The sequence below is a fragment of the Salvia splendens genome, chromosome 16 (genome assembly GCF_004379255.2).
Source record: "Salvia splendens isolate huo1 chromosome 16, SspV2, whole genome shotgun sequence".
Lineage (NCBI taxonomy): Eukaryota > Viridiplantae > Streptophyta > Magnoliopsida > Lamiales > Lamiaceae > Salvia > Salvia splendens.
Genome location: NC_056047.1, coordinates 26,310,256 through 26,382,344, shown reverse-complemented (window position 1 = coordinate 26,382,344; position 72,089 = coordinate 26,310,256). Strand labels below are relative to the sequence as shown.

General features: G+C 39.3%; 1 protein-coding gene and 1 long non-coding RNA gene across 3 annotated transcripts; one reads left to right on the top strand and one right to left on the bottom strand.

Annotated features, from left to right (window-relative positions):
* Window positions 1-32,344: 32,344 nt before the first annotated feature.
* Window positions 32,345-41,346, bottom strand: LOC121771454 (loganic acid O-methyltransferase-like). Of its 2 annotated transcripts, none has more exons than XM_042168242.1 (6): window positions 41,121-41,346; window positions 35,923-36,041; window positions 35,444-35,769; window positions 33,706-33,832; window positions 33,016-33,636; window positions 32,345-32,833 (listed from the first exon to the last, which is right to left on the bottom strand). In XM_042168242.1, the coding sequence occupies exons 4-6, from the start codon at window positions 33,790-33,792 to the stop codon at window positions 32,483-32,485; spliced, it is 1,059 nt and encodes a 352-aa protein (XP_042024176.1). In that variant the 5' UTR covers window positions 33,793-33,832; window positions 35,444-35,769; window positions 35,923-36,041; window positions 41,121-41,346; the 3' UTR covers window positions 32,345-32,482. The 2 variants fall into 2 exon arrangements, with proteins under 2 accessions (XP_042024176.1, XP_042024175.1); XM_042168241.1 differs by having other exon boundaries at window positions 33,016-33,639; window positions 41,121-41,343.
* A 26,241-nt stretch (window positions 41,347-67,587) lies between these two features.
* Window positions 67,588-70,608, top strand: LOC121771545. The gene is made up of 2 exons (XR_006044066.1): window positions 67,588-67,711; window positions 70,399-70,608. It is a non-coding gene; the product is annotated as an uncharacterized LOC121771545 (long non-coding RNA).
* Window positions 70,609-72,089: the final 1,481 nt, after the last annotated feature.

Below are 72,089 nucleotides of genomic sequence, written 5' to 3'. Positions count from 1 at the left end.
TTTAGATATATCTTATAGTAGACATGAATAAGAATTAAATACTGGAACATTATTTTCTTATTGGAAGACGCCAACTATAAATAAAGAATTCAAATATCCAGCATATTAAATACCAACAGAATTTAATTAAGCTTTAATCTGCCTCAAGGCTAAGGATAATTGTATATGGTCTCCACCAATTGGTCAGTAATTTATGAAGCTGTTTTCAATATTATCGCCACATGCACTGTGGGGACAATAATCCTAGGAAATCGCGAGTTCATAAGGCGGACTTCTCAAATATAAATAGTATGAACTAGAATGTGGTTTCCAATATTATCGCCACCTGCTCTGTGGGGACAATAATCCTAAGAAACTGCGAGATTCAGAAGTTCACACAGGATTTATGGGATAACTTGATCTTGTTAGCAGCGCATGAGCATTGTTATGGGAGTGTGTTGTAGAAATGAGATTCTGTAATGCTAAATTCGGTGGTCTTGCTTAGGCAACATTAGGCGGCCATGCCACTCTGTGGTCGCTGGACTATTCGTCGGTGTTGTGACCAGTAAAAATTGTAAGATTTTAATGCGTATTAACTTCCTCTGGAGGATACAAAATTTTAATTTTACTGTTGTAAGATTTTGAAAAGTTTTATGGTTAATCTAATCAAACTTCTTACATAAGTATATGACAAAAGGTAAATATTATGTTTTGCAGTGCAAATAAATTGTCAATATGTCGTTCAATCCTCTTTCTGCAATACTTAAAGAAAATAAACTCGAGGGCCAAATATACATAGAATGGAAACAAAATTTGGACATCGTTCTCACAGCAGATGAGTACATCTTAGTACTCACAACCCCGCGACCTCTGGTGCCTCTAGCTAACGCTGCGGCAGGAGTCACAGATGCACACAGACAATGGCATAAGGCGAATGAGATGGCTAAGTGCTATATGTTGACATCTATGTCATCAGTACTCAAGCATCAGCATTCAGCCATGGAAACTGCCGCCGAGATCATGCAGAATCTCAAGAATCTTTTTGGTACTCAGAATCGAACGGCTAAGTCTCAAGCCTTTCGGAGTATCATGTCGAAGACTATGAAGGAAGGCTCGTCTGTGAGGGACCATGTCCTCGAGATGATGGGCCACCTCAACCAAATTGAGGTCTTGGGAGGGACGATCGATCCCGAGTCCCAGGTGACTATTATCCTTCAAAGTCTCCCCCCCTAGCTTCCAGCAGTTCAAGCTCAACTTCGAAATGAACAAAAGGAACTACACCTTGGCAGAGCTGTTGACTGAACTTCAGTCGGCAGAGGACCTTATGGTCTAGGCTAAGGCGGCCATGATGACTACGGCACTTCGTTCCTCTGGCTTCAAGCCTAGTGCAGGAAAAAGGCAGGCACCGAACTCAGGACCGGCCAAGATAGCTAAGGGAAAGAAGAAGAAGAGGGCAAACAAGAAGCCCACGGGGAAGTGTTTCAAGTGCGGAGAGAAGGGGCATTGGAAGCCAGATTGTCCTAAAAAGGGCAAGGCTACAGGTATGCACCAAGCTTTAGTAGTCGAGTCATGTTTGGCTTCGAAGTCTACTTGCACTTGGGTTATTGACACTGGAGCCACTGATCATATTTGTTTTGATCCTGACTTAATGCAGGTGACAAGACGACTACATGATCGTGAGATCGAGGTCCAGGTGGGCGACGCTACAAGAGTGACGGCCGTAGCAGTGGGAGATATTTATTTGCGTTTTAGTAGTGATATATTTTTTATTTTGAAGAATGTTTTGTTGATACCTTCTTTTAGAAGAAATTTAATTTCAGTTTCTAAATTAGTTTTTGATGGATATTCAATTTCTTTTAATGACAATTGCGTTATTAAGAAAATGGTTCTTATATCTGTCGTGGTATCATGGAAAACAATCTGTACACAATCACATCTACACTGTTTAATAATCGCAAATCAGAACTCAATACAACATCGAAAATTTCAAAGAAACGAAAGGAACCTTCAAGTTCAATGAACGAAACGTACTTGTGGCACCTTAGACTTGGTCATGCCAATGAAAGTAGGATCCATTCTCTTGTTCAACAAGATCTTACTAAAGATCTAGAGGAGGAACCTTTTCATGAGTGTGAGTCATGCTTAGAAGGCAAGATGACCAAGAGGCATTTTCAGGCTAAGGGCAATAGGGCCAAGGAAATACTTGAGCTCGTTCATTCCGATGTATGTGGACCAATGTCAACTGAGGCAAGAGGTGGTTTTCGATATTTCATCACATTTATTGATGACTTCTCGAAAATTGGATACGTCTATTTGATGTGCCACAAGTCATAGTCTTTTGATAAGTTCAAGGACTTTAAGACTCTTGTGGAGAAGTATCATGGTAAGAGTATCAAAAGCCTACGATCTGATTGTGGAGGCGAGTACCTCAGTGCTGAGTTTTTAGACTACTTGTCGGAGTCGGGAATTGAATCCCAACTGACTGCGCCGGGCACGCCCCAGCAGAACGGCGTGGCTGAATGAAGGAACAAGACCTTATTTCACATGGTCCGATTGATGATGAGTTATGCATGGCTACCTACTTTGTTTTGGGGACATGCCTTGCTTTCTGCAAGCCATTTACCGTCAAAATCCGTACCTACTACTCCTTATGGGTTGTGGACTGGACGCAAGCCCAATCTAGCCCATCTCAAGATTTGGGGTTGTCCGGCTCATGTATTGGAAAAGGATCCAACTAAGCTAGGATCAAGGACGGAGGTATGTTTGTTTATAGGGTACCCCAGAGGAACGAAAGCTTATGAATTCTTTAGTCTCCGAGATAAGAAAGTTATTGTGAGCACTCACGCCACATTCTTAGAGGAAGACTATGTAATGAATCATAAACCCAGCAGTGAAGTGGCTCTTGATGAGCTAACTTCAGTCACAAATTCCATTAACCAAGAACGAGTAAGTGTACAAACAATTCCAGAAACTTCAACTTCTATTCCAAGAATTGTAGTGCCGCGCCGCAGTGGGAGGGTCTCACATGAGCCCGAAAGATACATTGGTTTGGGGGAATCTATGGATCACTCCTCAGACAACAATGTATTAGATCCCTGGAACTTTGCGGAAGCGCAGACAGATGTCGATCATTGCGAATGGGTGAAAGCAATGGATTCGGAACTATAATCGATGATAGACAAAGACATCTACGATTTGTCCGTCCTACCGGAAGGCTGTACTGCCATTGGGAGCAAGTGGATATATAAACGTAAACATGGACCCGATGGACGAGTTAAAGTCTTCAAGGCAAGACTAGTGGCTAAGGGGTATACCTAAAAGGAAGGTGTCGATTACGACGAGACTTTCTCCCCAGTGGCCATGCTCAAATCGATCAGGATACTATTGTCTATAGCAGCTTATATGGATTGGGATGTATGACAGATGGACGTTAAGACTGCGTTTCTAAACGGCGGTCTTGAGGAGACCATCTACATGGAACAACCCGAAGGTTATGCCATAAAGGGCAAGGAACACATGGTTTGGAAGCTTAAGAAGGCCATTTATGGCCTAAAGCAAGCATCTAGATCATGGAACCAGTGTTTCGATCAAACTGTTTGCAAGTTTGGATTCAAAAAATGCCCAACTGAAAGGTGTGTGTACAAGAAGGTTGAAAAGGGGAATGTAGTGTTCTTAGTTTTATATGTAGATGACATTCTTCTAATTGGAAACAATAAAAAGATGTTGTCATCAGTACGAACATGGTTGTCAAACCAGTTCGAGATGAAGGATATGGGAGACGCGGGACACATCCTCGGGATCAAGGTTCTTAGGAATCGAGAAAAGAAGATGTTGTGCTTATCTCAAGAACCTTACATCGAAACAGTATTTAGTCGCTTTAGCATGCATGCCGCCAAGAAAGGTTTCTTACCTTTTAGACATGGCATCCATCTATCTCAAGAGATGTGCCCCAAAACGCCGTCTGAGATACAAGCAATGAGAAGAATTCCATATGCTTCGGCAGTTGGAAGTCTCATGTATGCTATGCTTTGTACGAGGCCTGATATTTGCTTTGCTGTTGGCATGGTGGCAAGATATCAGTCGAATCTAGGCCAAGGACATTGGACTGTCGTAAAGAACATACTCAAGTACCTTAAACGGACTAAGGACTATGCTCTGGTTTACAATGCAGTCGAGCTCTGTCCTTTGGGATATTCTGACTCAGACTTTCAAGCTGATCAGGACTCGAGAAAATCTACTTCGGATATGTGTTCACCTTAGGAGGTGGAGCCGTAACTTGGAAGAGTGTGAAGCAGAAATGCATCGTGGACTCGACCATGGAAGCCGAGTATGTGGCCACTTCGGAGGCTGCAAACGAAGCGGTATGGTTTAAGAACTTCCTTATGGATTTAGGTGTGGTTGCGAATTTGCCCAAGAGCATCACGGTTTATTGTGACAATTCTGGTGCTGTGGCAAATTCGAAGGAACCAAGAGCTCACAAAGCGAGCAAACACATAGAGCGGAAGTATCATATCATAAGGGATATAGTGTAGAGAGGAGACATACAAGTGGTCAAGATTGCGTCAGAGAACAACCTGGCAGATCCTTTTACAAAGGCATTGGCGGTAAAATCGTTCGAGGGCCACGTTGAATGGATGGGAGTTCAACTCATTCAAGACCTCAACTCGCTTTCAGTATAAGTAAGAGAAATTTGACGTGTGCACACTATTTTGTATACTCGAAAGCTGTTTTGAGTATAAGTGGGAGATTGTTAGGGTTTGTTTACTATAAATCACAGATGTGACCCAGACAAATGGTCGAAACTAGAAGTAGATGACTTTATTGAGAAAAAGCTTGGTCTAGATGTAAGTGAGTTGGAGTACTTTTACCTGAAGACTGTGATGAATTTAAAAGAAGGCTTGGTCCGCTTATTTGACAATAAATCCTCCATGGATATGGCTGAAATTGGAGTAAAAGCAGGGGCAGTTGACCTCTATGTTGTGAAAACAACTGGGGTATTGGTCAGTCAAATAACACAAGACCATGGAGAGGCTATTGTTGATGATGGAAAGACCAGTGACAAAGGAAAAGGAAGGCTAGATGCGGCTGTTAAGGGGAAGACCAAGGTTGATGTTGCTGAGGAGGACAATGTGGAGGTGCCTCCATTTGTTGATAGTGACTACGACCTTAGTGATATGAATGAAGATAATATTATGGTGGCCCAAGTGGAAGGGTCGAAAAGGGTTGTGGATGTAATGGCAAGGCACCCTACTGATGATACTAGTGACAGTGATTAACTTCCTAGTGACTTACCAAGTTCGGGATCAGAAGATGAAGAAGAGAAAGAGCATTATGACGATACAAGGCGTTTGACTAGAAGATATAAGGCTGACACTGATCGCAACGACCTGAGATGGGAAATTGGGTTGCGTTTTAATTCCAAGGCAGACTTCAAAGACTTAATTCGTCACCAAGGAGTATTGTTGGGGAAGAAGCTGCGGTTGAAAAAAAATGTCAACATTTGTTGCATAACTCACTGTCGAGGGGTACTAAGAAGCAAGAAGAATACCGAATGTCCGTGGCTCGTCCAACTGGCTAATAGGCCTGCCCATGGGTTTTGGCAAGTTTCATGGCTCCACAACAAACATAAGTGTGGCGGGGCTTCCTACAACCATGGATGTGCCAATGCACGGTATCCCGCTAAGAAATACAAGGAAGATATTCGAGTCATCCTTGGAATGACTGTTGACCAATTTATAGAAAAAGTGCATTGTGACATGAAGATCACCATTTCTCCAGGAAAGGCCAAGAGAGCTATGCAACATGCACGGAGGATGATAGAAGTCAACTTGGTGAAGCAGTACAAGTGCGTACATGACTACTATGCTAAAATTCTCAGGACTAATCCGGGAAGCACGGTTGTCTTAGCAATGCAGCGGCTTGAGGATGGAAATGACTGGTTTAAGGCCATTTACATTGCTTACGAAGCATGTAAAAATTCTTTCAAACGTCATTGCAGACGCTTGATATGCCTAAACGAGTGTCATTAGAAGGGGTGGTAAGCCAAGGGAATTCTTTTGACAGCCATCGGATTGGATCTGAATGATCAGATTTTTCCCATAGCTTTTGCCGTAGTTCGCATTGAAAATACTGACACATGGAATTGGTTCCTCGGGCTGTTGGTGCAAGATTTGGAAATTACAGATTCTAGCAAGTGGACTTTCATCTCGGACAGACAAAAGGTACATTATGCCAACATATTGTGCTTAAAGTTCCTAAGTTTAAGCATAAGGTGTGGAATTTGTAAAAATGTGTGAAGAAAAAAAAATTAGATTTTGGTTCTTTGGCTGAGCATAAGGTCTGGACTTTGTATAAAGGTGTGATGAAAAAATAGATTTTTGTTCTGTGGCTGTTCTGGATTTATACTCTTACATAAGTAGGATGGCATAAGGCTGTTTTCTATGATGTGTGGACGGATTATTTCCAACGAAATTCTTACATGGGAATTTCATGTCATTTTATAGACAATAGTTGGTCTTTAAATAAACGTTTAATTGGTTTTAGACAATTTCCTTCACCACACACCGCACAAGCAATTGCATCTTTAATTATTCAAGTTTTGAATGATTATGAGTTATGCAACAAGATATTTTTGGTTGGTTTTGATAACGCAACCGCTAACACCGCAAGTATACCCGATTTAATTGCGGCTAGCTCCCCGGTGATAAGTGGTAAGTATTTTCACCAACGATGTATTTGTCATATATTAAATTTATGTGTACAAGATGGTTTGTCTTTAGGGAAAAGGCATATTCAACCTATTACAACAGTTGTATCCTTGATCCACTGGAAGCCTCAAAATGGCAAGGCGTGGAAGAAGTATTGCCACTCGAAGAAAATAAGGTACACAACTTTTACTTTAGACGTGTCTACTAGATGGAACTCTACATATGATATGTTGCATTCTATATTAGAGCATATAGAATATTTGGTTGATTTTGATAGAACTTTCCCTGTTGATGATTTATATGTAACCTCTTCTTGTTGGGATCAAAGCATGAGCTTATTTAAATTATTCAAAGGTTTTCGAAATGCCACCGTTGAGTTATCGGGTGTGTATTATTGCATATCCGTTCGTGTTTTAGAACATTGCATGTACATATCACTTTGTTTTAAAACTGCAATGAAAAATTCCACAAAGAATCTTGAGTTAATGTGTGTTTTATATTACATGGTTGAAAAATGGCTCAAGTATTTCAATGAGATCCCAATGGTTTTTTTGCTTGCCAAAGTTTTGGATCCAAAGTGGAAACTAGTTGGTACTTTTAAAATTTTAGAACTTTATTACAACAATTTGGCTTCTATTGATCTTGAACCACTCCGAGTTTTGTAAAATGACGAGGACGACGACAACTACATAAACCTAGCCCAAACATTCCAAATAAACCTCCCCCACCTCCTAACCCTCCAAAGAAGTTTTAAGTTCGGCTTGCGAGCTCTCTTTCACGATTACGAAGCCAAGACAATAGTACCCACCAAGTGAGACCTAGACCCCCCGTCAAACACATAACTTTGGCTTCTTCCAAGTTGATGACCCCGACACCCAATCCCAATTGGCGGACCTATACGGCTTCAGCAGCGGAGGAAGGACGGCAAATTCGGAGAGTGAGTTAGATTTATATTTTGACTCACACTTTTCATTCAATGAGGAAGAAGGAGATCCCGTTCCCCAACAAATCGACGTCCTAGATTTGTGGGGATCACACGAGAAAGATTTTCCCATCTTGCATCAATGGCCAATGAGATCTTTTCGGTTCCGGCTTCCACTGTCGCCGTCGAGTCCGCCTTTAGTGTTGGAGGCAACGTCTTGAATGACAAAAGAAGTAGACTCACCGGGTAAAACATGGAAGCCACCATGTTACTTGATGATTGGTGATCCGCCGAAATTATAGACCGAGAACCGGATTGGGACAATCAAGTAGTACAACCCGACCAAGACTACTTCCCTGACGAAGAAGAGTAGGCGCCAATTCCTCCGATCAAGCCAAATAGGTAAGCAAGGTAAGAGAACTACGTGGACTTTGATTCCAAAATGCAATTGAGCATTGAGGATACGTAGGCATCTCAACTTAAATTTTAAATTTAAGTTGAGCTCAAGTCCTTTTCCTTTATTTCTTTTTTCTCCCCTTTGTTTCGAATATGTAATTTGTAAATTATAATCAAGACTTTAAGTCGTAATTTATAATTTTTAAGTTGTAATTTGTAAATTTTAAGTTGTAATTTGTAATTTTAAAGTTGTAATTTGTAAATTTTAAGTTGTAATTTGTAATTTTAAAGTTGTAATTTGCAATTTTAAAGTTGTAATTTGTAATTTTGAAGTTGTAATTTGTATCAATAAAATTGCATTTGTACATCGCTTTATTCTAATTTTATTTATGCAAGTATATTTACATTTTTTACTTAAATTACAATGTAAAAAAAATTAAATTAATATGAACCGCCGAACCGGCCGAACCGTCCCGGAATCGGATATGCACCGGCGGTTCCGGCGGTTCACGTGAACCTGCGGTTCACGGTTCTGGAACCGGAACCGTCCAAGCTTGGCCGGGTCGGTTTAGGTTCATGCTTTTCTTGAACCGGAACCGGTGGTTCCGAACCATGAACCGCCGGTTCCCGAACCGTGGTGACGTCTAATCAATGCCATGAGAAACTGTAGCCCGCATGCCGAACACCGGACCAGCAGGGCAGGAATCTCGAACTGAGGAAGAGTCGATCGCCGCACCTCTAGAGGGCGAGATATCGCATGAGATCCTAGAGGGGGTGAATGATGGACCTTAGAAGAAGGAAGGAGAGGTCATCGATCGTTGTGCAGAATTTGGCGCTACCTTATTCTACCTCCAGGCAAGAACAGTGTATGAACTCGAACGAAAAATGGAGAGATTGGTGTCTGGAGTGGAAAAAGATAATGTACCGGTAGAGAAACCACCTGCAGTGATAGACAAAACAAATGGGTGCTGTGAAGAAGAAGGGCCGAGCTCGGAAGATGAAAAAGCTGGAAAAGGAGTTGCGAAGCTAATCTACTGTAAGCAACTGAGGCCGTGGCCTAAACCGCCTAAGAGGAGAGACCCTTCTGACCATGGGTTGGGCCCAAAGGAAAATAGGAAGATTCAGGGAACTTACAACAATCATAACAAGAAGCGGGCAACCACGATGGTGATGTACTCTCAGAAGAATAGATGGACAGGAAGAACTGCTAGAAGAGAAATTATCTCAGGATCTCCAGTTGAGGATGATTTCCCCAATAAGTCACCGGCCTCTAAACTGATCAAGTTGTAAAAGAAGTTAAATCCACTTGAGAATCGATCCACCATCCCCTGGGAATTGCAAAGTTTCAGGGAAGTGTCATGATCCATAACTATTTCTTAATGATCCATCTGAAGGGTGGTAACGGTAAATAAGTCTGCAATGTGAGCTGCAGGAGAAACCCCGCTATGCATATTCGGTTTGATCAAGTAAATAAAATGTCTTGAACAATTCTTCAGATTCACTTGCTCAACTCAATACATTGTATGAGCCAAGCACTGGATCAAGTGGATTCCGGGAATTGTCCACGACATGTGGGCAACAGTTTCTCATGGCATTGATTAGCCCCTGACATTAACAAAAAGTTCTGTTAGTTGATACAATTTTTTATGAATGTGTCAATATTTTTAATACCCATACCTGAAATCCACACAACACACACACAACAAGCTTCACACACTAATTAGCTTCTTGTTCAATCACAGAAAACAACCTTATGCTATCAAACTTATGTAAGGGTATAAATCCAGAACCAAAAATCTATTTTTTTCACACATTTATACAAATTTCAAACCTTATGCACAACCAAAAGAACCTAAATCTATTTTTTTTTCTTCACATATTTATACAAAGTTCAGACCTTATGCTCAGCCAAAGAACCAAAATCTAATTTTTTTTCTTCACACATTTTTACAAATTCCACACCTTATGCTTAAACTTAGGAACTTTAAGCATAATATGTTGGCATAATATACCATTTTTCTGTCCGAGATGAATGTTCACTTGCTAGAATCCGTAATTTCCAAATCTTGCACCAACAGCCCGAGGAACCGATTCCATGTGTCAGTATTTTCAATGCAAACTACGACAAAAGCTATGGAAAAAATTTGATCATTCGGATCCAATCCGATGGCTGTCAAAAGAATTCCCTTGGCTTGCCCCTTCAAATGACACCCATCTCGGCCTATCAAGCGTCTACAATGACGTTTGAAAGAATTTTTACATGCTTCGTAAGCAATGTAAATCGCCTTAAACCTGTCATTTCCATCCTCAAGCCACTGCGTTGCTAAGACAACCGTGCTTCCCGGATTAGTCCTGAGAATTTCAGCCTTGTAGTCATGTAGGCACTTGTACTGCTTCACCAAGTCGACTTCTATCAGTCTCCATGCATGTTGCATAGCTCTCTTGGCCTTTCCTGGAGAAATGGTGATCTTCATGTCACTATGCACCTTTTCTATAAATTGGCCCACAGTCATTCCAGGGATGACTCGAATATCTTCCTTGTATTTCTTAGCGAGATACCGTACATTGGCACATCCATGGTTATAGGAATCCCCGCCACACTTATGTTTGTTGTGGAGCCGTGAAACCTGCCAAAACCCATGGGCAGGTCTATGAGCCAGTTGCACGAGCCACGGACATTCGGTATTCTTCTTGATTCTTAGTACCCCTCGACGGTGAGCTATGCAACGAATGTTGTCATTTTTTTTCAATCGCAGCTTCTTCCCCAACAATACTCCTTGGTGACGAATAAAGTCTTTGAAGTCTGCCTTGGAATTAAAACGCAACCCAATTTCCCATCTCGGGTCGTTGCGCTCAGTGTCAGCCTTATATCTTCTAGTCAAACGCCTTGTATTGTCATAATGTTCTTTCTCTTCTTCATCTTCTGATCCCGAACTTGGTGAGTCTCTAGGAAGTTGATCACTGTCAATAGTATCATCAGTAGGGTGCCTTGCCATTACATCGACAATCCTTTTCCACCCTACCACTTGGGCAGCCATAATATTATCTTTATCCTTATCACTAAGGTCGTAGTCACTATCAACAAATGGAGGCACCTCCACATTGTCCTCCTCAGCAACATCAACCTTGCTCTTCCCCTTAACAGCCGCGTCTAACCTTCCATTTCCCTTGTCAGTGGACTTTCCATCATCAACAGTAGCCTCTCCATGGTCTTGTATTACTTGACTGACCAATACCCCAATTGTTTCCACAACATAGAGGTCAACTACCCATGCTTTAACACCAATTTCAGCCATATCCATGGAGTATTTATTGTCAAATAAGCGTACCAAGCCTTCTTTTAAATTCATCCCAGTCTTCAGGTAAAAGTACTCCAACTCACTTACATATAGACCAAGCTTTTTCTCAATAAAGTCATCTACTTCAAGTTTCGACCATTTGTCTAGGTCACATCTATGCATGTACTCACTCATCCCATCCACATATAGTTTTCCATGGCTTTCACGGCTTTCATCCATCTCACCAGAATAATGCACACTTGTTGTGAAGGTACCATCTTCTATAAAGAAAAAAATAAGAATCATATCAGTCCTAAACATTTACTTTAAACAACCAAATATTTATGTCAACAAGTGTGGTCCCCACTACCAAAACTGTTCCCCAACACCATGTTAGGGTTTGTATACTATAAATCACCTTTCGAGTGATTGAATACTGTAAAACTCTAATAATTATTTTCCAATGAATGCAACAGATTATTTTTGTCATAATGTTGTTATGTTTTACATTTAATGGATGTTTATTGCATATTTAAATGTATAAGCAAGCATAACATAAGTCTAAGTCTTTGTTCTAGTAGACCAGTTGTGGGCTGCGCTCAATTTAAGGTACGCGGTCCGTTCTGAAGAAAGAAAAATAAGAATTTCACAACCCAGATAGACCTAGACTACCTATCGTGAAAGGTTGCAATGTCAGTTCGATTATTTCTAAGCCTTATTGAAATATGATGACGTTGGTGTGGTATAGCACTGAATGGATCTAACAACAAGACAAGTCTTTATGCTATCTACTGAAAGAAGAGGTCTTGATAATTAATTTCTTAATCAATGTACATTAGCATTGAGCATACGATATTGAGTATCTACTACTTTGACTTACCAAAGGTGCGGGTTTTTCGTCACCCAACGATCCAGGTATATTGGGTAGTGGTGATCATTGTCTAGTGGTGCTAGGATTGCTATTATGTTGAATCGTGCGCGAGGAGAGTCTCGTTTGATAACATCCACAAGAGGAGCTCGAAACGAGGTTTTATTATTCGGAAACTAGCTAGTTGGAGGTTAATTACTCTATGAATAATAAATAAGAGTTTCTTGCTAAGTCCACTCTTGGAGAATAAAATATGACATTAATTAATTAATGGATGTTTCTATCTTAAGCACGGGAAATGAATTAAACAAATAAAAGGAAACCCAGAATACTTGTAATTTCGGATTTGGAAAGGCAGTGCAATATTACTTCTGTAGTGGCTGCTTGTAATATTCCAATATAAGCTTATATTAAATTGTGGGTTCAATTTAATTAGTAAAAAGCTAATTGGGTGAGGCCATGTCCAAATTCTTCCTTAGATCCCTGACTGGGCCCAATATGTGACTTTATAAATAGGAGAATAAAGGAGACAGAAAACATAATTGTAAAAGCAAGAATTTTCGTCCCCCTCTAGATAGAGAGAGAATTCAAAAATTGCTCCCTCTGTGAGCTGAGTTCTGTCTTCGTTATTTGAGTCCTAGTATTCTGGTGAGATTTGCCCACACAAATATCAGCATACAGTCCGGGTCAGAAGATCAGAGGTCGAGTACTGAAGATCTTCACGTGGAGACGAAGCAAGCCATCATCGATTCTTGATTGAATCAACGAGGTAAATTGGCTAATTCCGTAGTGAGCATGTTTTAGGGATTTTATTTGCTAAAGCATGTTTTAATTCAAGTTATGAGCATGATACATGTGATAATTACGCGAATAGAATTTGTCTAAATAATCTGCTAAATAGATCAAATTTATGTGATCGGATCTCTCGCACGCTTCCGCTGCCAACCCCTTCACACCAGACTATAAGCATTTAAAATCCTAATCAAAACACACATCAAAGATTATACCCGACATGTTGACCATCACCAACCTTGGTCCCCCCAACACACATACTCCAAAAAATATATTCCCCGCATGCGCAGCACAATCAGTCCACCACACCTGAAGGAGTTGGCAGCGGAAGCGTGCGTTCTAACGGATCACATAAAAACTGATCTATTTAGCAAATTATTTAGATAAACTCTATGCGATTATCACATGTATCATGTTTATAACTTGAATTTAAACATGCTTCAGCATAAATAATACTTAAAACATTCTTGTTACGAAGTAAGCCAACTTACCTTGCTGATTCACTTAAGAATCGAAGATGGCTTGCGTCTACTCCACGTGAAGATCTTGAGTACTCGACCTCGGATCTTCTGACTGGTATCCCCGGACTGTAAACTGATATTTGTGAGGGCAAATCTCACCAGAATACTAGGACATAAAAAAGAAGATAGAATCCTGCTCACGGAGGGAGAACAAAAATCATTCCTCTCCTTGGAATAATGGGGGACGAAATTTTTTTTATAAGAAAAACAAGTGTGTCTTTTTTCTGTCTCCTTTATTCTCCTATTTATATTAAGTCACATATTGGGCCCAGTCAGGGATCTAAGGAGGAATTTGGATATGGCCTCCCCCAATTAGCTTTTTACTAATTAAATTGAACCCACAATTTAATATAAGCTTATATTGGAATATTACAGTCTGCCACTAAAGAAGTAATATTGCACTGCCCATCCAAATACGAAATTACAAGTATTCTGGGTTTCCATTTGTGTGCAATTTATTTCTCGCGCTTAAGATAGAAACATTCATTAATTAATCAATGTCTGCTATGGACTTAATTAATTAACATATTATATACTCCAAGAGTGGACTTAGCAAGAAACACTTATTTATTATTCATAGAGTAATCAAACACCAACTAGCTAGGTTCCGAATAATAAAACCTTGTTTCTAGCTCCTCTTGTGGATGTTATCAAACGAGACTCACTTCGATCACGATTCAATATAATAGCAATCCTAGCACCGCTAGATATTAATCTCCACTACCCAAGATACCAGGATCGTTGGGTTACGAAAAACCCGCACCTATTGGTAAGTCAAAGTAGTAGATAATCAATATCGTATGCTCAATGCTAACGTACATTGATTAAGAAATTAATTATCAAGACCTCGTCTTTCAGTATATAGCATAAAGACTCGTCTTGCCGTTTAGATCCAATTCAGTGTAATACCACACCAACGTCATCTTATTTCAGTAAGGTTTAGAAATATGCGGACTGGCATTGCAACCTTTCACGATAGGTAGTCTAGGCCTATCTAGGTTGTGAAATTCTTATTTTTCTTTGTTCAGAGCTGACCATGTTACCTTAAAGTGGACGACGCCCACAACCGGTCTACTAAAACAAAGACTTAGACTTTGTTACATTCGCTTATACATTTAAATATGCAATAAACATCCATTAAATGTAAAACATAACAACATTATGACAAAAATAATATGTTGCATTCATTGGAAAAGAATATATAGAGATTTACAGTATTCAATCACTTGAAAGGTGATTTCTAGTATACAAAACCCTAACAGTCTCCCACTTATACTCAAAACATCTTTCGAGTATACAAAATGGTAGTGCACACGTCTTAAAATTTCTCCCACTTATACTGAAAGCGAGTTGTGGTCTTGAATGAGTCGAATTCCCATCCTTCAACGTGGCGTTCGAACGGTTTTACCGCCATTGCCTTTGTAAAAGGATCTGTCAGGTTGTTCTCTGACGCAATCTTGACCATTTATATGTCTCCTCTCTGCACTATATCTCTCATGATATGATACTTCCGCTCTATATGTTTGCTCGCTTTGTGAGCTCTTGGTTCTTTCGAGTCTACCACAACACCAGAATTATTACAATAAATAGAGAAGCTCTTAGGCAGATTCGAAACCACACCTAAATCTATAAGGAAGTTCTTGAACCATACCGCCTCTTTTGCAGCCTCCGAAGCAGCCACATACTCGGCTTCCATGGTCGAGTCCGCGATGCATTTCTGCTTCACACTATTCCAAATTACAGCTCCACTCCCTAAGGTGAACACATATCCTGAAGTAGATTTTCTCGAGTCATGATCAGCTTGAAAGTCCGAGTCAGTATATCCCAAAGGACAGAGCTCAGCTTCTTTGTAAACTAGAGCATAGTCCTTAGTCCGTTTAAGTTACTTGAGTATGTTCTTTACGGCAGTCCAATGTCCTTGGCCCGAATTCGACTGATATCTTGCCACCATGCCAACAGCAAAGCAAATATCAGGTCTCGTACAAAGCATAGCATACATGAGACTTCCAACTCCCGAAACATATGGAATCCTTCTCATCTCTTGTATCCCAGACGGCGTTTTGGGGCACATCTCTTGAGATAGATGGATGTTATGTCTAAAAGGTAAGAAACCTTTCTTGGCGTCATGCATGCTAAAGCGACTAAGTACTGTGTTGATGTAAGGTTCTTGAGATAAGCACAACATCTTCTTTTCTCGATTCCGAAGAACCTTGATACAGATGATGTGTCCCGCGTCTCCCATATCCTTCATCTTGAACTGGTTTGACAACCAAGTTCTTACTGATGACACCATCTTTTTATTGTTTCCAATTAGAAGAATGTCATCTACATATAAAACTAAGACCACAACATTCCCCTTTTTAAATTGCGAACAGTTTGATCAAAACACTGGTTCCATGATCTAGATGTTTGCTTAAGGCCATAAATAACCTTCTTATGCTTCCAAACCATGTGTTCCTTGCCCTTTATGGCATATCCCTCGGGTTGTTCCATGTAGATGGTCTCCTCAAGACTGCCGTTGAGGAACGCAGTCTTAACGTCCATCTGCCATACATCCCAATCAATATAAGCTGCTATAGACAATAGTATCCGGATGAATTTGAGCATGGCTACCGGGGAGAAAGTCTCATCGTAATCGACACCTTCCTTTTGGGTATACCCCTTGGCCACTAGTCTTGCCTTAAAGACTTTAACTCGTCCATCGGGTCCACATTTACGTTTGTATATCCACGTGCTCCTAATGGCATCATAGCCTTTCGGTAGGACGGACAAATCGTGGACGTCTTTGTCTATCATAGATTGTAGTTCTGAATCCATTGCTTTCACCCATTCACAATGGTCGACATCTGCCAGCGCCTCTGCAAAGTTCCAGGGATCTAATACATTGTTGTCCAAGGAGTAATCCATAGATTCCCCCAAACCAATGTTTCTGTCGGGCTCATGAGAGACTCTCCCACTGCGGCCCGGGACTACCATGCTTGGAGTAGAAGTTGAAGTTTCTGGAATTGTTTGTACACTAGGTACGAGTTCTTGGTTAATGGAACTTGTGACTAAAGTTAGCTCATCTAGAGCCACTTCACTGCTGGGTTTATGATTCATTACATAGTCTTCCTCAAAGAATGTCGTGTGAGTACTCACAATGACTTTCTTGTCTCGAAGACTAAAGAATTCATAAGCTTTCGATCCTCTGGGGTACCCTATAAACAAACATACCTCCGTCCTTGATCCTAGCTTAGTTGGATCCTTTTCCAATACATGAGCCGGACAACCCTAAATCTTGAGATGTGCTAGATTGGGCTTGCGCCCAGTCCACAACTCATAAGGAGTAGTAGGCATGGATTTTGACGGTAAGTTGTCTAAAATATGGCTTGCAGAAAGCAAGGCATGTCCCCAAAACGAAATAGGTAGCCGTGCATAACTCATCATCGACCGGACCATGTTTAACAAGGTCATGTTCCTTCTTTTAGCCACGCCGTTCTCCTGGGGCGTGCCCGACGCAATCAGTTGGGATTCAATTCCCGACTCCGATAAGTAGTCCAAAAACTCGGCACTGAGGTACTCGCCTCCGCGATCAGATCGTAGGCGTTTGATACTCTTTCCATGATATGTCTCCGCATAAGCCTTAAAGTCTTTGAACTTGTCAAAGGATTCTGACTTGTGGCGTATCAAATAGACATATCTAATTCTCGAGAAGTCATCAATAAATGTGATGAAATATCGAAAACCACCTCTTGCTTCTGTTGACATTGGTCCACATACATCGGTATGAGCGAGCTCAAGTACTTCCTTGGCCCTATTGCCCTTAGCCTGAAAAGGCCTCCTGGTCATCTTGCCTTCTAAGCATGACTCACACTTATGAAAAGGTTATTCCGCTAGACCTTTAATAAGATCTTGTTCCACAAGAGAATGGATCCTCCTTTCATTGGCATGACCAAGTCTAAGGTGCCATAAGTACGTTTCGTTCATTGAACTTGAAGGTTCTTTTCGTTTCTTTGAAATTTTCGATGTTGTATTGAGTTCTGATTTGCGATTATTAAACTGTGTAGACGTGATCGTGTACAGATTGTTTTCCATGATACCACGACAGATATAAGAATCATATTTCTTAATAACACAATTGTCATTAAAAGAAATCGAATATCCATCAAAAACCAATTTAGAAACCGAAATCAAATTTCTTCTAAAAGAAGGTATCAACAAAACATTCTTCAAAATCAAAATTCTATCACTACTAAAACACAAATTCTATCACTACTAAAACACAAATAAATGTCTCCCACTGTAACGGCCGCCACTTTTGTAGCGTCGCCCAGCTGGACTTCGATCTCACGATCATATGGCCGTCTTGTCACCTGCATTAAGTCAGGATCAAAACAAATATGATCAGTGGCTCTGGTGTCAATAACCCAAGTGCAAGTAGATGTCGAAGTCTAACAAGACTCGACTACTAGAGCTTGGTGCATACCTGTAGCCTTGCCCTTTTTGGACAGTATGGCTTCCAATGCCCCTTCTCACCACACTTGAAACACTTCCCCGTGGGCTTCTTGTTTACCCTCTTCTTCTTCTTTCCCTTAGCCATCTTGGCCGCTCCTGAGTTCGGTGCCGACTTATTTCCTACGCCAGGCTTAGAGCCAGAGGAACGAGGCGCCAAAGTCATCATGGCCGCCTTAGCTTGAACCATAAGGTCCTCTGTTGACTGAAGTTCAGTCAACAGTTCCGCCAAGGTGTAATTCCTTTTGTTCATCTCGAAATTGAGCTTGAACTGCTGGAAGCTAGGGGGAAGACTTTGAAGGATGATTGTTACTTGGGACTCGTGCTCGATCTTCCCTCCCAAAACCTCAATTTGGTTGAGGTGGCCCATCATCTCGAGGACATGGTCCCTCACTGACGAGCCTTCCTTCATTGTCTTCAATATGATACTCCGAAAGGCTTGAGACTTAGCCGTTCGATTCTGAGTACCAAAAAGATTCTTGAGATTCTGCATGATCTCGGCGGCCGTTTCCATGGCAGAATGCTGATGCTTGAGTACTGAAGACATAGAAGCCAACATGTAGCACTTAGCCATCTCATTTGCCTTATGCCACCATCTGTGTGCATCTTTGACTCTTGCCGCAGCATTAGCCGGCGGCACTGGAGGTCGCGGGTTTGTGAGTACAAAGTTGTACTCTTTTACTGTAAGATCGATGTCCAACTTTTGTTTCCATTCTATGTAATTTTGGCCCTCGAGTTTATTTTCTTTAAGAATTGCAAAAAGAGGATTGAATGACATTTTGACGATTTGATTTGCACTGCAAAACAGAGTATTTACTATTTGTCATAAACTTATGTAAGAAGTTTGATTAGATTAACCATAAAACTTTTCAAAATCTTACAACTGTAAATTAAAATTTTGTACCCTCCATAAGAGGTCAATACGCATTAAAATTCTACAAATTTACTGGTCACAACACCGACGAATAGTCCAGAGACCGCATGGCCGCCTAATGTTGCCTAATCATGACCACCGTATTTAGCATTACAGAGTCTCATTTCTACAACACACTCCCATAACAATGTTCATGTGTTGCTAACAAGATTAAGCTATCTCATAAATCCTGTATGAACTTCTGAATCTCGCATTTTCTTAGGATTATTGTCCCCACATAATGGGTGGCGATAATATTGGAAACCACATCTTAGTTCATACTATTTATCTTTGAGAATTCCGCCCTCATGAACTTGCTATTTCGTAGGATTATTGTCCCCACATAATGGGTGGCGATAATATTGGAAATAAACTTCATAAATTGCAGACCAATTGATGGAGACCATGTACGAACATTAAGTTCGTAATTGTAGCTTAGATATTTGGGTTATGGTTTTTCTTTTAATTATCCTTAGCCTTGAGGCATATTAAGGATTAGTTAAATTCTGTTGGCATTTAATTTGCTGGATAATTAAATCTTTTATTTACTTTGGTATCTTCCTTTAGGAAACCATTATTCTAGAATTTAATTCTTATGCATGTCTACTATAAAAATATAGCTAAAATAAACAAGTTATTTAATTCTTAATAACACATGAAAAATTAAATTCAAATTATTTCCATGTTCAAGATTAGGAAGAGAAATTTCTATTATTTAATGTATTGTTACATATCTATCCTAATTAGGATTTTAGATATATAAATATTAGGAAACTATTAAATTATTCTTGTCCATATCATCTAGGAATCAAAATAATGTTATTTATTTCCATAGATATGGATAATAATATAAATATTCCTAAAATCTAGAGAAATCTTCCCAAAATATATTATTTCCATTAAATAATAATATTTTAATGATATCTTTTAATTAAAAATTTAAATAATCATTAAAATAATATTTCATCGTTATCTTATCGCATGAGGTTCGCACGAACGATGAACGACAAAGATCCGACGAGTTTGTTGCCGGATCATGACGGATACGCCATCACAGCCAGTAGCGCACAGGTGGCGCCTGCGTCTCGGCCATCTGGCTCGTCGGGTGTTGTAAACTCTCGGCCAGGAGCATGCGCGGTGGCACGGCTCCTCTCGGCCAGCCGCTATCTTCCGTCTTAGTGCCGTGATTACTCAGGTGGCGCGATCTCTCAGCCAGCAGTGTGCGCGGTGGCGCGCCTGCTCTCGGCCCGCTCTGACCACCCGTCTCAGCTTCCGCTACCACTACTCCGGCACACGTCGCACCTGGTGGCACGCCCGTCTCGGCCAGGAGCTAGGGCTCCGTCACGGGTTCTCCTGCCTGGTGGCTCGCGGTGTCTCGGCGGCTCTCAGTCGAACCATCACGCCGCGCCTGCCGCCTAGCATCGACCTTGGTGCGGGCGCCGCCTACGGTTTGGTCTCGGTCGGCGGCGCGCACGAGCCCTTGCTCGTCTGCGTGTCGCCCCGTGACCGTGAACCCTTGGCTCCCACTCAATCGACAACCCTTTCTCGATCGCGCGTGATGCGATCCGTCTAGGTGCGAGTGCCGACAGATCGCATGTCTCGTTCGATCGAAAAATTCAAGTTTCTTGATTCGATAGTTCTTGAGTTCACCATGCATAATAAATAACCAAAACACCAAGAACATGCTTCGTAATCAAATAACACATGCATACATGAATTTCGCGAAATTTAAATCCAAATAATCAGAGCCAAAGACTGGCTTTGATACCAATTGAAGGGGTTGGCAGTGGAAGCGTGCGTTCTAACGGATCACATAAAAACTGATCTATTTAGCATATTATTTAGATAAACTCTATTCGCGTAATTATCACATGTATCATGCTTATAACTTGAATGTAAACATGCTTCAACATAAATAATACTTAATACATGCTTGCTACGAAGTAAGCCAATTTACCTTGCTGATTCACTTAAGAATCGAAGATGGTTTGCGTCTACTCCACGTGAAGATCTTGAGTACTCGACCTCGGATCTTCTGACTGGTATCCCCGGACTGTAAACTGATATTTGTGTGGACAAATCTCACCAGAATACTAGGACTTAAATAAAGAAGACAAAATCCTGCTCACGGAGGGAGAACAAAAACCGTTCCTCTCCTTGGAATAAGGGGGGACGAAATTTTTTTTTAAAGAAAAACAAGTGTCTTTTTTCTGTCTCATTTATTCTCCTATTTATATTAAGTCACATATTGGTCTCAGTCAGGGATCTAAGGAAGAATTTGGATATGGCTTCCCCCAATTTGCTTTTTACTAATTAAATTGAACCCACAATTTAATATAATCTTATATTGGAATATTACAGTCAGCCACTAAAGAAGTAATATTACACAGCCCATCCAAATACGAAATTACAAGTATTCTGGGTTTCCATTAGTGTGCAATTTATTTCCCGCGCTTAAGATAGAAACATTCATTAATTAATCAATGTCTGCTATGGACTTAATTAATTAACATATTATATACTCCAAGAGTAGACTTAGCAAGAAACGCTTATTTATTATTCATAGAGTAATCAAACACCAGCTAGCTAGGTTCCGAATAATAAAACCTTGTTTCGAGCTCCTCTTGTGGATGTTATCAAACGAGACTCACCTCGCGCACGATTCAGTATAATAGCAATCATAGCACCGCTAGATATTAATCGCCACTACACAAGATACCAGGATCGTTGGGTTACGAAAAACCCGCACCTATTGGTAAGTCAAAGTAGTAGATAATCAATATCGTATGCTCAATTCTAACGTACATTGATTAAGAAATTAATTATCAAGACCTCGTCTTTCAGTAGATAGCATAAAGACTCGTCTTGCCGTTTAGATCCAATTCAGTGCTATACCACACCAACGTCATCTTATTTCAATAAGGCTTAGAAATATGCGGACTGACATTGCAACCTTTCACGATAGGTAGTCTAGGCCTATCTAGGTTTTGAAAATCTTATTTTTCTTTGTTCAGAGCTGACCGTGTTACCTTAAAGTGAACGACGCCCACAACCGGTCTACTAAAACAAAGACTTAGACTTTGTTACATTCGCTTATACATTTAAATATGCAATAAACATCCATTAAATGTAAAACATAACAACATTATGACAAAAATAATCTGTTGCATTCATTGGAAAAGAATATATAGAGTTTTACAGTATTCAATCACACGAAAGGTGATTTCTAGTATACAAAACCCTAACAACACCCACATGCTCAGCACACTCAGTCCACGCATATACCAAAATATGAAAACCCTAATCGCATAATAAAACAAAATCGAGACAAATCAGTTCCTAATAAGACAAAATTGAGACAAAAGCAAGACAAATTGACACAAATTAACAAAATAAGACACAAAAATTTGGAACCACTTTCGAAACGAGATGAAACATGAAGCAAAGCTTACCTTCTCGATTTTCACTCGGGGTTGGTTGACTGTGCATCGCCTTCCTCCTCCTCTCAAACGTGTAAATGTTATCACGAGGATGGCCGAAACAACAGTGATAGGAATCATTGCTGGGGTTTGGAGCTCCTTGCACAGCGGAAATTATGCATTCACAAATAAATCATAATTACGGATCTATTTGACCGATTATGGGTTCAATAAACTACATGTTAAACACAGAATTGCATCCAAGAACGCACATAATTCATGTAAAAGGAATTAAAACCTAAAACATGAATTCCTACGGTTTAGAATTACTGATCTGATTCTCCAAAGAATCGTCGATTGCTTGCGCCTTCTAAACGTGATGTTCTTCGTACTCAACCACGAACCTTCTAATCTGTATCCCGAACTCAGAATCCGACCTTTGAGTGGGCAAAGCTTGTCAGAATCGAAAAGGGCTTGACTAGGCAGAAGACATAATTCCCACCAGAAGAGAATGAAAAATTCCGTCTCCTCTGGAAAAGAGGGAGCACGAAATTTTATGATTAAATTCATTGATTTTGTCTTCTATTTAGTCTCCTTTATATAGAGTTATGATGGGCCAGATTATGGATCCATGGAGGTTAGACTTGGGCCAAACCTGTTGGACTTTACTAATTAAATTGAGCCCCAATTTAAAACAAGTCCAACAGAATATTATTATCAGCCACTATAGTAAAATAATATTGACTGCCCGTCCAATCCCAAATTACGAGTAATCCGGACTTTACCTCTTTAATTTATTATTTCCCGTGTTTAAGATATAAATATTCATTAATTAATTTAAGCCTACTTTTTTACTTGAATTAATTAATATCTTTTTCCAAGAGTTGTGTAGTTCAAAATCATTATTTATTATTCTGGAATAAATTCCAACCGGCCGGGTTTCTGAATAATAAAACCTTTTTCGAACACCTCTTGAGGATATTATCAAACTGGACTCACCCAGCACACGATTCATTGCAATAACAATACTAGCACCTCTAGACATTAATCACCACTACCCAAGATATCAGAATTCTTGGATTGCAAAAAATCCGCACCATTTGATAAATCAAAGTAGTGCATAATCAATATCGTATGCTCAATGTTATATCAACAATGATTAAGAAATAACAATCACCGAGACCTCGTCTTTCAGTAAATAGCAAGAAAGACTTATCTCAACTGTTACATCATTCAGTGATATACCACACCAGTGTCGTTTTTTTCCTAAGGTAAGGAAACATGCGGACTGACACTGCAACCTTTCACGATAGGTAGCCAAAGCCTATCTAGGTTGTGAAATTCTATTTCTCTTCTACAAAGGACCGACTGCGTCACCTTCTGTGAACGTCGTTCACGACCAGTCTACTATGCAGAAGAATTAGACTTATTTGCTTCTTATACATTTAAATGTTTGAGAAACATCTTATAAATGCATAAGCAAACACTAATGCGATAAAATTAATTCTTCTCGCCTTGGGTTAATAGTGGATTGTAGAGTTTATTGTATACAAGCAATTCTATCCATGCAACATGCTCGAAATATGCTTTTCAGTATACCAATCCTAACAATCTCCCACTTATACTCAAAATCATGCTTTCGAGTATACCCACTGCCAAAACTCTCCCACTTATACTCTAAGCAGGTCTCGAACCATGATACATCGAACTACCATACTTTTCACCTCATGTGTAAATCATGTTACCATATAGACATTTTGAAAAAAAATTCTGTCTGGTTGTTCTCTGATGATATCTTGGTACCCATAATGTCTCGCTGCGCACTTTTCCTTAATTAATTTCATACTTCCGCTATATGTGAGTGTTTAGCTTCATCAACTCGTGTTTCCCTTGAGTTAGACATATGACTGGAGTAATTATAACAAAATATAATACTCATACACATACTCAGAATCACGGTCAAAGCTATTAGGAAGTTACTGAGATTAACAACTACCTTAGTAGTTTCTGATGAAACCACACTTGTAACTTTCATGATAGAGTCTATGATGTAATCACACTCTTTCATAACTAAGTTTTCAACTCCTAACGTTAACACATAGTCAGAGGATAACTCGATCATCAATCAATTATAAAATCGAGTCGATGAAACCTAAAGGACATAACATGGATGTCTGGTAAACTAAAGCATACCGTTTAGTCTTCTTCAAGTACTATAGTATATTCTTTACCCAATCCAATGTCCTTGGCCATGGTTAAAATGATATAATGCTTCTATGCCAACGACAAAGCTAATATCTAACTTAATACACATCATAGCATATATGAGACTTCCAATAATGGAACTTGTTTCATTCTTCTTGATCTCATTCAATGTCGAAAAACACTTGACTAGAGACAAAATAATTCCGTCTAGAAAAAGAAAATCTTTTCTTGGAATTTTCAATGCTAAAGTGTCTAAGTATTGTGTAGATGTAGGATTCTTTAAGAAAACATACATTCTTTTTCTAGCAATCTAATGACAATGTAACTAGATTATCTTAAATCCATCATCCTTAAACTGGGTAGACGACCAGTTCCTACGCTAGATAACCCTCTTAGTTGTTTATAAACTTTTATAGATGTTATCATCGTAGAGTACCAAGAATACCAAATGTAGTGCACGTTCAACTTTCTTGCCCTGTATTACATAACCATTGAGATGTTCCATGCAGATGATCTCCTCAAGACTTCTACTTAAAGAAAACTGTCTTGACAATCATAGTACATACATCCTAATTTATCTAGGCTACAATGGATAATATACAGATCGACTTAGGCAAAAATGGCAGGCGAGCATATAATTCTCTCTGGGTATAACCCTTTGCTATTATTCTAGCCTTTTGAGATCCATGCTTACACTTGCAGGTCCACTAGCTCCCACTGACTGAAATAGTCTATGGGTAGTATCGCAAGTCTTGCAAACATTTTTGTCTATTTAAGATTGTTATTCAGAATCTATCATCTTATCAAGAATGATTATCTGAATAAGTCATTGCGTCCTTGTAGTTACAGGGATTATGCTCAAGTTAATCTAAGACTGAGTCTTAAGACTCTTTTAGACCCATGAACTTCTTATGTTCGCAAAGAACGCTCCCACTACGACACGACTCTTACAATCTTAGGTACAAACGTTGATTTTCTTAGTACATAAGTTTCTAATGGTATGACTTCTTGGTTAAGATGGAAAATAGATATTCTCATTATCTTAAGAATTATCATGTTTGTTAGGCTTGTAGTTCTCCTCATAATCTTCATCAAGGAATCTAGTATTCGTGTAAACAAACACATATCTTGTCGTGAAGATTATAGAACCTGTACCTTTTCTATCATTTGGGACAACCTTAAAACATACCTCAGTACACAACTCCAATTACTTGGATACCTTTTCCAAAACATGTGTTCGAATAACGCCACACCTTGATATGTGCTGGACTAAACTTGCCTCTAGTCCACAACTCGCGTGTTGTAGAAGGTACTGATGTTATGGTAGTTTCTTTAAGGTATAACTCGTTGTTTCCAACGTATATCCCCTCAATGATAAGGTGTTATTGAGTAAAACTGTTCACTTATCGAACTTGTCTTCGATAGACTTCAATATCTTCTTATATGACTATCCCATTCTTTAGAAGAATGCTTGGAGTAGTCAACTTGGATTTAACTCACACTACTGATCTAAACTCATTTGCTCGTCTCCTATGGTGTAAACCATTGAGACTTACTAGTCTCTCTATGTTGCATAGTATTCTGAATCCTTTGAACCACCAAAGGATTCTAACTTATAGTGCATCAACCAGACTTACTTGACCTTCAAGCCATTTAACAAACAAGTTGTTAAAATCTCGATAGTCACTTGAGTTAGACAAAATCAGTTTGAACAATTACTAAGTACTTTCTTGGCCTTATGATTAAGTACCATAAATACTTTATCATTCATTGTTTAAGAAGTTGAACTGTGGTGTTAAACTCAATCTTTTTGCAATTATATTGTTTAGATACTATGATGTACTCCCTCCGTCCCATGCTACTCACACTTTTCATTTTAGGCCGTAAATTTGGGATTGATTTTTTTGTGTAATTAAAAAAGAATTTTAGGTGTAATGAGACATCACTTAATAAAAGAGCTCTTAACTTAAACTAACATATTAATTAAATGCATTAATTCTAACTTAAATTATAAATAGTGTAAGGACTTTGTGACGAGCCGAAAAGCAAACGTGCGAGTAGCACGGGACGGAGGGAGTATAATTTATTTTTCTATGGTACTATGATAGATATTCGATCCACATTTCTCAATAATGCAAGCATTATCAAATGACATCAAACATCATTTAATCATTAACAAGTTTTAAAACTGAAACTGAATTCTTTCCAAACTAAACTGTACCAATAAAACAGAGTTTTATACATCAAAACAAAACAATAAAGTGAGTATAAAAAATAGCTCCCACTGCAACAACTGCCCAACTAGATCTAGATCTCTCTTTTAGAAATTGCATTGTTATCTAAGTCATTGTCCTTCTGTAGAAGAGGTCAATCCGACTCACAATGCATCTTCTCTTTTGCCTTTTCAACTAATTTTTCGTGCCTTTATAGCTTTCATTGATGACAATTCAGCTCTTCCCTCTTTCCATTGCTAGTCTTCTGTTCGATTGAACTAAGACATAGGAAAGATGCAGCCTTGATGGATTCGTCAGCTATCATGTTATCTTTCTCCAAAAGTAATAAAGTGAATACAATGCTCAAGGTTTCCAACTTTTCAGTAACAACCTTCTTGTACTCACTTCGTATTACATTTGGCGATGAACTGAGTGTAGAAACTATTTGAGTAACTGAATAAGAAGATTCATCAAAACTTTCTATCTCTTTTGGATGTTCCAATAGAATCTGGACAACGTCCTCATTGGATATTCCTTTATCATCGGTATAAACCAAGACTTGTCTCACTACTTAAAAGAAAGTAGTTTGACCTTCTTCCTCAAAGAACTTATCGAGTACATGCATAAAATGCATTCTCAAACTTTCTTTGTAGAATTTTGTCGAGGAAATGGATGACATGAATTAGTGAGTACAAACTTTAAGTTTTCAGCAATGAGAATCTTATCCATTTAATATTTCCAGTCTACATAATTTTGGCCTTCGAGTTTGATTTCTTTAAGGTTCGCAGACATTATTAAGAATTTGGCTGAGAAGAAATAAAACTATTTATCACATACTATGCTTAATACATAATCGCAAACAACCAAAAAACAATTTATGTATCTCGCAACCGTAAAAACCAAAATAAGTACGCTTCTAGGGAGGTCATACAAATTCGGATTCCAACAATTTGCTGGTCACAATACCGACGGATAGTCCAGAGACCACTAAGGTGGCATGGCCGCCAAATATTGCCTAAGCATTTATAATAAATATTTGCATCTAGGAATTTCATTTCTGTTTTGATACTCCTTCTAGGGAAGGTCGTACGCCACTAACAAAATTCCATAGCTATCTTATAAATATGCTTAAACATACAAACTTGCAATTTCGTAGGATTATGGCTCCCACTAGGGTGGGTCGCGATAATATTAGAAACATGCTTCCAATTTAAACAATTTACCATTAAGAAGTCTAATCTTATGAACTTGCTATTTCGTAGGATTATTGCTCCCACTAAGGTGGGTCGCAATAATATTAGAAACTGCTTCATATATAGACCAATTTATGGAGACCATATACAACACATTGTTGTAATTATCGTTTAGTCATTTTAAACATGGTTTTTGCATAATTATCACATAAGTAGATGAGGCAGACACTTCACTTAAAACAGATAATCACCAAATAAACAGATAAATCCATTTAATAATATGATAATTAATCTTACTGGATAATTATTGAAATTATTTAATAAATCTAGGGAGATTTAATTAAATAATTAATTCCTTGTCTTATCCAAAACATGAATTTCGGATTTGATATATTTATCTTGGATAATAACTATCCAAATTAATTTAGGATATATCTAGATAGAATGGAATCTATCTAATTCCTCTTAGGATTATTCTAGATTTTACAGGGATAAAATCAAATCCTAAAATTCAAGATAAAACTGACCTTAGATTATCATTATCTAAATCTTACCAGGATATTTCAGGATAAAAATAAATTTCTCCAAATCCATAAGACAAAGATAAAATCCAATCATTCTAAGATTTAAACAATCTTAGATTATTTAGAATAAGAAACTAGAATATATCATATCTATTAGGATTTATTCTAGATAAAATTAACTTTATCAAAATCCAATTAGATTAGGATTATCTTGTATTATCTTTATCCAAATTTATCTAGGATATTTTTTAAATAGAAATAAATCTATTTATGTCCATAAAATTAGGATAAACTAGAATTAATATTAATTAATTCAACTAGGATTTAACAAGATAGAATTAAATCTATCTAAAATCCAAAAGATAATTACAATACTGGATTAACTATTATCTAAATCTTCTAAGATATATTCTAGATAGATATAAATCTATCAATATCTATAAGATAGAGATACATTTAATTATCTAAATCTACTAGGATATTTTCTAAATAGAATTAATTCTATAAATATCCATTAATTCTATAAATATCCACAAGATAAAGATAAACATGGATTTTAATCATCCAAATCTACTAAGATATATTCTAGATAGATATAGATCTATCAATATCTACAAGATATGAATAAACATAATTAAAATTTATCTTAGTCTATCTAGGATTTATCCACATAGAATTAAATCTATATAAATCCATAAGACAATAAAATTAATTATTACCAAATTTATCTAGGATTTATCTATATATAATTAAATATATCTAAATCCATATAATAAGGATAAAATCCAAACATAATTAACTATTTATCTAGTCTATCCAGGATTTATTCACATAGAATTAAATCTATATAAATCCATAAGTAAAAAATAAAATAAATTATTATTATCCTAATTTATCTAGGATTTATCTAGATAGAATTTAATCTAATCAAATCCATAAAATAAGGATAAAAATTCAATTAATCCATAATTTAATTAAAAAAATTAAATTTTAGATAATCCAATTAAATTGGTATATTCAAAACTTATTCCAAATTATATCTTGAATTATTTCCAAATTTAGTTATAAAGGTTTAGGAAAACCTAACAAAATTAGGAATTTCTCCAAAATTAGTTCCAGGGTTAAGGAAACCCTAACTAATTTGGAAATCTGAAGTCACGGGACGAAGACCCGCGCGAGTGTCGCTGCTATCACAACAGCCTGCTCTCGCCTCCGTCGTTGACCGTCTTTCGAGTCCGGGAACTGCCCACGAAGGGCTCCCACTCGCACAGCTGCTGTCAGCCTCAGCATCGTCTCCGGCGCTGCTGCTACGTCGTCTCTACTGCATTCGCTGCTGTGCGTTTGCTATCCAATCGCCGCTGCTGCATGTGGACTCACGAGGATCTCCAGTCTGCTTCAATGTCGACTGCCTCCGGTCGCCGCCGCTGCTCCGCAGCCACCTTCACGGTGTTGCTTCTAACGCGAATGTCACGTTTTGCAGCAGCACTCACGGTGACTCTAAGAACACATATTTTTATTATTGAAACAATTCAGCGCATGGAATTCTCGTGATCAGACGTGATCACAATTCCTTGATTTTGGACTCCATGTAATCATAGTACGAATAATTAAATTCCCAATTAATCACTTTAAGGAATCACATAAAGTACAAGATTAAACATCAACCAAAGATTCCAAGAATGAATCATGACAAATTGGTCACATATTTTGGAAACAAATTCCACGAACATACGCCTCCAATATTCACGAAGAAAGATAAACGCAATTTTGGTGGAAATTGATTTTCGTAAAATTTTTGTGCACAAACAGCCACGCATCGATTGAAAAATGCATTCAAACAATTCAAATAACATGAAATTAATCCACATAACCAGAGCCAAAAATTGGCTCTGTTACCAATTGCTGGGGTTTGGAGCCCCTTGCACAGCGGAAGTTATGCATTCACAAATAAATCATAATTACGGATCTATTTGACCGATTATAGGATCAATTAACTACATGTTAAACATAGAATTGTATCCAAGAACGCACGTAATTCATGTAAAAGGAATTAAAACCTAAAACATGAATTCCTGCGCTTTAGAATTACCGATCTGATTCTCCAAAGACTCGTCGATTGCTTGCGCCTTCTAAACGTGATGTTCTTCGTACTCAACCACGAACCTTCTAATCTGTATCCCGAACTCAGAATCCTACCTTTGAGTGGGCAAAGCTTGTCAGAATCAAAAAGGGCTTGACTAGGCAGAAGACAGAATTCCCACCAGAAGGGAATGAAAAATTCCGTCTCCTCTGGAAAAGAGGGAGCACGAAATTTTATGATTAAATTCCGTCTCCGCCAGATTATGGATCCATGGAGGTTGGACTTGGGCCAAACCTGTTGGACTTTTACTAATTAAATTGAGCCCCAATTTAATACAAGTCCAATAGAATATTATTATCAGCCACTATAGTAAAATAATATTGACTGCCCGTCCAATCCCAAATTACGAGTAATCCGGACTTTACCTCTTTAATTTATTATTTCCCGTGTTTAAGATATAAATATTCATTAATTAATTTAAGCCTACTTTTTTACTTGAATTAATTAATATCTTTTTCCAAGAGTTGTGTAGTTCAAAATCATTATTTATTATTCTGGAATAAATTCCAACCGGCCGGGTTTCTGAATAATAAAACCTTTTTCGAACACCTCTTGAGGATATTATCAAACTGGACTCACCCAGCACACGATTCATTGCAATAACAATACTAGCACCTCTAGACATTAATCACCACTACCCAAGATATCAGAATTCTTGGATTGCAAAAAATCCGCACCATTTGATAAATCAAAGTAGTGCATAATCAATATCGTATGCTCAATGTTATATCAACAATGATTAAGAAATAACAATCACCGAGACCTCGTCTTTCAGTAAATAGCAAGAAAGACTTATCTCAACTGTTACATCATTCAGTGATATACCACACCAGTGTCGTTTTTTTCCTAAGGTAAGGAAACATGCGGACTGACACTGCAACCTTTCACGATAGGTAGCCAAAGCCTATCTAGGTTGTGAAATTCTATTTCTCTTCTACAAAGGACCGACTGCATCACCTTCTGTGAACGTCGTTCACGACCAGTCTACTATGCAGAAGAATTAGACTTATTTGCTTCTTATACATTTAAATGTTTGAGAAACATCTTATAAATGCATAAGCAAACACTAATGCGATAAAATTAATTCTTCTCGCCTTGGGTTAATAGTGGATTGTAGAGTTTATTGTATACAAGCAATTCTATCCATGCAACATGCTCGAAATATGCTTTTCAGTAGACCAATCCTAACAGTCATACACGAACCAACTCATGGAGAACTAGGGTTTTTCGTGAGAGCCATGGTTTTTCGCGAAACTAGGGTTGAATCGCCATCGCGACTAGAATCGCCGGGGAAATCTAGGGTTCCAACTGTTCAAAGTGAGAGATTGGGGAGATGGACGAGATTGAAGAAAGAAGCCGATTTGTTTTAATTTTGTGAAGAAAGAGCTGTCGATTGGAATGTAGGAATTATAGTTTTGATTTTTTTATTTGATTTTATGTTTTAATTTATGTTATGGTCGACAATTTCATGTTTTAATTTTGATTTTTGATTTTGAATTTATGTTTTGATTTTTGTTAAATTATTTTATATTTTTAATTTTTTAGTTTTGAGTTAATTGGATATTAGACATTAATAAAACATAATTATTAACTCTTAATCCGGTCAAAATCGAATTAAAATTCGTTGACTGTTAAATTTTAACAGTTTCGTCCAATTCGGACTAAATGTGGTCCGTTTTTATTTGTGAGGGAACGAATAATTCAAAAGATAATGTTTTGGAACAAAATCATAAAATCGTTATGTTTAGTACCAAAAAGGACCTTTAGTCTAAAATAAACTGAGTATGAGAATGGGACCATGACTACCATTGTCCATTGAAGACTGAACCCATGAAGCATAGATAATTGGAAGATATTTGACCCATCAACCAAAATCCAAACACACCAACGAAAACATTGAAAACATATTTTGGAATAAGAATTAAGAGGGGTTGTTTCGTTTGAGCAAGACAATGTGTATAATCTCTCTATGGCAGCTCTGATAAATAAAGGGCTTCTCCCTCGCCCTCTCTATCGTTTTGTTCAAGTGCAGTTGAAACAGCTCTTCCACAACACCACTTCCAAACCTCTCCTCAACAAGCACCCCTATCACAGCTCTCATATGACCAACCAGAGTTGCAGGATCCGCTTCCCCCTTCATCGGAGCACCCATCTCCGTCACTCTCTCCACACTAAACAAGCCGTTCGCCTCAATCACCGCCTCCACCTCTGCCCCACACGGATAGTAGAAAGGCAAGTTGAAATAGTCCACCTCCTCCTCACCTATCTTCCCCTGCAACTCCAACCATTAATTAAGGAAAAAGAAAAGGATAAGAAAATGATACAAACCAATCAGAAGAACTCATTCCAAAAGACTAGCCTATTAGGAGAGAGAGCTCATTTAGTCTATATACCCCACACCAATTGTTCTCACAACCGATGTGGGAATTGAGTTTATAACAGAAAATGAGTCACCATGTTGGCCATATCATAGAGGCACGATCCGAGTATATCAAATGATTCACCAATGCTAGAATCAGAACCAAGAACATATCCATCACGATATCCCATCAAAATCAGCACCATTAACCCTCCGGCCACAAGCTCCTCGCCTCTCGCGTGCAAGAAGCAATCCATATCCCTCTTGTACTGAGCAGCGTACGCCTCCCTCACCTCCTTCCCCGCTCCTGCATAGTGAATCCTCCCCTTGTTCGACCTCTCCGGACTCCTCGACAGCCAGTGGAGCGCGGTCGAGCAGTGCGCCAAATGGATGCTTTCTCTAGGGAACAGGCGCCCGTGGAACGACCCTGGCGCGGCTGCAGCAAAGTAGCTCCTCGCCACAGGGAGCTGCTTGAAGAGAGTGTTGAAATCGTTGCCGATCAAGTCGTTGAAGAACACGTGGAACTCGGGGACGTGACGGCCGTCGGATTTGTATCGCCTCTCCACGGCTCCGATCATGTTCTCCACTGCGAAGAAGGCGTTGCCGCCCACGGAACACCCCAAGTCCGCGATGCGGAATGTGTCAACAGTGCTGTCTGTGTCCAGATGCTTTGGGATTAGTTGTTGAAGCAAATCATTAGCAGAAACCAGCAATTCCTTCTGTGGAAATGGCGATTTAGATTATTGAAATTGAAAAGGGAGAGAGAGAATCAATGTATGAAGCACCTGGTATGCAGAATTGCGAGCGTAACTGTTGGGGCCGTCTCCACCTATCATATGGACATAATGTTTATCCTCTCTAACTTCACTCATCCCTACTCCACTTTTATCATGTTTCTCCTCATATTTGAATCTATAGTCACAATATATAGACCTATCAACTGAAGCATGATAGAGAAAAAAAAATGTAGTTGAAATAGAAAAGAAAATTTTAAAAAGAGGTACCCTACTCTCTCCGTCCCCAATATATATTTCATTTTGATCCGCCACAAATTTTAAGAAATATATAAGAAAATTAGTCAAAAAAAGTTAATAGTACGTGAATCCTACTTTTATATATTAATTTTATAATATAACGTGAGAAGAAAATGAGTTAGTGGAATGTGAGATCCATTACTAAAATTAGTAAAAGTGAAGTGAGACTATTAATAATGGACAAATCAAAATGAAAAACTGAGACACATAATGGAAAATGGAGGAAGTAGTAACTAATAAATAGGAGGTAAAATAGGAGGTAAAATACAATTTTGGTTTGAGAGTAATTTTAGTGGGTGTATGAAAATGAAAAAAATGATTCTATTTTTATATGGACGGTGGGGGGAGTATATTTTAACGGCATTCGTCTTACTAATTACTCCCTTCATATTCCTTTTCGCTCTATCTAAAGTTACTTGTCTCATTTCATCTTTGGCAAAAAATTTATCCTCTCTAATATTTTATTATTTCTTTATTTATATTCTTTAATTTCTTTCATACTCTATTATCCTCCATTTAACTTTTAATTTTCTTAATCTGTTGCCTACAACTGAAATGGAAAAGAGGAAGTATTGTTTTAGTTGGAGATGGGCCCATGTGCGTTTCTTTAATTTTTTGGACCACTTCTGCTTGATTTGAACAATTTTCGCATCTTAAATTTCTTGCACAAAATATGTTTGATAGTCTTACTACAATAGTTTATTGTCTAGAGTTTGGATTCACCCAACAATAATTGCCGGCATATTACTGTTTCCTAATCACTCACAATCAAACAATTTGCATGAAAGCCAACTTTGATTTGCAAAGACTAGGACCACAAATATGCTATTTAAATAACCTCTTATACAGCCAAACTTTATACTCTAAAAAATAACGTGCATTTTACTACTAGTACTCCCACGTCCCATAAAAAATGATCCACTTTCTTTTTTAGTTTGTCTCAATTAAGATGACTCAGTACTAAATATGGAAGCACCATTTATCTCTACTTTATTCCTTCTCTCTTACTTCAATATCTCCACTTAACATACAAAATAATATTACATAAATTCGGAAGGAGTATTTTTTAATTTCCCATAAAATTATTAACAATTCTCAACTTTTGTTTTTTTACGCAACTACTTTAGTACTATTATTTTGTACATCTACTTATAAAAAAAATTTAAATATAGTTCATCGTTTTCTACACTAACAAGAAACAAAACAAATGAGGTCATTTCATCACTCATTTATTTGAATTTTACTAAAACTCGTATTCTGAATCGAATCAAATCAAATAAATAATTCTTTTATTGTTAGGAATTAGTTATATATCATGTTCTTTCAGATATACTTAGATGATGAGACCATCATATTTAGGGAAAGTTGGATATAATGGACACATTGTGATTGGGCTTACATTGAATTCAATGGGCCTGTCCCGAAGTGATTAAATGAGTTGGCCCATATCATTATGGTTGCCCCAACATGAGTCAAGCCCGTTACTTACCTGAGTCTCACCAATGGCAGTTGCGTGTTAGCTCTGCGCGGATAATGAGCGACAACTGGTGGATCTAGGGTTGTGCTTCTTCTATGAGATAAGTTGGTCCGCCATATGATTCACCCGTCATTCTGTTCACTTCTCTCTCTCTCTAAGCAAAGACTTGCTTTGCCATCTCTCTACACTCTCTCTCTCTCTCTCTCTCTCTCTCTCTTTAAGGCGATCCTATCTTCTTTCCCTACCGATTGTTCTTTGTTTTAGTGAGATCCTCGAGTTGAGGTTACTGCTTCGATTTCCTTCGGTTTCGATTTCCTTCGGTTTATAAGTTGGGGTTACTGCAACGGAAGACACGGAAAACAAATAGGTCCTTACGGGTCTATTAAGGTGATTACGTATTCGATTCCAATTTCATGCAATTATTCTAGATCTATAGAAAAACACATCAAAACACACATAAACATGCTATTTGATGTAAATTTGATTGTTACCTCTTTATCCATTGAAGGATTGACGTTGCTAGCTGCATCTCCCGGTAATCCTTGATTTCTTGACCACAGATCTTCTATTCTATTCACATGTCCTTGATTATTCATCCGTGTGGGCGGATCTTAAAGAATCAAAAATAGTGTGATATGAGATCTTGGGAGACCAATAAAAAACACAAAATTTTCTTGATCTAATTGATGCGAATCAAATTGTAGTCCTCTATAGCATTCTCTTAACTCACTTTTTAAACCAAAAAATGGACTCATTTTGATATACTATAGGACAAAAGACCAAGCTATAAGAGAGAGCGGAGAAAGGAAAAATGGTCCGAATCTGGACAGTAATCAGCCCTCCAAGATTAATTTCAAATGCTTCTCAAAGGGCACCATTGCATTCATCTTCGAAAGAGCTTCACGTGGATACCTCGCATGCCTCAGTCAGAGTTCGGTAGAAGAAGATATCACTGATTTACGAAGACTGCGCATTGTAGTGAAAAATGCATGGGCCAGGCGAAAATTGTCCGACCGGGCTATTGGGGGGCATATCGCAATATAGAAAAAATGCCTAACCGGGCGATTTTTGAGCAATAAAAACGACTGGCCGGGCGATTTTTGAGCAATAAAAACGACTGGCCGGGTGATTTTTGAGCAATAAAAACGACTAGGGCATGACTTCCAAAGCAACTTCTGGCGGATGGAGATGAATTTCAAGGAGATTTGAATCTTGGGAGCCATCTTAGGGAGAGAAGAACAAGATCAAGCCTCATCCACCTAAAATCAATCCCTATATGGTAGCATTTACTTGTTCTCTTGTATTGTTGCTCACTATGAATGGCTAGATTTTAGGGATTACTTCTAGTTTGTTAGGGAAGCTTGTAAATATGAATCCATGACTATGTTTTGATAGATTTTAATGTTTTGGTTCTTATATATGTCTTTATTTCAATCCGTGTTGGGTTTTTCCAGGAAACTAAATCCAATATAGGCCTTAACTCAAATTTCTCTTTAACTTGGAGTAGGGAGCTAACATAAATAAGAAACCCTTGGCCAAAATTGACCAGGGGATAGTCCGGGGTGGATCTTGTGTGTTGAACGTTCGTTGAAGCCAATCCCGAGCTTACTATGCGACTGTAGCAGTGAGAGGTTGGTGAGTAGAGCTTATGAGACGTGATCAGCTTATCCTAGAATTGAACAAGAACAAATATCAAAAACCCTAATCTCCCTAATGCAAGGTCATGAAAACCGATGCAAGAGGGAGAGAGAGAAGGCCGGTGACGGCGGCTAGGGTTTGGTGGGAGGAATGTGTTGCGTATTGTGTGCTAGGGTTTCCACATCTCTTCACTATTTATAAGTTGTACTAGGTTTGGGCTAGAATGATGATCCATGGAGTGAATTAGATGTTGGCTCACCCATTAGATAAAATTCTAATTAAATCAATTAACCCATAATTTAATATATTATCTAATGGAATATTATTTTGTTCCACAAAAGAATAATATTGAACCCCCATCTAAATCATCAAATTACGAAGAACTTGGGTTCCATTTTATTTTATAATATTTTTTGCATTTAAGATTATCTTAATCCGTTAATTTAATTATTTGTCTGCTATATGACTTGAATTAAATTAATTCGACTCTTTCTAGTTTGAAATATTATTTATTATTCAAGGAATAAAATTCCAATTGCGCAGTTTTCTGAATAATAAATTCCTTTTTTCAAACACCTCTTAAGGATTAATCATATCACACTAGGCACACGAATTCTATGAATTAATATTCTAATATTTTCATGTAATACTACCACCCAAGATATCATGATTGAGTTGTGAAAAACTCTCACATATTGATAAATCAAAGTGGCGTCTGATTAAATAAACAATATCAATATTATTTGCACAGACTAAGAAATACTAAAACTTCTGAAGTATATTCTTTCAGCAGATAGAATAGAGAATATATTTCGAGTTGATCATTTCAGTGCTTTACCACACTAGTGTTACTAATCTTTTCTTAGGTAAGAGAGAATTATCACAAACACTACAACCATACCTATAGGTAGCCAAGGTGTAACGCCCTACTTTTCGAACCCTAAAAATTTTGCATTTAATGCTTCTAATGATGTGAAGTCCGTGAATTAAATATCGAGTGGAATTGTTATTTGATATTTTTAAGACTTGGTTTTGAGTTGGAGTTTTGACTGTGTTGACTGAGTCAACTTCGTTGATTGCATGACATGGTCGTTTGAATAATTGATGCGGGTGAATTTAATTGTTTTCAAGCAATTGATAACTTGTTATATGAGCTCAAAATTGAATTTAAATAAATCCTTTCATTGAGGATTATTTATTAGACTCAATTTCATGTTGGATCCGATAAATTAAATAAATAATACAAGTTCAATCTTGTGAAATGTAAATTGTGGGCTATACAATTTAAATAAAATAAAAGGGTTTGAGCTCCAAATCAATTTAATTAAAACCCTTTTCCCTGGTCACCTAGACATTCCTTGGTTACTTTTAAAAAAAAGTAAATAATTAGTTCATCCGCAATGGCGCCTAGCGCACCTCCTAGCCGAACGCCGGCGCTAGGGAGTCCATTGCAACCGCCCAGCCATTTTCAGAATTAAAAACCGCCTAGAGCTTGGCGATTTCGTGGCGCTAGGCGATGCGCTGGGCGATCCGCTCAGCGCTATTGCAGCGTCCGGATCGCCTAGCGCATCGCCTAGACGATTTTTTTTTCAAAACACTATATATACGCGGTTTGCACGTCATTTTTCATTCGCACAACTTGTTTTAACGAGTACTCTCTCTATCTTAATTTCTGTACAAGATCAACACCGAGAAATGGAGAACACCAACGAAGGTACTCCAGTGACGACCGGGTCTCAAACTCCTCCGGTACCCGTGGGAGGTGGATGAGGTCCGATGCCAGGGTACTACAACATGTACCCTTGGCAGGGGATGATACCCGGGATGGCAGCTGGGGGGAGTATGCCGGCGTGGCAGGGGGTATCGGGGATGCAGCCCGGTGTGCATATGATGCAGGGGTGGGCACCCGGGATGCAGATGATGCCTGGTGGGGGGGGGACGACGATGCAGCCCCCGACGCAGGGGACGACAGGGTGGGTACCGGCGGTGCAACCCCCGACAGGGGGGGTACCGGGGACGCCGGGGGATGAAAACGTCTATCGCCCCAGTTTTGATTTTTCGACTGCTTCTTCGCACACTTCGACCCGAACGGAGACGCAGTTCACGCAATTTGAGACTTTCTCCTTGGAGGAGTTATGCTCGGTGTTTCGGAAACTCCCGTTCCCACGGGGGGAGTAGTGCGAGGCGCCCCAAAGAAGAAGGACAAGGGGAAGAGGAAGGGCGAGTCATCGCAGCCGGGTGAGGATAGCCAGGTCCGGAGGAGGTGGACGGACGCTGAGAACGTCGCGCTGTGCAAGGCGTGTGTTAGAGTTTGCGATGATTCTCTCGCTTCGAACAACCAGAGGATCGTCAACTTGTGGGGCAAGATAGCAGCAACCTACCAGACATTTTGCCCGGAGGGGAGGCCACACAACGGGGAGGATTGCCGGAAGGGGTGGGACCGAATCAGGGTTGTCGTCTCCCGATTTTCGGGTTTGTACGCCAACGCCCTCCGCATGCAGAGCAGTGGCCAAACGGAGGAAGACTGCAGGAGGATAGCGGAGAAAGCCTTCCCCCTGCCCGCGTTGTATAAGGAGTTCACCTACTGGAACTGCTATCTTGTGCTGAACGACTCCGAGAAGTTCCGAGTAGGTGTCGATGCTGGGTGGCCGAAGAAGCAACGACTGAACTATACCGGTGATTACAGCGGCACCAGCGGTGGTTCCCACGATCTCCCCGAGACGGCCCAGGAGGTCCCGACCCCTCGTTCGTTCGCTCGCCGAACTCGCCGGGTTGGGCACAAGCGGGCTCAACGGGAGGCAAGGGGGGTCGCCGGGGGTTCCCAGGAGGTCCAGTCGGCATCCCCCCTTGGCCAATCCACAGCGGATCTCAAATTCTTCGCGCGTCAACAAACGCGCGCTCAGATGGTCAAGACGATGGCCGAATGGCGGGCGGCGGTGGACCCCGTCGAGAAGAGTTTGCTTCAAACATTGCTCATGAGCATGCAGGACGAGTTGGAGGCGGCACGGAGGGAGACCGGCGGGAGTAGAGGCGGCGGCGACGGTGGCGGCGGCGATGGTGGCGACGGAGGCGGAGGCGAGGGTGGCGACAGCGACGGAGGAGACGACGACGGAGACGAGGAGTGAATTATTGTACTTTTTTTTAATTATTGTAATTTTTTAAAATTATTGTACTTTTTAAAATTTTAATAGTATTATTAATATTTCACGTATATGTCTCGTAAATTAAATTCTGTATATTGTGTGATTGTTAATTATTTCATTTTTATATAGTTGTTATTAGTGATGTGGCTAGGCTATGGCTGGACTATTTGCTTGTTTTGATGATGTGGCAGGAGGATTTTTAGTGCTGATGTTGTAGCAGAAGGAGTTTGTGGCTAGGCTATGGCTGAGCTATTGCTGGGTTATTACTATTGTGGATGCCTTAGCAGAGATCTCCATCTTTTCCCTCTTACCCGTTTGTTTTCTCTTCTTCCCTTTGTTCAACAAATAAAATCCCAAAGAAATAAAATTAGTCGATCACAATTAAATTGTGAAATCACTTACCCATTATACACCACCCTTCTCATGCTCAATAACTGTTCCCCACTCTGTTGAATCACTTCCAAAATTAAACCACAATCAACTATCAATTATACACTCACATTGGGCGGTATATCAATTCACTCTTGAATCACAAAATTTTCTCTCAAAAGGGCGGCAAAAGTAGTAGAAAGGAGTTCATCACTCTTCCCACCCAATCCTAATTTTCACCACGGTAATTATCATTCCATGTTCTCCCTCACAAGATAAATTCAATTTGACACCCGAATCCCTTTTTCTGATAGAAATCGGGATCCAAATTCAGAGAAGAGAAAACAGAAGTCATGATCCTACTGTTAAGCCAAGGCGTTCACTACCTTTCAGTGAAGGTATACACCTTCCCAACTCGCGTCGCTTTCGTTATTGCACTACACATTCATCGTAGCACCAATTGCATAACCAATCCAATAGTTGAATAATTCAATGGGAAAAAAATAGAACTTAAAGGAATGAACTTTAAAAGAATTAACCTCGGGGAATTGGGGAAACGAAGATGTACTAGACCGGACAGCAGCACCAGCGGCCGCTCACCGTGGAAACAATAGCAGGCGGAGATCCATTGTAAAGCGCGATGGTGGAGATAGCAGCGGCAACAGCAGATTTCAGACGGCGGCTAAAGCGCCGAGTTCCGTTGAGAAGAACTTCTGGTGGTGGGTTTTGAGAGGGGAGTCCGAGAGAGAAGTTTTGGAGCTAGAGAGAGAGAAAGGGTGACTTGTGGTAGGGCTGTCAAATAGGGTATCCGTGGATACCCGATCAAAAAATTTCGGATACCCGACCCCGAAAAACTAAAAATCACATACCCGATACCCGATCTGAAAATCTAATCGGGTACCCGGAGACCCGACTCGAGTATCCAGTCCTAAAAAATCGGGTATCCAGTCCCGATTTTAATGCACTAGGATTGCTGACTATTTGAGAGATTCATCTGCCCAAGTTTAGTTTGATTCTTGGATGAGGAGTCTGTGTTCTCCGACAGATTACTATAGAGCATATTGTTTTGCAGCCCAAGAAAGTTAAGCTGAGGCTGGTAGATTAAGGTATTAGGAATGCTGCCATTGAAGAAGTTCTCTCCCAACTTGATTCTCACAAGGCTCATAAACGTGCCTAAATCATGTGGAATGGAACCAAAAAATAAATTCATCTAAAGAATAAGGATCCCAAACTGCCCAGATTCACACAATCGGGCTGAGAGGGAGGGGGGACGGGAAATTCTACGCTGCAATGGGAGGCGACGGCGTCAGAGAGCGGCGGCAGATAGAGCACCGAGAGGGAGAGGGAGAGCCGAGACGGAGGTAGAGCTGAGGTGAGAGGCGCAATGTGTAAGTCAGTTTGGGTTTGGAGAATTGGAACTGCAGACCCTCATTCATTAGAGCATCTCCAATAGAAATATCTCAGCCATAACCCAGCCATAGCCTAGCCACAAACTCCTCCAGCCACATCAGCAGCACTAAAAACTCCTCCTGCCACATCATCAGGACAAGCAACTGGACAAGCAATAGCCTAGCCACAATAAAGAAAATTATAAAAACAAATAATTAACGATCACACAAAATACGGAATTAAATTTACGACACAGATACAGGAAAACTCAATAATAATATTGAAATTTAAAAAAGTACATTAATTAAAAAGAAAGTACATTAATTTTAAAAAAAACTCCTCCGCCACACACTAGCCCTCCCCCCCTCCCCGACTCCGCCTCACTCCTCGTCGTCATCACCGTCGCCGCCGCTATCCGGGACCCCCAAATCTGCGGCATCTGAGCCCGCGTCTGAGCCCCCTACCTGGGCTGCGGCGGGATTCAAATCGGCCTGCATACTCACGAGCATTGTGTGAAGAAAACTCTTCTCCTCGGGGTCAGTTGCCACCCTCCATTCAGCTAAGATCTTGTACATCTGAGCTCGCGTTTGTTGACGCGCGAAGAAGAGGAGCTCGGCTGTCGAGCCGCCAACAGGGAGTGATGCCGACTGGACCTCCTGGGTGGCCTGGCGAGCCCGTTGCGTCCGCCTTTGACCAACCGGGCGAGTGCGGCGACCAAACGCGAGAGGGGACGGGAACTCCTGTACATCCTCGGAGAGGTCGTGGGAACCGCCGCTGCTGCTGCCACCGTAATCAACGGTATAGTTCGGGCGCTGCTTCTTCGGCCAGCCAACATCTGTTGGATTCTGGGATTACAAGAGATAAAAGCCGGGCGTAATACAACCCAAAGAAGGAATACAAAAGAAAACTGAACTGAAATTACAATGGAAAAGAAAATCGAAACAGAAGACCGTAAAAGTGTTTAGCCGAGTCAAGGTGTCCTCTTTCCGCAAGACGAGATACGCCCCGGTAGTGCACTTCGGATTGGCGTTTCGTCCCCAAAGATAAAACGGCTACGTCTCTGGTGAAGCAGCACCGCAATCAACAGAGCTCCGACGAACTGGATAGAGGAGAGGGCAGAGCTTTCGACAAAAAAATAATGCAGAGAGAGGGAGATAGCTTATGTTGTTATGCTTGTGAATATTGTGTCCAATGCAGTAGAATGGCTAGCCTATTTATAGGCCAAGCCACCATGCAGGGTCAACCAAGCCATGAAGGCTCATCATGGCAGATTCGTAACCGTCGGCGGTTACAAGCGTGTGGCAGGAGTGTAACTTTCGCGTGTGGTTTTCTCACGTGACAGCTTTGACTGTGCTACGCTTGGCGATGTGTCAGGCCAATTGGATTGCTGACTCAGCGGTGGTCTAAAAAGATTACTACGGGTCCAGACCCGAGCCCAAAGACCACCCAAACACTAATTGTTAAGATCCAAGTCCAAGTCCAAGTCCAAGATCGAGATCGGGACCAGGCCCGGGCCCAAGGCCCGCGGCCAGCGACCGCGACCACGAGCTCGGGCTCGGGTGGGCGGGCGGCGGCGACGGCGCGGGCGTGTGGGCTCTTTCACCCATCTTGGTCCACTATAATTATTAAGTAACATAAATTCACTTAATTTAAACACATTAAAAGATGTGTCACTTCTCCAATGTGAGATAATTAACACTAGTTAATTATTCCCTAAGCTCAAACTCCTAGCTTTTATTAAAAAGCTAATTATGCCCAACTTTAATCCACTATTTCTCACTCACCGGAAATCGGATTTGAGAAAGTGAATATACTACATTTATCTACGTAAAATGTAGGTCGACGCTATATCATTTAATTTCACAAAATTAGATGTCTCATCACATTTATTATTTGGTCAAAATCCATTGATCGGGCATATTTATTCAATGATTTCTACAATCCCCCACATGAGTGGAAATAGCCAAATGCATATGCATGCAGACACAAGCTCAACCCTCGAGATATATATAAGCATAATGATATGTAGTTGTTGGCTCTGAACCCTCCATAATCGACACCATCGGATACACAGGCGGCTTAGTAGCGCGATGCTTTGAACTAATCCCTCACGGCGTGCACCGAGACAATGGTGTTAATGCTTAAACACCTCAACCTCATCCGTTCTCACGTTTTGTGTCCATTGCGGTCTTGGACATCACTTTGGATTCATAAGTGCGTTTTATGAAGCGACCACACTTCGCACTTACATAGGTGATTCTTAGTCAAGTACCTTGCCATACTTGGTCTCTTTGAGAACTCCATCTCTTTGAGATCCTTAAGAACCATTAAAAGTCATAGACTTATCCTTTACCACTAGGCAAGTTATCAAAAACTCTATTGCTCTTTAGGGAATAGATATAGTTGAGTGTTTCTCATGAACTCTCATAGCTTAGTTTTCCCATTGAACCAAGTTCTTGGGATCTCCAGTCATCATGGTTGGATTACCACTATGACAATTCTTTAATTTGTGGGTTTCAAACCCATTCCCTCTAGCAACTTATTCATTTAATCACGGTTTAACCCTTTGGTTAGCGGATCCGCTAGATTATCTATTGACTTTACATAGTCAATTGTAATCACCCTTGTTGTGATCAAATGTCTCACGGTGTTATGTCGTCGATGTATATGTCGAGACTTACCATTATAGAAGCCATTGTTTGCCCTTCCAATAGCCGCTTGGCTATCACAGTGGATCAGCACTGATGGCACTAGCTTAGACCAACATGGAATATCTTCAAGGAAGTTCTTAAGCCACTCGGCTTCCTCGCCAGCCTTATCTAAGGCAATGAACTCCGATTCCATGGTTGATCGGGCTATACATGTCTATTTTGTGGATTTTCACGATACAACACTACCCCCAATAGTAAAGACGTATCCACTTGTTGAAAGTGAGTCTCTATTGTCGGATATCCAATTTGCATCACAGTACCCTTCAAGTATCGGGGGTATCTCGAGAAGTGTAGCCCATGATTTTGAGTATGTTTTAGATATCTCAAAACCCTCACAAGAGCTCTCCAATGCTCCTTGCTTGGATTGCTCGTGTAACGACTCAATTTGTTCACGACACAAACAATGTCAGGTCGAGTGCAATTAGTCAAGTACATAATGCACCCGATGACATGTGCATACTTTTCTTGTGCAACGGGCTCGCCTTTGTTCTTGCTCAAGTGAACGTCGAGTTCAATTGGAGTCTTAACCGGCGCGCCATCATAGGCTTTGAATTTATTCAAAATCTTCTCAACATAATGTGATTGTGTTAAGATGATTCCATCAGACGTTCTTAGAATCTTCATTCCAAGAATTACATAGGCTAGACCCATGTCTTTCATGTCAAAATTTCTCTTTAACATGGCCTTTGTATCGTTAATTACTTGAGTGTTGCTACCCAAGATTAACATATCATCAACGTATAGACACACTATAACATGGCCGTTTTTAGTGCTCTTGATGTAGACACATTTGTCGCACTCGTTGATTTTGAACTCATTTGATAACATCACATTATCAAACTTCAAGTGTCATTGCAATGGCGCTTGTGTCAATCCATATAGAGACTTTACGAGCTTGCATACCTTTTTCTCTTGTCCAGGTACTACAAACCCTTCGGGTTGCTCCATATAAATTTCATCTTCTAATTCACCATTTAGAAACGTGGTCTTTACATCCATTTGATGAATCTCAAGATTGTGCAATGCAGCAATAGCGAGAAGCACTCAGATAGATGTAATCCTTGTTACAGGCGAATAGGTATTGAAGAAGTCATGTCCTTCAATTTGTTTAAAACCCTTTACTACTAGTCGGGCTTTATACTTATCCACTGTTCCATCGGCCTTAAATTTCCTTTTAAGTACCCATTTGCAACCTAGAGGTTTCGCACCTTCAGGTAGATCTACCAACACTCAAGTGTGGTTTAGAAAAATTGAATCAATTTCGCTTTGAACAGCTTCTCTCCAATGTAGCCCGTCTGGGCCATCAAAGGCTACTTTTATAGATGTTGGTTCTTCATCTAACATAAAAGCAATGTAGTCATGATTAAATGTTTTTGGTGTTTTGACCCTACTACCACATCTTAATCCTGTATCCTTTGGACAGACATTGCACGCTTGCGCGATTCAGGTTCCTCATCCGCTGATTTAGAACTAGTGGCTTCTTCTTCAATTCTTGTCTCAGAATTGGTTGAGACTTTTTCCTTGTCTTTGCAAGGAAATGTATTTTCGAGAAATACAACATTCATTGACTCAATTGTTGTTCCTGCAGTAATAGTCGATATTTCAGACTTGTTAACAATAAATCGATATGCACTACTATTAAGTGCATATCCAAGGAAGATGCAATCAACCGTTTTAGGTCTGATTGTAACTTCTTTGGGCGGAGGAACCATTACCTTTGTCAAACACCCCCACACTTTGAGGTATTTGTAGGATGGCTTCATTCCCTTCCACAACTCATAAGGACTAACATCTTTTCCTTTGAGAGGGATCTTATTCAAGATATAGTTGGCTGTCAAAACAGCTTCCCCCCCATGTTATGTGGTAATCCTGAAGTTAGAAGCAGTGCATTTATCATCTCTTTTAGAGTTTGATTTTTGCGTTCTGCAACACCATTAGATTGTGGTGAATATGGAGCAGTTGTTTGATGAATTATACCACTTGCGTTGCATAACTCCTCAAACGGGGCTACATATTCACCTCCTCTATCGCTTCGAATCTTTTTGATTTTACAACCAAGTTGATTCTCAACTTCGTTCTTATAATTTTTGAACGCTTCTATTGCTTCATCTTTACTTCTTAAAAGATAAATATAGCAATACCTTGTGCAATCATCTATGAAAGTGATAAAGTACTTTTTACCACCTCTAGTTTGCACCATCTTTAAATCACATACGTCCGTGTGAATTAATTCAAGGGGTTTTGTGCTTCGTTCAACCTAATGAAACGGCAACTTAGTCATTTTTTCTTCAAGACAAATTTTACATTTATCTTGAGAATCCACTTCATTAGCCTTTAGTAAATCTAAATTCACTAATCTTTTGATGGCTTTTGAATTTACATGTCCCAATCTACAATGCCATAAATTTGAACACTCAGTCAAATAAGAGGAAGTAGATGCTTATTTATTATTAGCCAACGGCTTTGCAACACTGCGAGTTGCCACACTAAGCTTGAAAAGCCCATCGGTTACATAACCTTTTCCGATGGATTTTCCAAACTTATACAAAACAAACCTATCAGACTCAAATACAAGTTTAAACCCCTTATTAACTAGTATTGATCCTGACACTAGGTTCTTGCGGATGTCCGGGACATGCAGCACATCCTTCAAAGTGATAGTGACCCCAGACGTCATCATGAGAATCTCGTTGCCAACGCCGAGGATTTCAGACGATGCTTGATTCCCCATGTTGATCTTCTTTCCTTCAACAGCAGTGTAGGAGGCAAACTTGCTCCTATCTGAGCAGACATGATCAGTAGCGCCAGTGTCGATGTACCAGCCACCCTTGTTATCAACAAGGTTAACCTCTTCAGTGACCACAACAATGAGGTCATTTTCATCCCAGTCCTTGAACTCCTTCTCAACGACGTGGGCAGCCGGCTTCTTCTTCTTGCTGCGGCAGTCCTTTGCGAAGTGGCCCGGTTTGCCACATTTGTAGCAATCGCCTTCAAACTTCTTTGTAGGCTGCTTTCCCTTCCCTTTGTCACTTGGACGATTTGGGCGAGGGCATTTGTTGGAGGGACCGCCCCGTTCCAACAGATTGGCTTTGGCTTCAAGTGGGGTGAAGCCCCTAGCCTTTTGGTCGCTTTTGCGCACATCAGCCTCAATGCACAATTTCACGATCAAGTCTTCAAGGGTCATCTGCTTTCGCTTGTGCTTGAGATAGCTCTTGAAGTCCTTCCAACTGGGAGGAAGCTTGTCAATGATCGTGCACCTTAGGAATTTGTCGGGCAAGGTCATCCCTTCAGCCACTAATGCGTGGATGATCATTTGGAGCTCTTAGACTTGCTCCATGATGGGTCGAGAGTCTACCATCTTGTAGTCCATAAACTTGGATGCTACAACTTGTTCAGTACCTCCAGCATTATCTATGCTATACTTCTTTTCTAGGCTTTCCCACATTTGTTTAGATGTGGTTACATTAGAGTATACATTGTAGAGGCTATCATCTAATGCACTTAAAATGAAATTTTTACATAGATAATCACCCCTTTTCTCCAAGCATCATAGTTTGCCATGACTTCGAGCCTAGTCTCTTGATCACTTGGCGCGGGCGGCTCGTTGTCCGTGAGGAAGTTGGCGACGCCCAATGTTGTCAACTAGAACAACATCTTTTGGTACCACCTTTTGAAGTCAGATCCTCCAAACTTTGGTGGCTTCTCGGCAGGTGGCATCATTCTTGGTGCCAAAGGTGCCGAACTTGGTCCATGGAAGGAACCTATTCCATTGTCCCCGAAGGAGCCAACAACATGGTTGGGCATAGAACCCCCACCATTCATGTAGAGCCCGCCATGGTCGTACCAGCCCTGAAGGGACTAGCACCCGCGTGAGACCCGAAGGCCCCAGCACTCGATCCATTAAAGGATCCGAAGGAACCACTAAAAGTGGAACCAACCAATCCACCTGAGGTGGATCCACCAGTGGGCCCAAGGGGGTTAACAAACTCCCAAGGAGTTGTTGAAGAAGAAGGATAGCGCCCGAGAGTAGGCATCATCGTCAGAATCGACGAAGTGTTGACAGGTCCAGTGGTCGCCATGGTGGAGGAAATGGCGGCGGCGGTGGTGGCAGCAGCGGTGTTGGATTCCGTCGACATCTCCAGCAAAGGTGTTAAATGTTTCGAAAGTGTTAAGTTCAGTTTATAGTCCAAAATCCTTCAAAAGCAAGTTTTATCTCGTCTTGCGATTGTTGGTTTCTGGGATTACAAGAGATAAAAGCCGGGCGTAATACAACCCGAAGAAGGAATACAGAAGAAAACTGAACTGAAATTACAATGGAAAAGAAAATCGAAACAGAAGACCGTAAAAGTGTTTAGCCGAGTCGAGGTGTCCTCTTTCCGCAAGACGAGATACGCCCCGGTAGTGCTCTTCGGATTGGCGTTTCGTCCCCAAAGATAAAATGGCTACGTCTCTGGTGAAGCAGCACCGCAATCAACAGAGCTCCGACAAACTGGATAGAGAAGAGGGCAGAGATTTCGACAGAAAAACAATGCAGAGAGAGGGAGAGAGCTTATGCTGTTATGCTTGTGAATATTGTGTCTAATGCAGTGGAATGGCTAGCCTATTTATAGGCCAAGCCACCATGCAGGGTCAACCAAGCCATGAAGGCTCATCATGGCAGATTCGTAACCGTCGGCGGTTACAAGCGTGTGGCAGGAGTGTGCCTTTCGCGTATGGAGCGTGTGGTTTTCTCATGTGGCATCTTTGACTGTGCCACGCTTGATGATGTGTCAGGCCACTTGGATTGCTGACTTAGCGGTGGTCTAAAAAGATTACTACGGGTCAAGACCCGAGCCCAAAGACCACCCAAAAACTAATTGCCAAGATCCAAGTCCAAGATTGAGATCGTGACCGGGCCCGGGCCCAGGCCCGGGCCCGAGGCCCGTGACCACAAGCACGAGCACGAGCACGGGCTCGGGCTGGCGGCGGCGCACGCATGTGCGCGCGTGTGGGCTCTTTCACCCATCTTGGTCCACTATAATTATTAAGTAACATAAAGTCACTTAATTTAAACACATTAAAAGATGTCTCACTTCTCCAATGTGGGATAATTAACACTAGTTAATTATTCCCTAAGCTCAAACTCCAAGCTTTAATTAAAAAGCTAATTATGCCTAACTTTAATCCACTATTTCTCACTCACCGGAAATCGGATTTGAGAAAGTGAATATACTACATTTATCTACGTAAAATGTAGGTCGATGCTATATCATTTAATTTCACAAAATTAGATGTCTTGTCACATTTATTATTTGGTCAAAATCTATTGACCGGGCATATTTATTCCATGATTTCTACAGCATCGACACCTGCCCGAAACTTCTCGGAGTCCATCAGCACCTCATAGCAGTTCCAGTAGGTGAACTCCTTATAAAGCCCAGGCATAGGGAAGGCTTTCTCCGCTATCCTCCTGCAGTCGTCCTCAGTTTGACCACTAGTCTGCATGCAGAGGGCGTTGGTGTACAAGCCCGGAAATAGGGAGACCCCAGCCCTGATTCGGTCCTACCCCTTCCGGCACTCCTCCCCGCTGCGTGGCCTCTCACGCCTCTCCTCCGGGCTTAATGCCTTGTAGGTTGCTGCTATTTTAGCCCACAAGTTGACGATCCTCTGATTGTTCGAGGCGAGGAGATCATCGCAAACACTGACCCACGCCTTGGACAGTGCGACGTTCTCTGCGTCCGTCCAATTCCTCCGTGCCTGGCTGTCGTCATCAGCCAGCTGCGACGACTCGCCGACCACCCTCTTGCCCTTCCCCTTCTTCTTTTTTGGGGCGCCCCGACCCCGCCCTACTCTCCCCTTTTGAACGGGGGTGTCCGCATCCCCGAGATCTATCCCCAACTCCTCTAAGGAGAAAGTATCACACCCAATGAACTGCGTCTCCGATGGGGTCGATGTGTGTGAAGAAGCAGTCACAAAATCAAAACTGGGGCGATAGACGTGGTCCCCCCTCGGCGTCCCCTGCATCCCCGGGTACCTCGACATTATCTGCATCCCGGGTTGCCTCCCCGGTACCCCCTGCCCGCCGGCATCGCCGGCCCGCCCTGCATAGCCGCCCCCCCGGCATCCCCTGCCATCCCGGCATACCACCCCCGGATGCCATCCCGGGCATCATCTGCTGCCAAGGGTACATGTTGTAGTACCCGGCCATCGGACCCCATCCACCTCCCACGGGTACCGTGGGAGTTTGAGACCCGCTCGTCCCTGGAGTAGGCTCGTTGTTGTGCTCCATTTCACGTTGTTGCACTTGTACATAAATTTAGATAGATAGAATACTTGTTAAAACAAGTGGTGCAAATGAAAATGACGTGCAATGGCGGCCGATCGAGAGCCTGCAATGGCGGCCAGTCGATCGGCGAGCGCTCAGGAATCGGCGTGCGCTAGCAATTTTTCTTGCCGATTTGGCACTGGCCTGCTGCAATGGTTCGGCGAGCGCCAGGGATCGGCTAGCCGGTCCGCTCGCCGCCATTGTGGATGATCTTAGTCGTTTAATTGAATAGATAATTTATAAAATTATAAAAATATAAATAAAATTAAAAAATTGGGTAATTCGGGTATACCCGATCGGGTATCGGGTAACCCGATATCCGATAATCTAAAAATATCATACCCGAACCCGAATTTTTCGGGTTTAGATATCGGGTATCCAATTACCCGATTTTTTGGGTTTGCACGGTATCCATTTTGACAGCCCTAGGAGGGAGTATGATTGATTTGATATAGAGAATAAATAATTGTCAATTAGTCAAATAGCACTCCTTTTGACCATCGGGTAAAAATAAGATCAAGTAGTCTCTCTCATTTATTTTATTGACCAATAAGATTATGTCATTTGTTACATTCTCGTAGGTCAATAAGTATTTTATTTATTATTCAAATATCTTTAATATATTAAATGAAATCGATAAAAAAATTATACCAAAATCCATATTTTTTCATCCTCTACAAATTGAGATCACATTTGCTATAGTTTCTATTCACAAAAAAAATCTCTATTTCTCTCTACATGTAATTTTTCTTCAATTTTACTATTTCTCTTTTTTTAAAAGAAATTTATTCACCATGGATGATGAGAATGACATGTTCTCTAATTCCCCAAATTTCAATCATCCCAAGATTATTTGTATTTAATTGTTGCAACTTATGGTTTTTATTTATTTGTATTAAATTTTTTTGTCTTTTTTTAATTTATTATAAATTTTTGTTATAATATAATCTATCTATACATATATAAAAGCCAAGTTGTGAGAATTTTTGTTTGTTACAATCTCACAGGTCAATAAACATTTTATATTTTATTCAAATATCTTTTATATATTTAATGAAATCGTTAAGAAAATTATACCAAAATTCATATTTTTACATCCTCTAAAAAATTGAGATCACATTTGCTGTAGTTCTATTCACAAAAAAAATCTCTATTTCTCTCTCCATGTAATCTTTCTTCAATTTTATTATTTCTCTTTTTTTTTTTAAAACTTTTATTCACCATGGATAAGGAGAATGATATGTTCTCTAATTCCCCAAATTTCAATCATCCCAAGATTATTTGTATTTAACTATTGCAACTTATGGTTTTTATTTATTTGTTTTAAATTTTTTTGTCATTTTTTTATAATTTATCAAAAAAATTTGTTATAATATAATCTATCTATACATATATAAAAGCCAAGTAGTGAGAATTTTTGTTTGTTACAATCTCACATGTCAATAAAGATTTTATTTATTATTCAAATTTCTTTAATATATTAAATGAAATCGATAAAAAAATTATACCAAAATTCATATTTTTTCATCCTCTAAAAAATTGAGATCACATTTGCTATAGTTTTATTCAAAAAAAATCTCTATTTCTCTCTACATGTAATCTTTCTTCAATATTATTATTTTTTCTTTTTTTTAAAAAAATTATTCACCATGGATGATGAGAATGCCATGTTTTCTAATTCCCCAACTTTCAATCATCTCAAGATTATTTGTATTTAATTGTTGCAACTTATGGTTTTTATTTATTTATTTAAAATTTGTTTGTCATTTTTTTTTATAATTTATCATAAATTTTTGTTATAATATAATCTATCTATACATATATAAAAGACAAGTTGTGAGAATTTTTATCAAATGATCTATATTTATTTTAATATTTCAAATAGTATTACTCAAATTTTGAGAGATACAAAATACTTATGGATTAGCTTATTGATGTAAAGTTTTTGTAGATAAGCCATGTGCAAAGATTCGTCGGTCAAGCTTTAATTATAATGAAAACTTCACAAAGTTTTCTTCATCCACAGATGGTTTGTTGAAATCTAGCTCATCGCCTAAAATAGGAAAAAAGTTAAATATTTGAAGGTGTCTTTTTCATATATTTGCTAGAATTAATCTATAAATATATATTGTTCGTCTTAATATATTTCTACTAAACACCGATTTATATGTTTGCCATATTTTTCATAGGTCATAACATTGGTGGCATTGACTGTCCAGTGAAACTTGAAAAATTGTAGTAAAGATGCATAGAATTCATCTCCTTTGGTTGAAATAGCTGAGAATATCTCAAATTTGGACACTACTTAACATAAGCATACTATTGATTATTTATTAAATTTATAATCAAATATTAATTTGTATCAATTGTAAATCTAATTTTGAACATTTTTTTATGTTTTTAAATAAATTAACATACACATATAGAATTTTCATCTTGGCTGTTGTTTTAATTTTGTAAAATATTGAGATATCGGTGATGCTTCATATACGTGTTCACATTGTGGTGCACTTTTTTGGTATAAGAACGACTTGCAAAACCGAAAAAATTCAAATTTCCAAAGTATTCAGTGTGTTATATACATGGAAAGATTCAAATTCCTAAGATGCCGTCTATTCCACTAAGTTTGGATGAATTAATGTATTCTAGAGATGAGAAGAGAAGAGCAAGCACTTTTTGAAAAATATTTGTTCTTATAATGCCATGTTTGGATTTACATCAATAGGTGGCAAGATTGATAGCAGTTTGAATCACGGGAAATCTCTTCCAGTTTTCCGTTTGCATGGACAAAATTATCATCTAATTGGCAGTTTAATGCCGCTGGATGGTGAAACTCCGATGTTTGCCCAAGTATATATTTATGATACCGATAATGAGGTTAGAATGGAGTCAGTAAGGTATGTTTTCCTCCTACTATTGTTGTCATTAAATATTCATTTTATTTGAGCCTTAATAATTACTTTTTTTTTATGTGAAGGAACGAAGTTAATGAGGTTCATGTGGAAATCGATGTTGATATTCAGAAGATGTTGGAAGAAAATAATGTTTTAGTGAAATCTTTTCGAATAGCTAAAGCAAATGATTGTCAAAGGTAATCATAGGAATGTCAATTTATGATTGATTGGCAAACGAGGTAAAGATGGAAGAACCTATAATTTACCCTGTGTATCCGAAGTTGCTGGTTTAATAGTTGGGGACTTTGACTAAGCTTTGGGGGACAGGGACATCATTTTTCAAAAACAAAGTGGTGAACTAAACCGCATCATTGAGTTACATCCATCTTATCTAGGGTTACAATATCCACTTTTATTCCCATATGGTGAGGATGGTTATAGAGAAGACATTGGTTTTGCAACCTCTAATAATTGTCGTTCATATGGTAGAAAGAATATTAGTCCGAGGGAATATTTCTCTTTTCGTTTGCATGAATGAGAAGATGAGCCTACCACTATTTTGTACTCTCGGAGACTATTCCAACAATTTGTGGTTGATGCGTACACAATGATTGAAGTTGGACGGTTGAAATTTGTTCGAACTCAACAAAAGCAATTGCGGGTTGAAATGTACAAAGGTTTGGCAGATGTCGTATTTAGAGGTGAGACTGATCCTTCTACACAAGGTAAGCGAGTTATTTTACCTTCGAATTACAGAAACGTGGATTGCCTCATGCAGATATCTTGCTTTTTTTAAGTAAGGATAAATTAGGAGTTGGTGTTGAGCAAATTGACAAATTAATTTCTGCTGAAATTCCTTCATTTGAAAATGATCCCCGCTATTATGCCTATGTTGAAGAATTTATGATGCATGGTCCTTGTGGAATTTCTGGTCCATCATCTCTATGCATGTCTACTGGCCGGTGTGGTAAACACTTCCCTAAAAGGTTTCTTGATGTGACAACATTTGATGAAGAAGGGTATCCTGCATGTCTAATGGTCGAGTTATTCTGAAAAATGGCATTCCATTAGATTACAGATATGTTGTACCTCACAATCGTTATCTACTTCTGAAATATGGAGGTCATATAAATGTTGATCAGTGGTGCAATCAGTCGCAATCTATTAAGTACTTATTCAAGTACGCCAATAAAGGGAATGATCGTTAATGAAATCAGGTATGGATGGGAATAAGAATAATGTTGATGTAGTGAAATTGTATTATGATTGTAGGTACATTGTTCTTGTGAAGCTATTTGGAGAAGTGTGAGCAATTTGATAAGAATCATTTCATGCATCGGTTTAAGGGTAAAATGTATGCTACTTGATCGGTTTATCGCGCAAAACAAGTGTTAAATGTGCAGAAATGCCACTTGACCAAGGAAGCAAGGCCGAACTGATCAAGCAAGTACAAAAGGCGATAAAAGGCCAAGAATCGGGGGAGTTGATCAGGGGGGAGTGAACAAGCAGTTAGGCGGGGACCGCTGGCTTCTAGAAGAAGAACACGTGAGGAAATGAGCTGGATATGGCGCACCATTCTGTTATCAAGGACGACGTTCTAGAAGGGGACACGTGCTAGCTTATGAGACGCAAGGACGGAGCTGAGTCAGGAATCTGTTACTCAAAAGCGTCGTCATTCTAGAAGAACGGGTACGTAGCAATCAATCAGTCGCTCATTCTCAGCATGAGTGAATATTCCCTGTCAAGATCGTTATCCAGCTGGAGGCCGAATCGAGCTTATAAATAGAGGGTGTGCCATCACAAAGAGTGGATCTTTGACTTTCCGTCTAGTTTAGCTTAGTTTAGTTCTGTAGCTTAGTCCAGTTCTCTAGAATAGCTTAGCTTAGATAAAGTAGTGCGTAGTTAAAAAGGGCAATCAAAGAAGCGCTGCAGTATATTTGTTTTCTGTTAGCGTTATCTTAAGTTTCCCGCTGAGATTCTTCTCGGTTTTTACCGTTTTCTTAGTTTCCGAAGTGTTAGCTCAGTTTAAATTTCACGCTGTACTCAGTTTAGTTTAATCAAAGTTATTTTCGTTTTCATCCTCGCATTTACTTTTCCGCTATTACCTGCAATTCACTTGACCCAGTAGTTAAAGTTCCGTTGATCAAGCTAGCTAGTTTAATTCTGCCTAGAGTAAAACAGTAGTTAAAACCTCCAAGTTAAAGCGTGGCAGCAGCCAACCCCCCTGTTCACTACTCACACACTCGACACACCAACTTCTCTGTGGGATCGACCCCGAACTTGTCGCTTTACTGTTAAACTAGTGCAAAATTGGGAGTTTATAAATTACTTTGGTAAGGAAGAAAGAGCGAGAGCAAGACTGCAGTGATTAAGTGGCAATGACATTTGCTAACTGATCCAACCGGTTCGGTTATCATTCCATATAACTTGATCCGCATTCTAATCGCGTTTTCGTCTCTTTCCAAGCCTCCTTCCAAAATGGCACCGTTGTCGGGGAAGCATGGTGTTACTTTATGTTTGTGAGTAGTGCGTAGGTGTATATAATGTTATTTCCTTGTTTTCTCATTTTTTGTTTTTCACTGTTGATGAGAAGGTACCAACGCGGTGGACACTGGAATCACCACTTTTTGTACAGAGAGATTAACGCTCATTGGAGAGTCCAGGAAGCCGAAGTTGTCACCACTCGTTACAGAGCCGCAATAGAAGCAACAGCAGCCGCCGAGCAAAATACACAACCTTCACCACCTGAACAAGCAGAAGCAAAGATGGTCCTCGCCGACAATGACTCTGGATCGGTTCTTTACACGCTCATGACGACAGGGAGCCTACACATGCTATTGCCGCTACTCCTGGGATGCGGACCATCGCGATCAAATCGGGAGTACTGGCCGTTTTGTCCCACTTCTACGGTCTTTCGAAGGAGTGTTCGTACGCTTTTCTGGAGGAATTCTGCCGATACTGTGATATTCAGCCTGTGCCGGCTGGATCCACATCCGAAGATTACTGGCTCAAAGCTATTCCCTTCGTTTTGAAGGGCGATGCGGGTGTCTGGCTATCAAGGCTGCCAGAAGGTTCCATCAGGACATGGGCTGAGTTCTGCATGATATTTCTCGATCGCTTCTTTCCAGCATCGAAGACAAGTGCCCTGAAAAGGGAGATTGCAGAGGCTAGGCAGGAGTACGACGAGCCCCTCGGCCAGTATTGGGACAGATTCCAAGGTTTGCTTCAAGCATGCCCCAACCACAAGATGGAGGAGAAGGAAGTCTACTCTGTTTTCTACAGTGGGCTCACTGTGGATAGCAAGAATGACCTCAACCTCGCAGCTCAAGGGGATTTCTCGAAAACCGCATTTAGCCAAGCCAAAAATATCCTGGAGAGGCTTATTGAGGCCAAGCGGTCGTACGAAACATCTTGAGGGCAGTACAGACGAGGGGCAGTACACGCAGTAGAAGTGTGCAATGATGAAAAGTTGGAAGCTCGATTTGAGCAAATGGAAAAGAAGCTGCTGGAGGCAGTAGAGAAAGCCAGGCAGCTTCCACCACTTGCACCAAAAGAGCCACAGTATGTGCCGCAGTCGTCACCACCAGAAGAGCATCATTATTACTACTGCGAGTTTCCCCCAGAGGTAGAGCCGCAGGCCCAAGTAAATGCCGTTGGCCACTGGAACGCAAATGGCAACTGGATCCAGGGAAAGCAAAGGGATGCTCCATGGAGGGACCACCCCAACTTCAGGTGGACTGATCAGAATCAGAGCCAACCATCACAACCTTCTGAAGGGCAGCCCAACTGGCCTGCTCGAATCCAGGATAGGCCGAACACTGGAGGGAACAGAATGCAGGGAGGTCAGGCAGGGTGGTCAAGTGGACCTCAAAGGAACTGGTCAAGTGTAGGTCAGTCTAACTGGTCAAGCCAACAACAGGAAGGACACTGGGGGTACCAGCATCAAACCCTCTCAGTTTAGCAATCAGGGAAGGCAGTCAAACAATCAACTGGTGAATTATGTTCCGCAGTACCAAAGAGGAAACCAACAATGAAACTCACAGTATTTCCAAGGGAACCAGCAAAATCATTTCCCCCATAATCATCCAGAATAGTATGGATTGTCTGGCTACTACCAGCAAGGCCATGGAGTAGGCTGATTTAATCAGAGGTATAATAGGCAGCAAAATGAAGGCCCAGGAGATGCGATAATCTCGCATCAGCCCCAAGAAGCAATGCGAGAAATACAAGAGACTCAGAAAGAACAGAGGGCTGCACTCGAAATGCTTACAAAGCAGTTGTCCCAGGTAGCCATGTCATTGGGCGAGCTGAGAGGGAATGAAGGAAAGCTTCCAGCCACAGTGCAGCAACCTACAGGACGAGAGAATGTCAGTACAATCTCTCTGAAATCGGAAACAGTTAGTCAAAGTTCATCTGCGAGTTTTCCAGCACCTAGATTCAATCATAACGGAAACTTTGAGTCTATCGCCCTTGATCAAGTCGTAAAAAAGGCAGAGTCTAGCACTCGTGAACAGGTTGCTGAGAAAGGGAGGATGGTCGAAGTAGAAAGGGAGACCGGTGTAATCCAACCCAGTGAGTTCCCACCAAAGAAGACCGACCCAGGGGTATTTACGCTCCCAATTTCCATCAGAAACGTCCAAATGAAGCAAGCAATGTGCGACTTAGGGGCTTCCATCAATATTATGTCGTATTCTATATACGAGAAGCTGGAAGATGCTAAGCTTGTCAAAACCGATATGGAGATACAGCTAGCAGACGGGTCTTGCATCTACCCCGAAGGAGTCCTGGAAGATGAACTTGTCAAGATAAACAAGTTCATGTACCTCGCCGACTTCTTCCCCATAAAGAAGACAGAGCCAGGAGCGGAAGAGTCTGTTGGCATCCTTTTGGGAAGGCCATTCATATCCACAGCCAGCACAGTCATCGACGTCCGCCAAGGGACGTTGAAGCTGAGTTTTAATAGAGAACAGCTTACCTTCGAAATTGATAAAGCTGTGAGGAAGCCACGGGACAGCGAGAGCATTCAAACAGTAGACGCTATCAGCCCTCGGAAACAAAAGTATCCGGAAAAGAAATCCTTAAAAGAACCACCCTCTGGTTCCGCTGAAGGTGAACAGCTCAAGAGAGAGGCAGCAAAATGGTTTGATACGGCGATGACTGGAGAAATGGACAATCAGGCCATTAGAAGGGCAATTATGGAATTTTGCCAGCCGTCACAACCAGCCGGGTCAAGAGAGATTACCCAACTAAGAAGGGTCGGGAAACCACCTGACCAAGTCATCCAATTGAAAGGAATGTTGAAGGAAGATCCATCGCCTACAAGGCAACTACTTTCCGTACCAGCATAGCCGATGACTCTCAATAGCCTTACCAGCCAGGCCAATAAAAAACTAGTCAAATCAAACCTGCAAGAACAAGGAGGACTGATGATAGAAGAACTGAGGCTGAGTTAAGGGGTAGTCAATTGGAAAACACATGCCTTGATAGAAATTTACCCAGAGCTGTATATGCATTCTATTCTAAAAAAAGAGGGGCGTCCCACGTTGATCGACAACGCAGATTTAGCCCCGCCCTGAGATTGGAAGAGTTCATGGTGGGGGAGGAAGGGTTACTCTTCTAGTGTAAACCGAAACTGACACCCACGAGGCGGAATTCGAACCGGGCAGACCCTCAAACAATCAAGGCATTGCACACGCGGGCAGTAAAACTCCCATGCTCTACCGACCAAGAGGAGGTCAGAACCTTTTTGGGATGCGCCGGAATAGAGATTAATCAAGAATTTCACAAAGATAGCCCAGCCTCTGACGAAGCTTTTCCAGAACGACATAAAGATTGAATTCTTTAATGCCTGCAAGGCCGCGTTCACATTTCTGAAGTACCGATTTATAAGTTCTCCGATTATACGCGTCCCCGACTGGAATCACCCTTTTGAATTGATGTGCAATGCTAGCAACTATGTTGTGAGGGCACTGTTGTGTCAGAAAATCAGAGGAAAAAGTTATGCCATCTTCTACGCCTCTAAAATCCTAAATCAGGCACAAAGAAACTATGATGTGACCGAAGAGGAGATGCTATCGGTAGTCTTCGCATTTGAGACGTTCAGGTCGTACCTGCTGGGGTCCAAAGTGATGGTCTATACAGACTATACGGCTATCAAATATCTCTTGGCAAAAAGGGAATCAAAGTCGCGGTTAATCAGATGGGTATTTCTTCTACAGGAATTTGACTGAGAAGCAGTGGATAAGAAAGGATGTGAGAATAGAGAGGCGGATCACCTGAGCCAAATTCTACAAGAAGATAACGGTGAAGCCATGCCAGACGTTTTCCATGAAAAGCACCTGCACCTGACCCAGTCAACACCCGAAAGACAGTGGATCTACCAGGAAGGGAAAATTGATCAAGCCAAACAAGGAAGCAGAGGACGAAAAGAGCCATTATTTATAGATATGGCCGACTACTTGGTGGCGAGCAATTTGACAGGAAGGGACGGAACGGAGGCGTTTGTGGTGGATGACATTCCACTACTAATGCCTAGCTCGCGCCAGTGAACAGGTAAAAGGAGTGATCGGGTGCTCATGGGTAGTCTGCTTGATCAAGCAACAAATTCTAAATCTTTTAATCTGATCAAGTGACATTCCAAGGGGACCCGGTCAAATCCTTGTTAGTGTAAATATATATATATATATATATATATATATATATATATATATTAGTGTGTTAAGTTTTATTTTCTTAGTTAATCAAAGATCGGATGAAAGTAGGGGGTGAGCAAAAAAACCGGAAACCGAATATCCGAACCGAACCAAACCGAAATTTTGAAATTCAGTTCGGTTATTTCAGTTTTTCGGTTCGGTTCGGTTTTAAAAAATCAAAAATTCCGGTTTTTCGGTTCGGTTCGGGCGAAGAAAAAAACCGAAAAACCGAATTTATTTAATTATTTATATTATATATATATATATTAATATTATTAAATTATACTAACTAAAAGACTAAAACTAATTGCCCTAAGCCCCTAATCGAGTAATTGACTAATTGGAACTCACAGAATACAGCCCTAAATTCTAATTGAGTAATTCGCCGCCTCCATCGTCAACCTCTCCTCTCCCTCTAACCCTAAATTCCTCCACCAATCCACCACCAACTCCATCGTCCTCCGTCGCCAATCGCCCCTTGCCCCGTTGCCCCTCGCCAGCTCCTGTCGGCCCTCGCCCCATCACCTGTCGCACGTCGCCCCGTCGCCTATCGCAGACCGTCACCCCGTCGCCCACAGCTCCGACTCCAGGTAATTCAACATTTATTTATTAAGTTACCTAGTTCCTAATATGGAAGTATGATTAATTGATTATTAGTTCTATCAATGAGATTTTTAGATTGTTTCAGATTTTATCAATGAAATTTTAGATTGTTTCATATTATTCCACTGTAATAAATTTTAAATGCAAATTGAAACAAATAGTAGTAATAAAGCAGACAGTTTCAGATTTCAGATTCTTTAATTCTTTAGTTCTGTTTCAGATTCTATCAATGAAATTTTACGTTGACATGTTTCTTTAATTCTTTCGTACTTGCAGATTTCAGATTTAGTAAGTAAAAGGCAGACATTTTTTCTCCGCTCTACAACATAGATTATTCAGCATCAAGTTGTAATGTAAGTTATTCATTAATTTTGATGTAATTTATGTATTGTTAATTTAGATAGATGTACAATATACATATTGTCAAAATCAGAGAAAGGATGATAGATAGCTAGAAATATCAATTTTGTATTGTTGCTGATTCGAAAAAACATTTCCTAAACTGGGTAGCTAGAGTAATTTTTTGAATCTGCAGTGGAGTATAAAATAATAACAGTAAAGATCCTTTGTTACAAAATTGAGTAAAGATCCCTTATTACAAACACAAAATAGTGGTACATTTTTATTTTTATAATAATAAAAGTGGGGAAAACATAGTTTGTAATACAAGTAATCGTTTTTATTCTTATTACAGATGTTGTGTGATGAAAGTGAAGCGGTTGGAGATACCATCGAAAATAATGCAACTGAAGATACTCCATCTGAGGATCCTTAAGACAAAGGAGAGGCAAAAAAGAGGAAAACTATGGAGAAAAGATCAGAGGTTTGGGACCATTTTACTCCGTTCTTAGATAACAATAAGAAACAGAGAGCTAAGTGTGTGCATTGTGCGAAAACATTGTGTGGAGAATCTAAGAATGGCACTTCTACACTTAAAGCACATTTGAGTACATGTGTTTGACTGCTCACTATATTGACTGCTCACTATATTGATAATGATTGGAAATTGAACAAAAAAATTATAAATTTTTGTCCAATTTCTAGTCATAAAGGTATAGATATTGGTTTGGAAATTGAGAAGTGCTTGCATGATTGGGGAATCAATAGGGTGTTCACGATTACTGTTGATAATGCTTCTTCGAATAATACTGCATTGGTTTATTTGAAAAGAACTATTAGGCAATGGGGGGAAAGTGTAGGAAATTGTGACTATATGCATATGAGGTGCATTGCTCATATATTCAATTTAGTTGTGCAAAAAGGCTTGAAAGAGATTGGACCTTAGGTGAAGAAAATCAGAATGCAGTTCGGTTTATTAGGCACTCATCTACAAGGCTGAGCAAATTTAAAGAGTGTTGTGAACTAGAAAAAATATCTAGTAAGAGCATGTTGTGCTTAGATGTTGCAACTCGATGGAACTCAACATTCTTTATGTTGGAAGCTGCGACAACTTTTGAGAAAGCTTTCTATAGGTATGAGTTGATAGACTCATCATATAAAAAGGATCTTGAAGTAAGGCATAAGGATGATGATGATGATGATGATGATGAGGATGACGATGAGGATGAGGATGTGGATGGAGATAGAGTTCACGGTGTGCCAAAAGAGGAAGATTGGAGGAAAGCAAAATTAATGTTGAATTTCTTGAGGATTTTTTATGAGGAAACTAATAGGATTTCTGGATCTTTATATGTTACCTCTAATTTATTTCTTCATGAGATTTACAAAGTGCATGCATTGTTGAAGGCTTTCATAGAGGGTGATGATTTTGAATTGAGTATCATGGCAAAGAAAATGAAAGAAAAATTTGACAAGTATTGGGGGAATCCTAGGAAGATGAATAAGCTCATTTTCATGGCTGTTGTTGATCCTCGATACAAGTTGAAGTTGGTGAAACTTGTGTTGGCACATATGTACGATGAGGAGTTGGCTAACTCATTTGGAAATGAAGTTGAGGCTGAATTAGTTAACATGTGTGGTGATTACAAACAGCCAATTGTCCAACAAAATGTAGGACATGTAGAGTTGAAATTGAATGCTACACCTGAAGATAATGATGTATTGAAGAATGCTATGAAAATGGTGGGTTCCTTGTATGAGACTTTTCACCAAAGGCATGATGAAGTCAATGATGTACATAAATATCTCAAGGAGGATATTGAGAGTGGTGGGCCAAAATTTGACCTTTTGGATTGGTGGAAAAATAATGAATATAAATATCATGTACTCTCCCAATTTGTCCGTGATATTCTAGCAGTTCCTATCTCCACTGTAGCATCTGAGTCCGCTTTTAGCACCGGTGGCCGAGTTCTTGATCCATTTAGGAGCTCTTTAAGTCCTAAAGTTGTCGAGTATCTTGTTTGTGGTCAAAATTGGCTTCGCAAATCTTCCAAATTTAGTGTTGAAGAAATTCTTGAAGATGTCCAAAAGATAGAAGAATGTAGTTTTATACATTTAAGTTTTTTGTTATTGATTATTTCATTTATAGTACTTATATAACTCTTTTTTTGTGTAGGTATTGCATTGATGTCTACTCAACATTCAACAAATTAATCAATCTCCGTTATTTGTTGAAACTTGCTTGCACTTGGACAATATTGAAGACTTGTCATAGAACTTCATTTTAGATTTATTTTGATGTAATGTGTTGAAACTATTGAAGACATTTTGGTTGATGTTTTTTATTGTGGAATGTTGATTGCATATTTGTATTTGTTGGTTGATGCCTTTGATGGATTAGAGATATTATCATTTTAATCATGTTATGTTTTGTAGGTTGAAAATTTCAAGTTTTTGGACTGTTTTTTCTCTCTCCAAATTTTCGTTTTTTTAATTCGGATTTTCGGTTTTAGTTCGGTTTTTTAGTTCGGTTTTCGGTTTTTCGGATTTCGGTTTTTCGGTTTTCGGTTTCGGTTCGGTTTTGATTTTAGCCTAAATTCAGTTTTTCAGTTTCGGTTCGGTTTGGGCAAAAAACCGAACCGAAAATCGAATACACACCCCTAGATGGAAGAAAGGAAACTGATCAAGTGGAACTGATTGAGATTTCATCTGGAATTAAAATATCCACTTGATTAGTGCAATTTAAACTTAATCTGTAGTACAGTGATTTAGTTAACAAAGGCAGGTGATGATAAGATGTGTGCAGTAATTAGAGAGGTGTCAGGCGGCGCCAACTGTCACAATGAAGAGACGTCTTGGAGAGAAGGAGGAAGCGTATTGGAGAAGCTTTTCCACCTGGCACTCTAAAAAGGTGTGCCTGCACGTGAAGAGTCGCACAAGTCTGAACAGACACAGAGATCTCAAACGGGAAAGAAATTTTTGTTGATCTTATATTTATGAAGAATTTTAATTAATCACATATTTATTAAAATGATGGAGAGTTTAAACATTTCACAAAATATTAAATACTAGTACTAATATATGCGTATGTAGTAATTAGTATACGGAGTACATATCACTAGTATACAAATAAAATGAATACAAAATATTAAATACTAGTACTAATATGTGTGTATGTAGTAATTAATATACGGAGTACATATCACTAGTATACAAATAAGTATATTCATTATGAAGCTATATTACTATATATTTCATTGATTAATAACAAATATTTATTGTTATAAATAGATTCAATCAAATTTTCAGTTTCTCAATCGTATATTTAATAGTAATTGTTATACACGTTATATTTAAATAAATAATACATCATATATAAAAATTATTGGAAAAATAAAAAATAATAAAAACTGAAAGAGCTTGAAAATAAAAGAAATATAAATAACGGATTGTGGAATTGAAATTTACTAATTCAATTAAGTAAAAGGGTAATAGTGTAAACATTCTTTGAGCATTAAATAAGGTAATTAAATGATTTCTATTCACAATATTTATATTTACTTAAATGCCATTTTGTAGTATGTCCACATAGCATTTTCCAAATTGAAAATAGTAGTGCTAAATGGACATATTATGACCAACCATAAAATTAAAATATTAATAAAAAAATGTACATTTATTGCTGATTCACTTTAATTTATTTTATCTAGAAAGTAGCAATTTGTTTTGGATTATATTATCCTTGAACATTAACACTCCATAAATAACAAAGAGAAATGTAACCCTCTTTTCAATTCTTTTATGTTGATTTCGTATAACTTTTATATTTTATTTACTATTTTGTATTTTTATTAAATTTTGTGTAAAATTAATTTTAAAATTATAATATAAATATCTAATGATATTATAATTTCAATTGTTACTAATTATTTTTGTTCTCCTTTATATAAAATAAGTCAATTATTAATAATTAGTATTTACATAATTATAACAAAATATATGTAAATATTATACTAGTATACATTATAAAAAAAGTAATTCACGTTTTTAGAGGGGACAATGTTTCAAAATTAAAAGTATACTTAGAAAATATCTTATTCTGGAAACATAAATTAGACAATTAGTAATTACTTAATTGAAGATCCATTAAATAAATTAAAATCCAAGATAATTTATAAAGCTAAGTTATGACAAAGACTCATATATAATTTATAATCAGTTTAAAATATTCAACAGTCAATTAATCGAAAATGAGTAATATACCATGATAAGTAAATTAATCATAGTTCAGTTTCAACTTTGATCACTAATTTAATTACATGTTTCAATGATTATAATTTATAAGTAATTTATACTATAATTGATTAATTCAATGTTTACAACAAAAAATATTATTAAACATATTTTTAATACAACTACGGACGTTAATTTGTGTTCTTAAAAAATAATCTTTTTATAGTGTATGCATCAGTATAGTTGTGAATATCACAATTTTAAATTTATAAGTCAAATTAATTATCGATAATTTAATTTACTATTACCTGTGTATCTTGTTAATTAGGAAATCAGTTTTAGTAGTATGTAATATTTTTATTAAGTTATATAATATTATATCATGATATAATACAACTGTATTATGTAAAAATAAAATATTACTACTATAAAACTTAGAGTAGTCAATCATAGGGCACCAACTACCAAAACTCATCCATTAAGCTCATTTTCATCCCTCATTTCTTACAATTAAATAAAAATCTACTCTATAGAAAAAATATAACAAGTTAGGAGTATAATTTTAAATAAAAACTTAATAGACAAAATATCATTACACCCCATCCCCATCACAAGTCAACTATGATGTCACAACCAATTATTGATTATCTCACAAATTAATTCATAAAATATTTAATATTTATATATGATATCACAACTTATGTAATCTCACTTTTAATTCGATCTTCATCTTGGTCATTTTAATAGTACTATTAATTTGATTGCATAAAATATTTTTATTAGGATAAAAGGAAATGAATGGTTTGTGGAGAGAAAAGAATATGTTAATTATGAAGAAAATAAGAGCTCTGAATAGTATATACCTTCTCCGTCTCCTAAAAATAAGAATTTTTGAAATGGAACGTATTTTAATGCAAAATTAAAAATAATAGATAGAAAGAAAAGTGTGTTAATGGAAAATTGATATCATAAGAAATTTTTTCAAATAGAAAGTTTCTATTTTCAAGGGACGTCGGATTAAAAAGGAATGATTTTTTATTTTTGGAAACTGGAAGGAGGACTTTTAATTAATGATAGATTTATTATCAATAGTAATAATTCTACTATTATTCAATCTAATACACAAATTATCACGTACCCTATGATAATAGCAACATAACTAATAATAACAATAATAATACATTGAATTATGTAATAAGAAATTTTAGCTGACTTATATTTTATGAAGAATTTTAATTAATCAAAATAATGGATAGTTTAAACATTTCACAAAATAAATAGTACTAATATATGCGTATGTAAAAGTAATTAGTATATACACATCACTAGTATACAAATAAATAGTATATTGATTATGAAGCTATATTACTATATATTTCAATGATTAATAACAAATATTAATTGTTATAAATAAATTCAATCAGTATAAATTTTTAGTTTCTCAAATTTAAAATAAACAATGCATGTGGCTGCATAGCATAATAAATAACTGGATAATACACGTTATATTTAAATAAATTATACATCATATAAAAATATATTAGTAAAAATAAAAACTGAAAGAAGTTGAAAATAAAAGAAATATTAATAATGGATTATGGAATTAAAATTTACTTGGTGCAAAGGGTAATAATGTAACATTGTTTGAACATTAAATAAGATAATTAAATGATTTCTATTCACAATATTTATATTTACTAAAATGCGATGGCCATGGCTGCATAGCATTTCCCCATTGAAAAAATTGGCAGAAATATAGCATCCCAAATCCCTCACTCCCTCTTCCTCAAATTTCTCACACTCCGTCGGATTCCACAAAAGAAATTTAAGCTCAAAACCCAATCCCCTTATCTGTTCAAAAATTTAGATTCGAAGACCCGGCTGCTGGTTCCCTCGGCGCTACCATCGCAGCGGCGAGCACCATCACTGTTCGTGACCTCCGCCGCTGGCCGGAGCTGTCCCGAGGTAAGTTAAGTTTTAATTTGGTTTCGAATTCTTTAAAGTTGAGAGAATTGAAGAAAGTGAGTTGATGTTGAGTATGGGATATACCTTTGAAGATTGTGAACGAATTAGCTGGAACAAAAAGAGATTTTGGCTTCGGTTCTCTTCTCTCTTAATTTCTGTCGTTGAACAATTTCAAGTGTGATTATCAAAATTGGAGTGTGGTGAGGCAGATTGAGATTTTGGGTTTACCTGAAAAGAATTGACACAAATGAGAGAACTGTGTGAACTTGGTGAAGCAGATGGTGGCTTGTGGGCTTGCATATTTCAGAGAAACAAATTGGTAAGTCACAAGGAGATTCATTTAGTGATTGAAAGAGTAAATACTAATGGTTAAGGCCATCCACGACGCTGTCACTATACCTTTACTTAACCGTCCCTTAAAATACTATTTGCGGGTCCCACTGTACTTTTTTACTCCATCTCTTAACTAAGGGACTGAACATGCAACCCTCCGTCTCTTAACCGTCCCTTAAATTACTATTCATTCAATTTCATTTTTTATTTTTTTTCCACCAAATTCAATTAATAAAAAACATACTTCATTAAAAATAAAATAACATTGAAACATAAAATAAAAATACAACTTAAAATTCAAAAAAATAAAAAAAGACTTAATTAAAATCCTAAAAAAATAAAAATGACATAATTTAAAATACAATTTTATTGAAAATAAAAAAAAACTACTCCGTCGGCGAATCATCCCCCGAAGGTGGTGGAGGTGCCCTGAGGCCACTTGGAGGCGGGATACTAAGTTGTGCCGCCATAAATAGGACTTCGTTAAGCCAGGCTTCGTATTGGGTGGGCGTAAAGCGGGAAGTGTCCGCTGTGGCGATCATGTACATGGACATAAGGGAGCTCGAGGGTCCCCCTGAGCCCGAGCCCGCCTGGCTTGATTCGGCTCGGCCCCTCCTCCCTCTAGCCGCCTTCGCCCACGGGAGGAACCCCCGGCATCGTCTGCCGGGGTCTCCTCCTCCTGCGAGGCAAACTCTTGTGGCCCGATACCCGAACCGTCCTCACCAGACGAGTATTGGCCACTCGCCGTGTGCTTCGTGCGCTTCGAGGTCGAGCCCGAGCTGGACCGCACACCACCGGCCTACCTTTCCTTGTCCCTGACGACCTCTCAAACATCGGCATATTTGAATTGTATGTCGGTGTCTTCGTAGTAGACCCGCAAAGCCGACCTCAGAATGTCGGCTCCCTTAGCTCCGCTTTGGTACTGAGCCGCTTCATTCTTGTAGATGCCGCAGAATCGTTTGACCTCTCTGTTGACTCCGTCAAAGTGAGCGCGGAGCATCTTATATGTGCGGCGGCGGGTCTTTTTCGGCTTAATCTCGTGGTAGGCCTCGGTGACCTTTTCCCAGAAGCACTTCCGGGGTTGTTGATTCCCGACGATGGGATCGTACGAGACGCTGATCCAGGCGTTGTACACCGCCAGTGTTTCTTTAGGGCCGTACGGATGCCGACCTAGATCCTCCTCCTCCTCCGCCTCCGCCCTAGAGCCTCCCCCGCCTCGGCCTCCTCCCACGCCTCGGCCTTCTTCCGGAGTGGGTTGAACCGGATAATCCTCCCGAATCTGGGATAATCCCTGCGAATACCGCGGGGCGGAGGGACGGGCGTATGCATCAATATCAAAATTGGGTGGTTGGTACCCCCCGGCGTGCCCGAACCCTGGGTGCCCGGCGTCGATGAACCGTAACCACCCAATGTGTTGTACATGCTCCCCCAGTCGCCGAACGCGTTGAGATCCCACGCGCCGGAGCCGCCACAGCCGGAGTTTCCATCGCCGGACATTTTGTGATGAGATGTTAAATGAAAATTGGAGAGGAAATGGAGATGAATTGAGAAGAATAGATGAGTAGTTGTGTATGAAATGGGGATGAAATAGAAGTATTTATAGAGTAAAAAAATAAAAAAAGGAAAAACGGCTCTATTAACGGTAATATTACCGTTTAACATTTTTTTTATTATTATTTTTTTATTTAATCCGATTTAAAAAAATATGAATTATTGCGTCAACGTGACGATGCCCACTCGCGGGACAGCGAGTGGGCGTCACGCATGGCCTAGGAGCACGCCACGTGGCCTCGGCGCGTGGCGAGCCGTCCCACGTTTCGTCGCGGCGGGACGGGTTGCGTGACGGGCTGGGGATGGGCTAGTGTTGGGACGAGACGCTGCAACGCGTCCTGCCCCGGTTCCGTCACTGCGGAACGAAACACGTGCCACCCGCGTGACGCGTTGCGGGTGGCCTAATTACCGTAGTGGAGAACTGAAATTTGTGGTAGAAGGGAATCGAATATGGTGAAGTTTATCTCCTCTGCACTCTACTTTCTTTGGGATTGTGAAGGGTGAAATACTGGTATGAAATGGCTGGAGAGAGTGAAGGAGCTGATTAGGGTAAAAGAATAATGTAGCCGTGTATTGAGAGGTGGTAATTTATGGTGATTGATTCTCAAAATAAATGAAATTCAAGGATAATTTTTTGGAACATGATTTGCAGATTATGGAAGAGTAATGCGTGAACGTTGAGGACAATTTCTCCTCATTTTAAATTTGTAAATGTTATTATTGGGTATTTGATTGCACAATTAATCTGGTAATTAATTGTTGCATTGACTAATTTTCGAAATGGTAAAATTTATTCTCTGCAGATTTGGAAGAGAAACAGAGATTTCCGCCTGAATTCTCTATTTTCTTGGAATCATTTAGTGTAGAATTTTAAATTTAAATTAGTTTGGGCTCAAGACTGTAGCCCATAATTTATTTTTCACAAGATTAAACTTGTATTATTTATTTAACATATCGGATTCAACACGGAGGTGAGACAATAAATTATTCGTCCAGGAAAGGAATTATTAATATTCGACTTGTGATTTCACCATTGCGATTTCAACTTGTAAAACAAGTTCTCGAGCCTTGTCAATAATTCAAAATATTTGAATAATACTCCCTCCGTCCCCAAAGAGTATGAATTATTTCCTTTTTATTCTGTCCATAAATAGTATGAACTTTCTAATTTTAAAAAATTCAAACAGCATATTACCCCTATACATCATTTTATTTACAACTTATATCATTACCATTAACATTTATACCATTATAATAATGTGGAGCCAACTCTCTACTAACATTATTTCCACTACCCTTTCTATCCCTCTCTCTTACTTTTCTCATTATTTATTAAAATCCGGGTCGAACTTAAAGTTCATACTCTTTGGGGACGGAGGGGGTAATTAAAATTCACCTTGCATCAATTATTTAAAAGCCACGTCGCGCAATCAACGAAGTTGACTCGGTCAACAGACAGTCAAAACCCTAAATCCAATTAGGTCACAAGAATATCAAATAATCATTTCACTCGTCATTTAATCCACGAATTTCACGGCATTAAATGCAAAAAATTTTAGGGTTTGAAAATTAGGGTTCGAAAAGTGGGGCGTTACAGCCGACCTTCTAGACTGGTCAAGCTTGCCTGCACAAGTATAGTTATGACATGGAGCCACATGTCTCCCGCGCTCCCAAAAGAGCAAGGCTCGGAATCTGCACCTTGGCCCTTCCTAGGATGGGCAGGGAGATCGAGAGGATGCTCACGATGGTCCATCCATCCGTGAATGCCGAAGAAGAAGACGAGGAGGAGGAGCCCCTCGAGGAAAAATGGAACCTGAATTAGGAAAGTGTTGGGCACATCGAAGAGGAGGAGAATGAAGAGGTTGAAATTTAGGGACGATGGTTGTGGAAAAATTGTGTTGTTTTTCTATGTTTTCATACTGTTTTATCCCCGCTTGACTATTTACCATTTCTTTTCCACGTTTTGTTTTTTTTTCCTTTTCCCCCTTTCGTTTTGATTGATACTAAGACCTCTTGGAGACAACGTTTTGATATACTATGAGAAGTTTTCATCTTTTACTATCCTATTGTTCAATTATTCCTTGATCCCTGTTTATGAAATAATGCATGACTTTTTCAAATGTACAACATGCTATTGATGGATTTGAATAAGTGCAATAATGACTTGAGTGATAATAAATCATAATGCCGCCAAGATGGGATGTAAGACGTGAAAACAAAGAGCCTACACATCAGACGGTGGTAGATGAAAGTGTGACACAACCAACGCCGCCGCCACCACCTCCTCCACCTCCGGTAGAACGACACATCGAGGATTTATTACAAAAACAAAATCCTCCCTTCTTTGATGGAATGGGAGATCCGGTGAATGCAGAAACTTTGATACGCGCATTGGAGCACATTTTTAAATTTCTGAAGTGCAACGATGAGGAACGACTACATTTTGTGACCTATCAACTAACTGGGTCAGCAGACTTCTGGTGGGGAACCAAGC

Coding starts and splice junctions, on each gene's coding strand:
- LOC121771454 (XM_042168241.1), bottom strand. CDS start 33,792: ATGAGTGAAGTTAGAGAGGATAAACATTATGTCCATATGATAGGTGGA. Junction 33,640..33,705: donor CTCGCAATTCTGCATACCAG/GTGCTTCATACA, acceptor CCATTTCCACAG/AAGGAATTGCTGGTTTCTGC. Junction 32,834..33,015: donor TCTATGATATGGCCAACATG/GTGACTCATTTT, acceptor TTGGAGTTGCAG/GGGAAGATAGGTGAGGAGGA.